At 37.0% G+C, this 71,675-nt stretch overlaps 4 protein-coding genes across 6 annotated transcripts; 2 read left to right on the top strand and 2 right to left on the bottom strand.

Annotated features, from left to right (window-relative positions):
• The first annotated feature begins 2,403 nt into the window (after positions 1-2,403).
• TEX1 (Transducin/WD40 repeat-like superfamily protein) lies at positions 2,404-10,899 on the top strand. 2 transcript variants are annotated; one of them, XM_028216674.2, is made up of 11 exons: positions 2,404-2,687; positions 2,840-2,935; positions 4,756-4,885; positions 6,965-7,056; positions 7,294-7,362; positions 7,994-8,051; positions 8,217-8,316; positions 9,402-9,488; positions 9,621-9,699; positions 10,344-10,476; positions 10,560-10,899. In XM_028216674.2, exons 1-11 carry the CDS (start codon positions 2,625-2,627, stop codon positions 10,592-10,594), a joined length of 942 nt encoding a protein of 313 aa, XP_028072475.1. In that variant the 5' UTR covers positions 2,404-2,624; the 3' UTR covers positions 10,595-10,899. The 2 variants fall into 2 exon arrangements, with proteins under 2 accessions (XP_028072475.1, XP_082737841.1); XM_082881715.1 differs by having other exon boundaries at positions 7,994-8,073; positions 8,218-8,316.
• Positions 10,900-18,068: 7,169 nt separating this feature from the next.
• On the top strand, positions 18,069-43,634 carry PA200 (proteasome activating protein 200). The gene is made up of 35 exons (XM_028216670.2): positions 18,069-18,518; positions 22,764-22,866; positions 22,966-23,078; positions 24,422-24,544; positions 24,872-24,973; positions 25,070-25,235; positions 26,852-26,968; positions 27,058-27,125; positions 27,229-27,330; positions 27,425-27,641; positions 27,844-28,077; positions 28,162-28,289; positions 28,443-28,560; positions 28,656-28,874; positions 28,957-29,112; positions 29,289-29,365; positions 29,580-29,785; positions 30,495-30,711; positions 30,814-30,893; positions 31,242-31,359; positions 31,449-31,619; positions 32,702-32,870; positions 32,981-33,024; positions 33,128-33,170; positions 33,241-33,386; positions 33,668-33,765; positions 33,919-34,820; positions 36,328-36,597; positions 36,686-36,781; positions 37,530-37,708; positions 38,144-38,225; positions 42,316-42,440; positions 42,919-43,011; positions 43,216-43,369; positions 43,469-43,634. Exons 1-35 carry the CDS (start codon positions 18,358-18,360, stop codon positions 43,508-43,510), a joined length of 5,439 nt encoding a protein of 1,812 aa, XP_028072471.2. The 5' UTR covers positions 18,069-18,357; the 3' UTR covers positions 43,511-43,634.
• Positions 43,560-45,539, bottom strand: MYB80 (myb domain protein 103). The gene is made up of 3 exons (XM_028216671.2): positions 44,872-45,539; positions 44,640-44,769; positions 43,560-44,398 (listed from the first exon to the last, which is right to left on the bottom strand). The coding sequence occupies exons 1-3, from the start codon at positions 45,002-45,004 to the stop codon at positions 43,708-43,710; spliced, it is 954 nt and encodes a 317-aa protein (XP_028072472.2). The 5' UTR covers positions 45,005-45,539; the 3' UTR covers positions 43,560-43,707.
• A 17,446-nt stretch (positions 45,540-62,985) lies between these two features.
• LOC114274690 (putative amino acid permease 7) lies at positions 62,986-68,733 on the bottom strand. 2 transcript variants are annotated; one of them, XM_028216668.2, is made up of 8 exons: positions 68,447-68,733; positions 68,254-68,352; positions 67,066-67,302; positions 65,852-65,945; positions 64,936-65,153; positions 64,112-64,245; positions 63,777-64,004; positions 62,986-63,559 (listed from the first exon to the last, which is right to left on the bottom strand). In XM_028216668.2, the coding sequence occupies exons 1-8, from the start codon at positions 68,451-68,453 to the stop codon at positions 63,158-63,160; spliced, it is 1,419 nt and encodes a 472-aa protein (XP_028072469.1). In that variant the 5' UTR covers positions 68,454-68,733; the 3' UTR covers positions 62,986-63,157. The 2 variants fall into 2 exon arrangements, with proteins under 2 accessions (XP_028072469.1, XP_028072470.1); XM_028216669.2 differs by having other exon boundaries at positions 68,254-68,357; positions 68,447-68,662.
• Between the last annotated feature and the right edge of the window lie 2,942 nt (positions 68,734-71,675).

Genomic DNA, 71,675 nt, shown 5'->3' with positions numbered 1-71,675 from the left:
TGATTAGCTAGGGTTTTTCACTCAAATTCAATATGAATTTGAAAATATTAACAACAATGGTACTAAAATCAACATTGACGATTAGATTGAAAGCATGAGAACATGATTAACTAGGATTTTTCAGCCAAATTGATTCAGAATATGAGAACATTCACAGCAATCGCAACAAAATCTACATTGAAACCTAAATTGAAAGCAAGAGAAGATGATTAACTAGGGTTTTTCACTCAAATTGATTCAGTATATGAGAACATTCACAGCAATCGCACCAAAATCTACATTGAAACCAAAATTGAAAGCAATAGAATATGATTAACTAGGATTTTTCACTCAAATTGACTCAAAATATGAGAACATTCACAGCAATTTCACGATACTCAACATTGAAACCTAAATGGAAAGTAAGAGAACACTAAGGTTTTTTTACTCAAATTCACTAAGAATCTAACAACATTTATAGCAATTGAACCAAAATCAATATTGAAACCTAAATTAAAAGCAAGAGAATATGATTAACTAGGGTTTTTCACTCGAATTGACTCAAAATATGAGAACATTCATAACAATTGCACGATACTCAACATTGAAACCTAAATGGAAAGTAGGAGAACATGATTAACTAGGGTTTTTTACTTAAATTCACTGACACTATGTATGGGAATTTAGGAGAGAAAAGAAAAGAATTGATTACTTAAGTTATAAGAGAAAAGAAAATAAAAGAAATGATTGTAATTTCTCTCATTCTTGTTTGGATAAGTAAGAAATAAAAGAAAAGAAATGATTATCATTTCTCTCCTTCTTGTTTGGTTAGATTTCATAAAAGAAAAAAAAAGAAATTATTTTATGTTATATTACCAAAATAACCTTTTTATATTTTCAATCATTTTATTTCTTTTATTTTTACAGAGACAAAATTGGTATTATAAAAATATTGATTTCTTTTCTCTCTCAATCTCTCCACTTTTGGAAAGATTGAAAATGAGGGTTATAAAAGAAATGAGTTTCTCTCTGTTTCTTTCCATTTCTCCCCATTTCTCTCTACTTAAATATCTAAACAGGTAAGAAAAATACATATCTCTCAATTTCTTTTCTTTTCTCTCCAAATCACTCAATCCAAACATAGCGTAAGAATCTGAGAACATTCACAGCAATGGAACCAAAATCAACATTGAAACCTAAATTGAAAGTAAGAGAATATGATTAACTAGGGTTTTTCACTCAAATTCAATATGAATCTGAAAACATTAACAGCAATGGTACCAAAATCTACATTGACACTTAGATTGAAAGCATAAGAATATGATTAACTAGGATTTTTCACCCAAATTGATTCAGAATATGAGAACATTGACAGTAATTGTACCAAAATCTACATTGAAACTTAAATTGAAAGCAAGATAAGATGATTAACTAGGGTTTTTTACTCAAATTGATTCAGAATATGAGAACATTCACAACAATTACACCAAAATCAACATTGAAACTTAAATTGAAAGCAAAAGAATATGATTAACTAGGGTTTTTTCACTGAAATTGACTCAGAATATGAGAACATTCACAGCAATCGCACGATACTCAACATTGAAACCTAAATGGAAAGTAAGAGAATATGATTAACTAGAGTTTTTACTAAAATTTAGTAAGAATCTGAGAGTATTAACAGCAATCAAATCAAAATCTACATTGAAACCTGAATTGAAAGTAAGAGAACTTGATTTTGGTGCCATTACAATGAATGTTCTCAGATTCGCAAACAAAAACAAAAACAAAAACAAAAACAAAAGTTTCGAAAAGAAAAGTTTTGAACTCAACATTCAAGCTGAAATGGATATCAAAAACAAAAGTTTCAAAAATGAAAGATTCCGCAAAAATTAGGGTTTAAGATACTCAAATCTTACTTGTTTTCACCGTTTTTGATTGTTTGGATCTTAGGATGTTTGATGATCTAGTTTGTTTTTGGAAAATTTGAGACGAGATTGATGAATGAAGACGAAATGTGAGGCAAAATTAATGAAGGTGAGAATGAAATTGCCATGGTGAGAAATGGCAAGATGAAGTGTGAGAATGAAAATGTGATTTTGCGATTTTGTGTTTTATGTTTTGATTTGGTAAGGGTAATTTTGTCATTTCAAATTAATATGAGACTTATTGGTAAAAATTTTTTGAAGTAGAACTTAATGTACCATTATTTCCTAAAACGGGACTTACCTGTAAATCATCCTTATAAATTTTAGCAATAATTTATAAAAATCGTGATAAAAAAAATCACTGATTATTAATTTTTAATAACATATGCAAAAAATATAAAAAAAAAAAAATATTTTTAGTAACAATTTTACTATAATTTATTTTAAATAGAACTGAATAATAGTTAAATCTAATTATTAATAACTATATCAAAATAGTTATTCAAAACTTAAAAAATATTGGGCTCGATTGAGCGAGTCATTGGGCGAGTCACCTATCATACTTTGAATTGTGAATGGGTTAGGCCTAGAGAGCTGGGTTGGGTTGGGCTTATTGGTGAAAGTAGTACAGAGCTGAGGAGTGAACACTGTATAGGAGGAAACAGAGGGAAACTGCACACAGAGAGAGAGAGAGAGAGAGAGAGAGAAGCAAGGAAGATGGAGGAAACCATACCTTTCAAAAACCTCCACAGCAGAGAATATCAAGGTCACAAGAAGAAGGTTATCTCTCTTTCTCCCTCGTTTAATTTTCTTTGTTCCATTTGTGATCAGTGTGAACTTATAGAAAACCATGTTGAATTTGTGAATAGCACCGTTGAACCCTAGACGAATTGATCATTGATTAGTTATTTATCGTTGATTTTCAATGAAAGGTGCATTCGGTGGCTTGGAATTGCATTGGAACGAAGCTCGCGTCAGGTTCTGTCGATCAAACGGCTCGGATTTGGCACGTTGAGCCTCACGGACATGTATGATTCTTCCAAATCAAGTGTTCAATTTTAAATTTTCGATGAAGAAATAAATTGACAAACTATGCATGTAATACAGGAAAAAAAAAAGAAAAAAAAAAGCTTAATGCAAATCTCAATTGAAAAAGTATGGTCATGTTTGGTTTAATTTTTAGAAACTCGTTTCAGAATTTTTTTTTTTCTTCTAAAGACTAAAAATTAGTTTCGTGACGAAAATGAAAAAATCAAAATCATTTATCATTTTTATATAATTTTATTTTTTTGGAGGGCATAAATATTTTTTAAAAATTTAAAAATATATTTTTTATGTTCATTTTTGTCAAACTAGTTTTTATTTTAAAAAAAATGGAAAATAGTTTCAAAAAATAAAACCAAACATGGCCTAATATCTTTTTCAGGAAGAAATATAGGTCTGCTTGTGTGTTGCTCTTGTATTGTTTTCTTATTTTTATTTTCATGATTTTTCATGTCTATCATATTTGATTACAAAATATAGGATGAATAAAGTTTAAGTAATTCAATCTATGCTAGAGCTTGTTCAAAAAATAAAATAGAAAATATCTACTAGGGTTTAACTCGAAGTATTCAATGAACAAAATAGAAATCACTTCAAAAAGCTAAGTTTGTTGGCATTGGTGTGAAAAGATGGACTGAGTTGTGGGAAAATCTGAAGCATTATAGCAGCATATTAGCAGTTGTATATATATATATATATATATTTATAAATTAGTGTTTGTTTCTCAATAAGCGGTCAAATCTCTTTTTCATGTCTTAATATTTTATAGATTTGGATCGATCCTGATTGAATTCGTCTGTTGAGCAAGCACTGATCTAAAACTAATCAGTTTTTTACCATGCCTAACCTGGTTCTTTGTTTCCTAATTGTTCATCATAATTTAAAATCAACCTTTGAGACTCTTTATAGCTCTTGCTTTAGGGCTGCCTAGTGTGAGAGGAGAGGGAGTTGTGAAGGATAAAATGATGTGCAAAACGGAAGATTTTAATTGGCATTCACGAATGTTTGCAGGTAGTTTTTTGAGCATTTTAGCACGGTGAAAATGTGGGGCTGCAGCGTTTCCTTATTATAATAGTATAGATATATCACAAGTACTATGAAGAAGATTTATAATTTTATGTGAATGTAACTATTCCTCTGTTATAAACCTCTTTAATTTGACTAACGAAATGGCCTTGGTTTGGTTTTGTTTATTTTAAATTATTCAAAATAATTATCCATTGGCATTCCACTCTCCACTGTTCAATTACGTCTTTGCTCTCTTCTAAATGTAATGGCCTACTTTTGTTGTCAAATTAAAATTAAGTGGTTAAAAAAATATAAAACTCCCAACATACCCAAATATTAGTGAAAGGATTTAAATGTTATTATAGAAAAGGGTCTTGCTCACAAAAAGGTGTTCGTTCTTTTATGTATAGTATAGACTAGTAGGGTGGCACATACTACACTAACAGGGCTTTTCTTAAGGTGGAGATAATGCCAAATAATAGAATCCAAATGTTCACACATTTTAAAACGTTTTTACGTACATTTTCTATATACTTTCTACACGTACATCGTTACTAATGACCATCCATGGCTGTCATTAGCATTTCAGCATTTCCCTAATAAAATAGGGTATGTAAATTCATGTCTTTTGACGTTCTTGATATTTTTCATTGAAATATCTTTTCATTTTTCTGTTGAAATTTCCTTTATTGGGGAAGTTGTTGCAATATTGGTTTTTGTTATGAGCAGTGCTATATTTCCAACATTTATCTTCCCCTCCATATTCCTTTTGTTATTTTGAAGTTGTTTGTTGCAGGGCAAGGTTAAAGATATTGAACTGAAGGGACATACTGATAGTGTGGATCAGTTATGTTGGGACCCCAAACATGCTGACTTAATAGCAACTGCGTCCGGTGACAAGACAGTTCGTCTGTGGGATGCTCGTAGTAAGTGAATGTTATACTGCATTGGTGTGCTTAAAAATGTAGGACAATGAAATGCTACTGGAATTCATGCAATAATCATGTTAGAGAATAGAGATTTTGAAGCTCCTTATACTTCTATCTTGGTTATCAAAAGGATTGCTGCATTCGTTTTTGGTTACAATAAGTAACTTGAAAAGTGCTTTTAAAACTGGGATAAAAAAAATTGATCCTTTCTTACTAATATGGAGACGTTTGATTTATGTATCTCCATAATAGATGAAAGTCAAAAAATAGATAATAAAATATGGGTATTGCTAATGATAGCCCTAAGGGCTGTCAATAAGAATCACTTAGGGGTTGTTTGGGATGTCCTTAATAAGTGCACTTTTTGACTTTTTGGATTAAAAAGTAGAGGAAAAAAAAGATGGTGGTTTGGGATAACTTTTCGACTTTTTACGAAAAAATGTGTATTAAAATAGTGTATAAAATTGTAAAATTACGAAATTACCCTCGCTGACACAAGCTGCAATACTGCGCTGCATAGTTTCTGTCTCCTTTCAATTTTTTTTTTTTTTTTTTTTTTTTTTTTTTTTTTTTTTTATGGGAATGTGTGGCTACAAGTGTGCCACGTTTTCAATTGACTTGGGATGTGTGGCTGCACAGTTTTGTGCAGCACTGTTTTTTTTTTTTTTTCAATTGACAGATTTCCCGCTAAAAAAGAGTTAAATAGTATGAACTTTTTTGCTTTTTTAGTGACTTTTTGACTTTTTGAATTTTTTTAGTGATGCCAAACCAGCCCTTAATGTTGAAATATTTATAATTTCAATACACTTTTCACATATCTCAAAACTAGGAATGGCAACGGGGCGGGGCGGGGCGGGGCGGGGCGGGGCTAGGGATCACACTCTCCGTCCCCGATCCTCGATCCCCTATGGCAAAAATTTTCCCGTCCCCGGCCCTGATCCCCGACGGGAAACATATCACCGTCCCCGTCCCTGCCTCCTAACGGGGATCGGGTTTCCCAGACCCTGAAAATTCCCCGGCCCCCCCCAAAAAAAAAAAAAAAAAATTTCTCTAGTTGCAGATCTAACACCACAATCACAACCAACTCAAACCCTAAACAGAACCCCAAAAAAACAAAAACAGAATCAGAATCAAAATCACAACCTCTTTATATCACAATCACAGTCTCTTTATACCATTACTAGAATCAAAATCAGAATCAGAAGTTGAAGTTGTAAACAAATATATAGATATATACACACACACACACACACACACACAGGAACTATATCTGGATTTGAAATGGTTTCATGGAGGACTCCACCATGCTTGATCGATCTCGTTTTCCCTAGAGTAAATCTACAGCGACGAAGATCTAGAGAGGGACGGCCGCCAAGGGTAGCACAGTGGTAGTGGTGTCGAAGGAGGTAGTGGTGTCGGAGGATGCGACGAGTCAACGACTTCGGATGTAGAAGAGAGAGAGAGAGAGAGAGTCGTAGGAGAGAGAGCTGGGTTTGTATCAGCAAAGATGGAGAAGGAGGTGGTCGTCTCTTTTTATATATATATATAGAGGGATAAAATGGTAATTTTACTTCGGAGACAAACCGGGCCGGGGACGGGGCTTGGACACTTGTCCCCTTCCCCGGCCCGAAACTGATCGGGGATTAATTTTTGAATACCATCCCCGTCCTGTCGGGAGTATTTTTTGGGGAAAAACTGCTCAAATCGGGGTCGGGGGATCGGATCCCCGTTGGGCCGGGTTCAAATTGCCATCCTTACTCAAAACACTATTACGTAATGTTATACACTTTTTACAGATTTTCCAGCACTAACAACAGCCTTGAGGGCTGTCTTTAGCATTTCCCATAAAATAAAGTGCAAGCAAAGAATGAAGTAGAAGAACTGTAGACCTTCCAAACTAAATTTCAAGAAATTATTGACCAAAAAAAGAATGAAGAATAGTTCAAGATTCGTCCAGTCTTGTTTCTTATTTCTGCTTCTAAAAACTAGCTGTATAACTAAGTGTTGTCAGAATAACATAACTTACTCAGGGGCAAAGTAAGAGATGCTCATTCATGTCTAACTTGGTTTCTGCAGATGGAAAATGCTCACAGCAAGCTGAACTTAGCGGCGAAAATATTAACATCACCTACAAGCCCGATGGTACACACATAGCCGTTGGGAACAGGGTACATGTTACAGTTTCTTGTTATTTGCTATTGCTTTTCATAGTGTTTAACCTCTACTACTTTGGTAGTTTGTTTGGTATTCCATCTTATGTTCAAACTTGGGTTTCTGATGGTTTCAGTTTCCTTGGAAAAATTGGGCTCGTAGCCATTCTTGAACTCGTATTTTCTGTCTTCTATCTTCAGCAAGGAGGACAAGTATTTGGTCACTTATCTCACTCTGTTCATCATTTTCTATAGGATGATGAACTAACTATACTGGACGTTCGAAAATTTAAGCCCATTCATAAGCGCAAATTTGGTTATGAGGTAATCTCGTCTGAACTAATGCTGATCTTTTCCTATCAATTAGCTGGAAAGTGTCAAAAGGCATACATTAGCCGCCTGTCTCTTTAGGGAAAGGCTTGCATGAAACACTTGAGCCCATCATTAGGAACTCATGTTTCAAAGTTTGACTTTTACAAGTGATCCAAACTTCGCAGCTATGCTATGTGAGTGAGGTTGAGTGTGAAGGCAGCTGATCATTGTCTTTCCTCACTGCCTTTAGGTTCCTTTGGCCTTTCTAAATCATTTTAACTGGCTCAACTTGAATTGAACCACTATTATTTTCTGAACTATTTTTGGAAGCTGCACATGTTAAGAAACTTGTTCTCACATACCTTCGCAAGGTTTGCTCTTCAAAGTTTTTTAAACAGTTTCTGACCCACATTATGTTGCTTTCCAACACAAGATAGATAACTTAATATGTTTTTGTAGTTGATGAGTTCACCCCATTAATTAAATTAGTTACTGAGTTATTTACAGTTGTGGACATATCTGAAATTATGTGGAGAAAAAACTGTTTAGACCATGGACTAAGATGCCTTAGTAATGGAAATATATCTAAGCATATTTATACCTCCATGTATTAAATTGTTCTTGAATCCTTTTTTCTTATTAGGTAAATGAGATCGCTTGGAACACGACAGGAGATATGTTCTTTTTGACCACTGGGAATGGTGTGAACAATAGCTATGCAGGAAATTTTCTTTTGTTTTTGTTTCTGTGTTTTTTAGTTGATGTATGGAATAGATCTCTTTTTATTACCTAATTTGGATGTTATGTTTTTAACACGTGGGCTGGAAAATTGAATGTTTTTGTTATTCATATTTTTCCTCCTTCAGGTACTGTAGAAGTACTGGCATATCCGTCCCTTCGACCGGTTGACACCCTTATGGCTCATACAGCTGGTTGCTATTGTATTGCAATTGATCCATTAGGAAGGTGTGCTCCACATTCCTCTTACCTATTTTTTGGCTGTCTTCTTGTTCACATTCTTCTGATGTTAGTGGTTTCAGAACTCTGCGTTAGTTTCCCCTCTATCAAAATGGTGCTGTAAACACTCTGTGATAAATATATAATAGCGTTGTGAGGATGCATATCCCTACTCAAGCCACTATGCTGTGCGATTCCTATGCATATCCCTACTCAAGCCACTATGCCGTGCGATTCCTATTTTTCAATTTCAAATTTAGTCAGCGTATAGTATGGTGTTATGGTCCTTATGGGACTGAGAAATAGAACACGAGAGAGTAATTCTGTATTTGCCCTTAGCAAAAAATAATTCCAGGTTGTTTCTTGTTAGTCTGGAATCTTGAAGTAACCAGTGTCTATTGCTTTCACCTTTTATTCTTTATTTAACATGTGACTCAGTGATACCTTGTTCCCTGACCTCATCCACTATGCCTGCTTTTAACATGACGACATGACAACACTTCTCAAAAGGAAAAAAGGGAGAAAAGAAAGAGAAGAAAAAACAAGACATGACATGACGCAATGTCGGTATGGTCTTGTGGGTTTATGTATGTGGCATACCCCACTTCCTGATGGAACTTTTCTTACATTGGTACATCATCAATCTCCAAACATTTATATTCAGAGGTCTGTTAAGATGGTAAAACATAGGTTCTCTTCAATAATTTTGGGTAGTTTCATGTTGACCTTTATATAAAGTATATTGTTTTGGTAAGAATAATGGGAATGCGCATCTTTATAGCATATTCATGGATAAATCAATTCTTAATTGATTCCTCTTTTAAGATGGACCCACAGCTGATAACTATGTTGTTATGAAAGTACGCATGCAATGATCTGTGCATTGATTACAACTTAACTATGTCCACGAAGAATAGAAATAAAATAACGAAAAATAATTACAACCTACCTACACATGATAAATTGATTTTACATCTTTAATAAAAATATCCATTCTTTCGAGTCAAATGTGTTGGTCTATCAAGTCCTTGCTATGAGCTATCACGTAATAGAATCCTTTTAACCTCCAGAGCTGCCTCTTTATACTGTGACAGATATTTCGCTGTTGGAAGTGCTGATTCCTTGGTCAGTCTTTGGGATATCAAGGAGATGCTTTGTGTGCGAACATTCACAAAACTCGAGTGAGTCTCACCCAGCATCTTCTGTCCTTTTATATGCCCGTGATTATTATATGTGTACAAGTTAACCTAATTAAGGTTTTGATTACCTCCAATCCTGAGCAGGGAATGACTTTTTTTTGCTTATTCTCTCAGATGGCCGGTGAGGACAATAAGCTTCAATTACACAGGAGAATATATTGCTTCTGCCAGTGAAGACTTATTCATTGATATAGTATGCATCGTCTAACTTCTTTATTTAAATTTCTTTGCCTTCTATGTTGTCTTCATTCCTATGGAAAACTCTTAAAAATAAATCAAATACCATGTCGGACACTGGACATTTGGATAAGGCGTGGCATATGTTCTTCTATAATTGTATTTAACAGTCTTTATATGTATATTTTGTTGCATAATTAATTGCTATAAAATGAATTATTCTTTTTCACACTCTATGCTACATAAAATACCATTTTATCCCACAAAATATGTGACTTTTTTGCTGTGCCCACTTACCCTTGAGTTAGAGGTTTGATGGGTCCGAGCCCATGTAAGATAGATTATCATAAAACACTAGGGAAATTTCTATGCAATGATACAACCATCCATCTATACTGTGATCTCTGTATTATACAGTTGGACATGGGGGAGGGTGGATCTGGATTTGTTTGCTTTTTTGGATTTTGTAGATGAATTGATTGGTTAGGTGTTTTCCCCTTTTTATTGGGGTTTTAGTTTTGTATTTTTTAGCATCTTCTTGATGCTTTTGGCAATAAATTTATTTATCAAAAAAAAAAAAAAGAAAGAAAAATTTATATCATGATCCATTCAAATAGTAATAATTTAGCTAAATAATGCTAATGCTGCTTTCTGGAACAGTCAAATGTCCAAACTGGTCAATCAGTTCATCAAATACCATGTCGGGCTGCCATGAATAGCGTGGAATGGAATCCCAAATACAATTTGCTTGCATATGCTGGAGACGACAAAAACAAATATCAGGCTGATGAAGGTACGTGTATATTGTAGCTTCTTGCTTAATGATGGAATAAGGAAACCTAGAAAGATTTCACCTTTCTGTTTTGTTTGTTGCAGGTGTTTTCAGAATATTTGGCTTTGAGAGTGCTTAGGATTTTGACAGAATATGCAGGAAGCTCCAACCATATAGTCTGCAAGGCTCGTCTTAATTTATTAAGTTTTGGTCTTTTTGTTGTCTTGCAAATTGTTTTAAAAGTACGTTTGGTTCTGGGGGCTGTATTTTACTAGCTGTTCAAACGCAAGTACCAATCTGTAGCAATGTTTTGTGCATTGTGGGTGTTGAATTCTCTGCACATGGAATATTTCTGGCGTATGTGCATTTTTGGTTATGTGCATTTTTGTGTACTCAAAACTCTGTTGCACCTTCATTATTATCATTGGGGTCTGTTCGGTATCATTTTCTTTTTATTTATTTTTAAAATATTTTTTTGTAGTTTTAGAAACAAAAATAATGAAAAGTGAAAACACGATTTTTTTGCGGACACAAATTTTGAAAATTTATATAACTTGAGTGTTTTTCTGAAAAAAATGTTGTTTTTAGAAAACTATCAAAAACAGTTTTCCGAGCAAGTTGATCGTTGCCGCACTCTTTTAGATATCCAAATTATGAGGATGGAAAAGTTGCAACAAGACAAGGAGAGCTAGTGTGTACAATGAACATACCATGTGGTTTATGTGATATGACAAAACTTTTGAAAGAAAAAAAGAAAGTAAAAAGTTACACTTCTACATTTTGAGGAAAAGTGGAACACCAGTAGTATTGCATTATGAAGAATAGTAGTATACAAACAAGATATTTTTATACTATGTTTGGATCTTTATGTTTGGATATTTAATTTACAGAGAAATGTGATAACCGCCTATTAGCCCTCTTTGAGCGACAATTGGATCAAAATAATTCATCCCTTGCATAGATTCCAACAATGATGTTGAAGAAGTCTAAGGATGGTGCCAAGATTTGCCAATCCTTTCCATTCTTTGGTTTAGCCAAAGTTGATCGAGGCAACTAAGGTGATCAGTCCATCATCTCAGTCACTTCAATTGATTTTGACACAGTGAGGTAATCAGACCACCACCCTAATTATCTTAGTTGACTTTGGCATAATGCCCTAAATAGCATAGTGATTGACGGAACCAAATGCAGAAGGGAGCACCAATCGAGAGACGACATGTGGCGTGAGGGAGCGTCCCATTAATATTATAGGGACCAGCAATGATTCAGACCACTAATTTTGGTGCTCTAATGAAGTATTAATGACATGGCAATGAACAAAAAAAATAAAATAAAAACAAACCAAGACCAAAACATCACATCATTGTGGGTGAAGCCCACTACCAACTCATTAGAGCTATCTTTAGAGTTCAAAAATTAGAGTTCCAAAGCATTTTTCTTATAGGGACGCTCATGGGAACATATACAAGTCACTCACTAACTCTCTAACATCAGGAAAGTTTTTAGAGAGTGACTTGCGTCATTCGAGAGAGTGAGTGACGTCATTGTGAATGAGTTATGGCCTCAATGCGACGTCAAGGCCTCATATAATTATTCTCCCAACTCTATGGACTTAACCTTTATATAACGATATGTATTTCCAGTCCGAATTCATAAACGAATTGTATGTTTGACAATTTGGAAGGGCCGCTGCGCTAACAATTCTAAGAAATCGGTCTCAAGTAGCCACACCACCTCGATCAACTTCAGCTGACCCAATAATTAGCATGGCAACTGAGGTGGTTAATCGGTTGACTTCCGCATGTTGGCATAGATAGCAAGATGGTCGTCTGCGTGCTTGAAATTAGGCACCTAGGATCCAAACAAAAAAGTCATTAATCACTATGGCCAATATCCACACAAATCAAAATTAAATTTCTTTACCTTGACACTTAATCTAGATCAACCCCTTCCAATTACTATTCTCTAAACAAAGCCTAGACATAGAGGATTAGTTTGGAAACAGGAAACACCAAACCTGTAAAGCAAAAAAGATAAACAATAATCAAATTATGAGAAAACCAAGTAATTGACTTTCACTTAATCTCCACACTCGAACTCTTCATTCTCTTCCCACTCTGTCTCTCTTTTCGACAAATCAAAACTCGCGCTTTTCATCCTCATCTCCTGAATCCACCTCGTCACTGCTCTGCCATCGCTCCTCTCTCTCTGCAACTCTCTTTCCACTTTCCAGTACCTCCAGAGCTTAATTTGAACCAAGAAGATCACAACAATCGAAACCGAAACCGACAAAATCGATGGAACCCATCATTTTTCACACAAAGATTTGTAATCATTTTGGTTTTTGGTGGTTGAAATGAAGAGAATGATTGAGAATAAGGAGTGGAAAATGAAGAAGAAAAAACAGAGTTGGAATATTTCTCTTCCAATTGTGTCTTTTCTTGTTTCTTTAATTGTGATTCGGCGAGCAGAGAGGTGTTCTTCTCTTTGCAAGAGCTTGAGGAGTAAGAGGTGACCTGAGCTTTGAGAAATTTCCATTAATGGGTGGTTTTGAATTGTGGAGATTAGTTTGTGGTGTTGGTGTTCTTCGTCAATTGGGATTTCGACGACGTGGGTGTCTTTGGAATTTGCCATTGATTGGGAAATTCAGATAAGAAAGTGAAGATTGATGCGAATTGTAAGAATAGAAAACAATGTATGTATATGGAAATGAATAGTTTGTAACTGAGAGCGCGAAGATTTGCAGATAGCAAAGTGTGATTCGTTGGATTTGAAGGAGAAGATAAGAGGGTGTGTATCGGATATCATATTTGTTCCATATCTTTTTCTTTCATTCATTTGTTGATCACCTTTTTTCACTTAACTCCCACCACTAACTCCATTTCCATTATCACCCAATTCCATCATTGTTAATCTCTTCCTTGGCTTTCCCAAACATCCTCCATTGTTCTTGACACTTCTATAGCCCTCTTCCTTTATCACCCACCCTTTATCTCAACTCCTTCACTGTTGCCCAACCATGCCCTTACTATTCAATCTTCTCTCTTCTTACATGTGTCCTTTTTTCCTCCATCGTGGCACTTCACTTCATCTGAACTAGCCATTACAACCCCCTTATTTCCTTTCCTACAGTGACTTGCCACCATGACGTTTCATTATTTTCCCTTTAACTAATATTATCCCATTATTTTTCACGATTCCAAGTAAAAAAAAAAAAAAAACTTACAAAGGGTCCGTGGGGACATAATTTTGAGTTGTCCACGTGGCCTAGGTGGTTAGCCAAGATGCCATGTGGGTGATTCTGATTGGCAGGGGTGTGATCAAACCACATCTGAATCCGAGATGTTCAAATGAGAGACTAGAGTCCTAGATGATGATAGACTATCTATTTGGGTAAGATTGGACTCTTGAGAGGGTTGATCTTAATCCAAATAGGAAAAATTTTGGATAATTGATATCATTGTAAAGGATAGACACTAATCATTATAAAAGTAAGATACCCTGTGGGTATAAGGTATGTGATTTATTTTGTGAGCTCTTGATTTGAGTTGATATCTTGGGAGATAAGTTACTGATTTGATCATCGAAGTGTCCCCGGGTGGATGAGCCACCACGGTATTTCTTATTTTCTTGTGCGCAGGTGTTGGCTTAATCTATTCTTTTGTATGCTCTAAATCTAAGTTCCTTAGATATCGACAGGGAGATCTGTTTCATTGTGAGGTCAAAAATCAACACCCACAAATTTGGCGCATTCTGTGATAACTTAGCAAGAATAGATGGCCAACATCCGGCAAGGAGAACGAAAAGTATCATTTTGATTCTTTGTTTTTGACGAGTGGACATTTGAGTCCTTATTTCTTGACGCCGATGAGTTATGATCTCGGTTAGAGGAGCATCTCTAATATGTTGTTTAGTTTACATGTTAGAAGATCAGACGATATAGGTTCCATCACCTCAGATTGCCGAGGTAATAAAACCTAGGAGCAATTGTGGGGACATAATTTTAAGGCCTAGATGGTTAGCCAAGATGCCATGTGGGTGATTCTGATTGGCTGAGGTGTGATCAAACCACATCTGAATCTGAGATGTTCAAATGAGAGACTGGAGTCCTAGATGATGATACACTCTCTATTTGGGTAAGGTTGGACTCTTGAGATGGTTGATCTTAATCTAAATAGGAAGAGTCTTGGATAATTGATATCCTTGTAAAGAATAGAGTTACATGAAGTAAGAATTTTAGGAGAAGTTGGACATTGATCATTATAAAAGTAAGGCACCTAGTGGATCTAAGTTATGTGATTTATTTTGTGAGTTCTTGATTTGAGTTAATAAAAAAGTTATTGACTTGATTGTCGGAGTGCTCCCCTGTGGACAAGCCACCGCGGTATTTCGTATTTTCTTGTGTGTAGGTGCTGGCTTAATCTATTCTTCCATGTGCTCTACAACTAAGTTTCCTATATCTCAGCAGGGAGATCTTTTTGGTTCGGAGATTAAAAATCAACACCCAAAAGGTCCTTTTGATGACAATATAAATAAATTATTTATTTAACTTATTTGAATCATATCATTTCTATATTTTTTTTACATGTCTTTTCATAATAAGTAAAAAAGTTAACTATATCCAAAGCGATACGAAATATTGAGATTTGCAAAGGAGATCTGGGTTAGGTCTATGAAAGTTTCACAATATAAATAAATTATTTATTTAATTTATTTAAATTACATCATTTCTATATTTTTTGATATGTCTTTTTATAATAAATGAAAAAATTAATTATAACCAAAGCGATACGGAATATTGAGATTTGTAAAGGAGATTTGGGTTAGGTCTATGAAAGTTTCATTGAATGGGAATTTGGAGGATCTACGGTTTTAAGGAGGGTTTGTTGGGTGAGTGGGTGCGGCGATTGGTATGAAAAGGGTAATGAGAGTGACAGGGTTGGGGAAAGGCTGATTGTGTTGTGGGGCATACGATACGGGGAGGGGTTAAGAGGGGTGGAAGTGGGTGATTACAATAGTAGGAGTTATGGTGGTAGTGGGAAATAATTGATGGTAAAAGGTGGCAGAAAAGAATATAATGGAAAGAGAGATGGGAAAAGTCCACAGAGCCTAGTTTGGAAAATATATACTTTAATTAAAAAGTCAAAAAATTATTATAAATTATTATATTATTTTATATATTTTTTTTATAAAAAATTAAAAAATTATTAAAATGGTCTATTTTTAAAGAAGGCCAAAATGGAGGGTAAAGTAATTTTCTAAGAACGTGTTTTTATAATCAATTTCCAAAATTTCATCCAAAATGTAATTAAAATTGATTCAAACTTATTTTGGGAAGTTATAATTTTAATAAAAAAGTAAAAAAATCACTATAAAAAAATAATATCATTCTCTCCATTTTTTCGTGTATGTTTTTTCGCAAAAAACTATTAAAAAGATCAATTTCCAAAATAGGTCTCAATGGCATTTCGTATTTTTTTTGTCGGGAAAGTCTGGAAATCCAAACTTACCTATCTAGAATATTTTTGGTGAGTGATGGTGTGATGGAAATTAATTTATGTAGTGTGAGATCTATATTGGGTTCATTATTCCTATAAGTTGGGGTAAAGATTAATTTCTAAATAATTTATAAATTGATAAGAATGAATTTATAGTATTACTCTTTTCTTTAATACCATTTCTAACGTAATTTTTCCTACACTTCAACATATTAAATATTAATTTTTGAAGACTACATATTTTAATTAAAAAGTTAAAATATCATCATAAATTATCACATCACTTTTTATTTTTATTTTTTTACATATATCTTCATAAAAATTTAAAAAATTATTAAAATAACTTGTAAATTTCAACGGCCAGCAGGACCTGTTATAATTTTAGCGGTTTCAACGGCCAGCAGGACCTGTTACAATTTTAGTGGCTGAATTGCAAGCCACATGTACCGCACCTGGCCGAGAATTTATTTGTTGATCCAGGCGTACATGATCATCATACCTTGGCCAAACACAAAATATGTTTCTTCATAATTTCGAATTGAGTAATGCTGAGCACTTCAAAAATTTTATTAAATTTTTATTAAATGTGTCGCCCGAATATAGGATTTATATAAGACTTATATGATATGAATTCTATACTTATGTGAGACCTTTGATAAAAAATTTAGTAAAACTTTTAAAATCTTCAATATTTTTCTTTCAAATCATTTAACACAAAATTATAAATTCCGTCTCTATTAATCACAACATATCTAAAACACTGCATAACCGTGCCACAGAATCACCAAATAACTTCTCCACCTAGTCTCGCAATTGTTTTTTCACGATTCAGAACCCAAACTAGTTCAGTTCAATACTCACTTTCTTTTTCCCTAAGAAACCTCCATATATATATGATCCAAACATGCAATATAGTTTTTTTTTATTTTATTACTATCAAAATTTATATATTTTGATCTATTCAATTATAAAAATATATTATTTTTCTTTTTACAAACTCCTTTAAGATCAGAAAAAAAAAAAACTTGAATACAATAGTAATACCATATCATTAATATTCCCATCTAATCATTTAGTGTCATTTACCTTTCATGTATGTGTGATGTCTAAAAATTAAAATATTTTTCTCCCACATTTTGTGGTTTTATTGTGTAGCAATATATTTATACTATTTTTAAAGTTGAAAAAAATTAATGTTTGAATTCCTAGATGATGAGAGTAAAATGAAATTCACTAACACTTTGTTTGGATAGTGAGTAAAGGTAAGAAAAGAAAAGAAATGGTTATAGTTTCTCACTATTTGATAAATAAAATAGAAGAAAATGTGATTTCTTACTTATCTTGTTTGGATGGAGTAAATTAGAGAAATGAAAAGAAAGTGTTTTATTTGATTTTTACCAAAATAACCTTCTATATTATTAAGCTATGTTTTTCATAAGGGTAATTTTGATATTTTAAACAAGTTTTATTAAATCCATTTTTTTTTTTTATACCAAATCTCACTATCTTTGGTGAAAAACAAAACACAGAGTTAGTGAGAGTCTATTTCTCACAATCTCTTGTCATTTCTCACCTTATTTAATCGTCCAAACAAGTAAAGGGTTTCAAATTCTCACTATATCTTTTCTTTTCTCACCAAATCCCTCCATCCAAACATAATGTAATAATTGAACGATTGTAATCAAGAAAATTCTATAATATACACCATATGCACCTTTAGTTACAACCTTTATTGATTATGACCTATTGTGTTATTGAGGTCCCTTTTGAGAGTGATTTATAAGTCAATTTATTAATCTTTTTAACTTAGGTCTCGTTTGTCAACTACATATTTTAATAAAAAAATCAAAATTTTACCATAAGTTGTCACATTGTCTTCTTTATTTTTTTATACATCTTTTCATAAAAAATAAAAAAATTATTAAAATAATTTATTCTCAAATGAAACCTTTTAAATTATATTACCTCTTTACTTTTTACACAATTTTCTTTATAATAAAAAAAAAATCAACTTATTTAGGCCGGCAAGTAGGCCTAAATTATGCCATCTACCCAGATTAAACTCATGGCATATATGCAAATAGTATTTCCCTACCCCCCCCCCCCCAAAAAAAAAAAAAAAAAAAAAATCTAACAACACATCGAAAAATCTAACAAGTCAAATCGAATAAAAACAAACGTCGACCACCGCCGTTACCGGTTTCCAGTCAACCTCCGACCACCAACCACCCCCCCCCCCCCCCCCCAATTTTTTTATTTTATCTCTCCTTTCTTGTTCATAAAGAAACACTCCCTCAAGAAATCAACCAACAAGTCATCTCTCTCTCTCTCTATATATATAGACGAAGACGAAGAGGGCTTTACTGTGTTTTTCCATTATTGCAGCAAACAAAAAGAAAAAGAAATGCATCTGTACAATGCTTGGCTTCCTCCGCCAGTCGCCGACGAGACGAAGAGAGAGAGAGAATCGTTCGCTCGCGTCGTCTCCACTGTCAAGGAGCTGTATTTGCCCGACGATCCTGAATCGGTCTATTCCACTCTGAAATGGATCTCCGTAATCGACATGTAAGAGCTCCAATTCGAGCTTTCAATTTCTTATTATTTCACAGATTGAACTTTTGTGTATATATATCCTAATGCGTGTTGGAATTGAAGAATTCTTTACTCGCGTAGTTCGATCAGTATTTCGTATGCTGTCAATTTTTAGTCTCAGTGATTTTTCAATTGTTACAATATCAAACTTTCAATTTCTGATTATTACATAGATTGAACTTGTGTGTGTGTATATATGTATATCTAATCTAATGCGTGTTGGAGATGAAGAATTGTTTTTTCGCACAGTTCGATCTATACTGTATTTCGTATGCTGTTAATTTGTAGTTTCAGTGAGTTTTCAAGTGTTACACTATCATTTTCTTTTTTTGATTTTCAATTTCTGATTATTACATGGATTTAACTTGTGTGTGTGTGTATATCTAATGCGTGTTGGAATTGAAGAATTGCTTACTCGCATAGTTCGGTCAGTATTTTGTTTGCTGTCAATTTGTAGTTTCAGTGAGTTTTGAAGTGTTGGACTATCTGTTTTTTTTGATTGTCTTCAATTCTTGAATTTCTGATTCCTATTCTTACTAATTTCTGGAGTTGTTTAGCAGTATTTATTGGTCTTTGTTTATGTCTGTATTATTGAATTTTGTTATAGCTTGTATCTGTAACAACACATGAATTCCTTATGCTATTTGATCAAGAAAACAGTCTAAATTCAATCAGCCTTCTTTTACTTTTTCTATGTGTGTTTCTCGTTCATCTGCTGTCAATTTGCAGTTTCAGTGAGTTTTGAAGTGTTACGGTGTCAATTTTTTTTGTGTTTTGATTCTCTTCAATTCTTGAATTTCTGATTCGTATTCTTACTAATTTCTGGAGTTGAATTGAAGTTGTTTAGCAGTATTTATTGGTCTTTGTTTATATCTGCATCATTGGATTTTGTTATAGCTTGTATATGTAAGAATACACAAGAATTCCTAATGCTATTTGATCAAGAAAACAGTCCAAAAATGGAACCATTTCTGCTGTTCAGCCATACCTGATATTGTCTGGGATTGCTCATGTATGACATTGACAATTAGTGAAGCACCTTCCAATTGGACTGTAACTCTCTCATGGAAAATGTTATGATTCGAGTAACCAATGATAAACTACAGATTTCTGGGGTAAACATTTTATCATGATATCTAAAATGATGAATACTTTGGTGATTAAAATCTATAGGTTGATTTAGACTTATCATCACTTAGAGAGCTATCATCCAATGATTTCACATTTTAAATGTTTGCTAGAAAAAAAGTACAGGTTAATGTGCATGATATATCAGTTTAGCAGACAGTTTGAATGAGAAACAATTTTTTTATTTTTATTTTATAATCATGAATGAGAAACAGTTAATATTGCTCCATAAACACAGGTTTCAGTGGAAGTTGGTCCTTATGTCTAGGATCAATCTATTATGTTCGGCAAGATGACTGGTAGGGTAGGTAGGTGCATACTGCATTAGTGAAAATGTTACTCTTGCTTGAACAAGTCAATTGCACTACTGAACAAAATCTTGCTATGGAACCAAAGCAAAGCAACTAATTCACATGTTTTGTAATGAGGTGGATTCTTCTTGTTTTTCCACAATCACATGTGGAACCCGAATAGACATGCCTAATCTTGAGTTTAGATAATTTTCACCTATGTAATATCGACACTTCCGTGGTTGAGCCATGTCCATGCTGGACATTTGTGTTAAGCATATATGTATTTGATATAATCATTTGTTATTAAGGGTACTTTAGTCTTTGGTATGTTTAGGGTTTGTGTAGCTTAGGTATATATATATATTTCTCTTTGTAACCTTTATTTTCTTTTTCTATGCTTAATAATACTATCAATATTTTCTTCTAGCCTTGTTTGACTTGGCATCACAGCCTACCAAACCCTAAGTTTGTTTCTCTCCAGAGTGCTTTCTTACTCCACATTTTTTTTTTGTTATCAAGGTGTTTTCCCTCTTCCTCGAGTTGACCAATAGTTTGCTGATGTGGTAAGCAAACTTTGTGATTTTTACTTGTTTCGGGGTTGCCAGTGTGTTCGGTAGCATTATTCTGTGATACACTGAGTCTTCCGGCTATTTCTCTACCTTTTTAGGGTCCCTGTGCTAATATGGTATGCACATATTTGGTTCTTTTTGGTTATTAGGCTGTGTTTGGTAGCATTCTTTGTGGGATGCCGTTTTTTTAGCCTTTCTGTTTGTGGTGAGTTGCCGTTGCTTCGGCCTTGTTGCTTTTCTCTCTCAGTTGGTTTCTCTTATTGTCATCATGATTGATTCAGTGCACGTTTCTCTGTTGCAAGATGTTGGTTCCTTGCCTATGTTCATTGAACTTATCATTGAAGAGAGTTATTACTATTGTTGTTGTCTTTTGGCAATTTCATTGTAATTGCTTGTGATGATCATCCTATTTTCAAGTTCAAGTTGGACACTTCACTTCAACTATTCCGTGTTCCAACTTGAGGGGGAGTGTTGGAGATAAGATTGTATTGTTAAAGATATCAGAAGATATGGAAGATATTAAAATATATGGAGATCTCATGATTTGTGCTTATTATGATTTTTTGTATATTTGATTTATTTTAATTCCTTATCTTCAGGGATTTGATTGTATCTTCCACTCTATATATATGGCGTATCTTGTAAACAAGAGTATTAAGTTATGTGAATGAAAGATGTAGCTCCCTAGGGCTTTGTGTGTGTGGATGTAGGCCAATATTGGCCCAACCATGTTATGCCTTTGTGTTCTTTCTTTTCTCTTTTATGTCTCTATTATCTCTCTATATTCAATCTTATTGCCTAATTACAAAATTCAACTTGGACACTGAGGCTTGGACATGTGTTTCATCTGGAGCATGTCCATCATTTCAATACTTTCATAATTTCAAGCACTTGGTTGGTAGACTTAATTGGAGATTCTCTATACACGTCAAACTTTAGGTATAGCATTTTTCCTGAATTCATTAGAAGCTTTGGTTATATTTAATAAAAAAAATTAGTAAATTCAATAAAGGTTATTATCAAAAGATGAAGGGGGGAAATGGGAGAGGAGGAATCGTTGTCAGATGTGAACGTGTGAACATTGATTGTTATTATGAGTTATAAATTATAGTTTTTCAGGGGGAGATCACTATTGAAAGATTCCAATAACACCGGTCCCTCTCTAATCATTACGCCTTTCTATCGTCAAAAGTGGGAGCAAGATTCATTGCACTCACTCTGCACATACAAAAATTAGATCGTTGAATCAAAACCAATGGAAGCGGAATAATCTCATGCCGCAGGAAAATAAATAAGGCTAATAAAACTTCCTTTGTTGATGCTCAAAAAAAAAAGAAAAAGAAAATAAATAAGGCTGCGGCCACTGGAAAATAAATTAGGCTGACTATTATCATTATCCATAGTGCTAAGAGGTGTCTCTTTTTCAAGATCTCATGCCTTGTTTTTGGCACTAGAGATCTTTTTTTTGTTTTTTTTTTTGGTAAATCATTTTATGCTGCTTCAACTTTTAATGTAACTAGTCTCTACTTTGTTTTATGTTGATGATGTATATGCTCATTCGTTTAGGAAACGGGCTATGGAATGAGCTTATATGCGATATATAGGGAACATGGCATCTGGTAGTTTATATATATGTATATATTATATATCTGTGCAAATGGGTTACTTATAAAAAAGGGTGTCCCAGTTACAATCAGTGTCTATCAGGTTAAATCTGTTGGTAGAAGAGAATAAGTTATAATGCTGATATAGGTCCCTTTAATGATGGCATCATTTTTTTAAACAAGAGAAGTATTTTGTTCTATTTGGTATGTTCTATTCTCCACCTTCTTCACCAGTGAATAGTCACTTGCTTTGTTATCTAATTGTTTGCTGCTCAATGAAATGAATGCCAGTTTTTTTGGTAATCGGGTATCTGTGTAAAACCCCGACTATTCTTGAAACCCATGCAAAGCGCCCCCCCACGTGGGTTGGTAAAATCTCAGGCTATGCCCGTGGGTGTGTCCCAAAAGGGATTGATAGCAGTCAATGGGAATCGAACCTTAGACCTGATGCTTCATGAGGCACCAAGTGACAGACCACCAAGCCAACCCCTTGTGGTTGAATTGAATGCTAGTTGGTCATTGCTCATTTTATTTTTGGTGCTGAATATAATTTGATTCATCTTCTCATACTATCTGCAGGTGACGTCTGTGTAAAGTTTTATTTTTTACTCTTTTATTTTGCAGTTTCATAAAAGCAAAAAGTGAAGTATCTTTGGAAGATGTGGCTGCCCTTGTGGAATTGGGGTTGGAATTGTTTTTCACGTCACATAACAAACTTCATGCCCAGGTGGTGCATCGTACCTCTGAATGTTTTTTTTTTAATTTCTTTTCACATATTCTCCTTCTGTTTTTGTTTGTTACATGATAGTGCATTTCTGTCATTTAGGTTAGATGGGGAAGTATCCTAGTGAAGTTACTGAACAAATACCGAAAGAAGTTGTCCTTGAAAGTTCAATGGCGGCCTTTCTATGATACATTGGTCAATACGCACTTTACAAGGCAAGTTTTGTGTTTTCCCCTTCTTAATTTATTGATTGTGAATACATTTTTTTGACTACATTACAATTATTGACATTAATTATCATGCATACTTGTGCTTGTTCTTTTAAATTAATTTTTTATATGTAAATATTTAATTATTTTTATTTATCTTTTTGAATGCCAATTATTTTATGTTATTTAGGATCTCCATATACTGTAAATCTATTTCCACAATTCCATATTTCATGTTTAATTCTTTGATAGCTGCCTTAGAACTAAATATTATCAGTATTGATTTCTCACAATCATACATCTATATATTATGTATATGTAGCACTTTTTAATGTTTGATATTTTTTTTTGAATGGTATGGTTTGATTTTTTATTTTTCTCACATAGTTTTTATAATCTGTCCTTCTAACCAACTTCCTCATAATTTTTTTTTTTGATAAATAAAATAAATTTGATTGAAAAAGTATCAAGATGATGCAAAGAATACAAAACCGCCCAATCATTGAGTGGAAACTCAAAACTTCTAAGCAATAGCATCATTACAATTTTTTTAAAAAGCAAATAAATCCGGATCCACCCGTCTCTCCAACCAGCTATACAAAGTAACTAGCAATCGATTCTCAAGCCATGGAACAGAATGATGTATCTCTTGAAATGTATGCTGATTCCTCTCTAACCAAACCAATCACATCAAACAAAAAGGCACCACCAACCAAACCCGTTGGTGTCGACGTCCGACTTGAGCCCCTTGCCAACTCCACAACATCTCCAACACTCCTCTTGGCTGTACCCAAAACATTCCAAACATGGAACAAATAAGCCCCCACAACCTCGAAACCACAACACAACGAAGAAACAAATGGTCCACTGACTCAACATCAGCACAACACATGCAACACTGATTCACTAATGTCAATAGTAAGATTCCGTCCCAAAGCAGCTGTCCATAAGAAGAATACAACCTTAGAAGGAACACCTGGCACCCAAGTACTCCTCCAACGAAATACACCCATCACTGCCCCCACCAAACTCCGATAGAAGGATGAGACAGAAAACTGTCCTTTAGTACTCAAAACATTCCAAACCGCCCCATCCTCCCCCCTACCCGTAACCCCCAGCCCATACAAGAAAGTAAACCTTTCCTCTAATTGGCCAACCTTCCAATCTTGAACTGGACTCCACAGCTGAATATCCCAAACCACCACATCCACATTCCCCAAACAATCTGCAATAGTAGCTTCCCGATCCAAAGCTACATCAAAAATTATATGCATGGCTTTTTGTCTATCATTTTGTATCCCTTGTTTCTGAAGCTGTGTTCTCGTACTTTAAAATTGGATCTGTTATAGGAATACAGGCCCAGAAGGGTGGAGATTGAGACAGAGACATTTTGAGACTGTTACTTCCCTTGTTCGATCCTGCCGGAGGTTCTTCCCACCAGGTTCCGCCTCTGAGATATGGTCTGAATTTGGGTAATTTTCTGAGTCTGTCTTTATTATGTCAGTCACTTCGGTAAATAATATCTTCTTCTAAATTTTTTGTCAACTTTTTTTGGAGCTATTTTAAGCTTTAGTTTTATGCTGAAACCTTGTCAAAGAGAAATCATTTGTTCTTCTGTTTGAGTTGTTTTTGGACTTGCTAACTTCTTGCATACATGTTGACTTAGATGTAGATTCCCACATTGAGATACCTGCTGATTTTGGGAGGGGAGGGACTGGACTAATAAGAGTCATTCTTGCTTTTGCCTTAAGCATTTGGTGTATATAGTCGTTTTCTATTGAATGATTTCAATTTTGCAGATCTCTGTTAGAAAATCCATGGCATAACTCATCCTTTGAAGGTGCTGGGTTTGTGAGACTGTTTCTTCCTACAAACATTGACAACCAGGACTTCTTTTCACAGTAAGGACTGCCAGTACTTTTGGAGTTATTCTTTGTATGAATTTCAGTATGACTGGTAATGAACTAGCAATTGATTTCTTTTCTTTACAATGACAGGGATTGGTTTAAAATATGTTTAGATCAGTGGGATTCAATTCCAAATTGCCAGTTTTGGAACAGTCAATGGGCAGCTATTACAGCTCGTGTCATAAAGAACTACAAATTCATCAGCTGGGATTGTTTCTTACCTACGCTCTTCACAAGATACTTGAATATGTTTGAGGTGAGTGTTACATAATTTTGTGTTGTCTCAGTACTTTATTTGTCTCTGTACTTTATTTGTCTCTAGTTACAGGCTCATAAAGATGTTTTAGCCTCTATAGAATTTTCTTTAGCTGACCTATTTTCCTTTACTTGAATCTTGGATGGCACCCCTTTCTAGACTTTGTTCTTGCGTGGAAAGTATTTTTCAGTATTGCGAAGTCCCATTAGGCAACTTGCATGAGTGTTATATACCCACATGCAACAGCACTGGTCTTTCTCATCGTACACAAGTTTTTATGATAGCTTTAGCTCATATGGTCACTTGGAATCAGTTTTTCTATTAATCTTGTTTAAAATATGTTCACAATGTTGGCCACAATGTTATGCTGTTGTATTTTAAAATGAACTTTTACTCGTATTTCACAAGATTTTTCTCTGTTGCAAGTAATATAGATTTATTTTTCCATTCATTTCGAAAGCCTTGATTTGCTCTCATGTAGCTTTCTTCCACTTTAGGGGAGAGTGAGTTTTGGATACATTGTGAAGCAAAAACATTGAGAATATGAAAGATATAATGGTAGATATGTTGAGTTTAAGCAAAATGGAGAATAAGTACTTGCTTAAGCAAAATTGGTTTTAGCTGTGTATACTAGTTTATATTTTATAAAACTCATGGGTAATTTAGAGTGAATTTACAGGATAATTAACCAGGTTGGATGGACCATCAGCAACCCCAAAAGTAACAACAGTAGGAGGTTGTTAATTACTTAGCGATGAAGAATGTTGGAGGGGCATGTTTCAGCAGAGAAAAGCCCCCTCCTATAAAAAAATGTCTTTCCTTTGGAAGTCTCATGTTGTTCCCAAAAAGGAATGGTTGTAGAATTAGAAGTTGGAAGAAGAAAAGACTTTTCATTTCTACCTCCCTGTGAAAAGCATAAAATAGAATTGGTGACATTTGTGAAATCTGAATGTTTGTTACTGTTTGGATAATAACACTTCTAAACCTTTTTATTGGGTAAATAACCGGGGGGGGGGGGGGGGGGAGAATGCATTTTAGAGCCTTCCGATTGAGTTTGCAGATGACCCAATTTTTTTTGTTTATTTGTTTTGAGGTCTGTCAAATACTTTTTGGTAGGATTGCATAGTTGTGATGTCATGAGCTTCTAACACATTGTGAGAGAAGGTTGTATCCCAGGATTATGATTGTACAAGATGATATTGAAGGATAGAGGAGCATAAACAACAAAGAATGAAAATAGTTGAGAATTCATATCATATTTTTCATCTTACGTCTCTCTACTTATGTAGATGGGGTTCACAAGACCCGAAATACTTGGGTATTAGCAATAATTTTTGCAAAAACATGGAAGAACAGCAACATCAAGTTGTTAATTATGAAGTCGGGCTCCTAGGATTGGTTGAGATTTTCAAGCTGAAAGATAAGAATTACTAAACAATAAACTTATGGGAATTTATTGCAGTGATGCTTTCATTTTATGCTCCGACTTACGTGCCTTCTGTTTTTTCTCCGTTCTTGCTTTTACATTTAGAGTTTGTGGAGTCTAGAAATTGTGGTTAGGTTCTCTAGGATATATTCTTTGTATGCCTTTCACAGTTCTTTAATGACAAATGTAGGTTCCTGTGGCAAATGGAAATGGAGCATATCCTTTTTCTGTGGATGTTCCCAGAAATACAAGATTTTTGTTCTCCAATAAAACAGCCACCCCAGCAAAGGCCATTGCAAAATCAATTGTAAGATAAATGAAGGCCCATAACTAGCAGTTTTCATGGTATTTTGTTGGATGGTTTATGTTATGTGTATTCTGCTTTTGCTAATGCAGGTACATCTGTTAAAACCTTGTAGTCCAGTGCAGCAACACTTCGAGAAATTGGTCAACCTCTTAGAACAGTATGTTTTCTGCCATCCCAATGCTTTTATGTATCACTTATAATGCATTTGTTTTATTTATCAATTCTATTAATTGGTTCACCTCTGGCATTTATCATTGTAGATATTACCATCCCTCTAATGGTGGTCGGTGGACTTATTCTTTAGAGCGGTTTTTGCTCTATTTGGTAATTACATTCCAGAAACGCTTACAACATGAGCAACAGTGAGAATTCTTTATGCAAAAATTACTAAAGGTGTTCTACATCTGTTATTGTGTATTAATTGTTTTCTGTAACTATAAAATACCCTTAATACAGGAATGAAGAGAACAGTAGGAAGGCTGAACTCTGTTTGGGACCATCAGAAAGGGCTTTTTTTGTGAATACGGTGCTGAAGTTAATTGATCGTGGTCAATACAGCAAAAATGAACATCTTTCCGAAACAGTTGCAGCAGCAACTTCTATTTTGTCTTATGTGGAACCCTCTTTGGTTCTTCCATTTTTAGCGTCTCGGTTCCATATGGCCTTGGAGACGGTCAGTAATGTAGCATGCATTTCCTTACATGCTAGAAGCGTGAAATCCTTATTTACTTATTTATGATTTTCCAATAGACATCTGGTCCAACTTAGAAATCATGTCCCATGGATAAGATGTATTTTTAACAGAGTGTTCATTCAGTTGTATTGTGCTTGTTTCATCACCTTACCTTCTCTTTTCTAACATTGTGTCTATTCAGATAACAGCCACCCACCAGTTGAAGGCTGCTGTGACATCAGTAGCATTTGCTGCCCGATCTCTATTTCTCACATCCTTGTCATCTTCTCCAGTAAAACCAGATGATGTAGGTTGTAGTGATGGGTTCGTTGATCTTTTGATGATTTCATTATCCAATGCACTACTTGGCATGGATGCCAATGACCCACCTAAAACCTTGGCAACCATGCAACTGATTGGTTCCATATTTTCCAATGTAAGCACTAATCTTCGTAAAAAAAACTTGTCATAAGTGCATTTTTGTGAAGAAGGGTTCTGCTCATCTGTCTCAAATTTGCAGATGGCTATCATTGAAGATAATATGGATGAGTTGTCGTTGATGCCCACTATCTGCTTTTCTGAATGGCTTGATGAGTTCCTATGTCGCCTATTTTCTTTACTTCTACACTTGGAACCTAGTAGTGTTCTGTAAGTGGTGGATATCTGACATCAATATTTTCCCAGCTCTTTTTCCTTCTTATGCTTCTATTTGTTTATTTGTTAATTACTAATAAATGCTGGGTCAAATTATTTTTAGTTTCCCCCTTTGCACTCTGGAATAAGTTGTTAATGGTGCTGCAGGAATGAAGGCCTTCATTCATCGGCTACATCAGGAACTTTCCTGGTTGATGATGGTCCTTACTACTTTTGCATGCTGGAAATCTTGCTTGGACGGCTTTCAAAATCCCTCTATGACCAGGTTAATGTTTTTGATCTGAATAGTCAGTTCAGCTGTTTCTAATAATTTAAATTTTCTGGATAGATGTTCTCATGAATTTTACATTTCGCTTGCAGGCTCTCAGAAAAATTTCAAAGTTTGTCAAGACAAATATTCTTCCTGGGGCAATAGCAGAGGTTGGACTGCTTTGTTGTGCATGTGTTCATTCAAACCCAGAAGAGGCAGTTGTTCACCTTATTGAACCAATCCTACTGTCTGTTATATCCTCTTTCAAGGGAACACCTACTACAGGTTTTGGAGGAGAAGGAATTTCTGATGCATCAGTTTCTTCCAAGGTTTTTATATTTTTTCCTTTGCCCTGGTACTTGTCATTTGCCTTATGTTTTCTTATTGTGAATGTCAATTGTCTTTCTTCAGGTAAAACCCACACTTTCTCCAGCTCTCGAAACGGCAATTGACTATCAACTGAAAGTATTATCAGTTGCCATCAGTTATGGCGGTCCTGCCCTTCTTCGTTGCAAGGATCAATTCAAAAAAGCTATCGTGTCCGCCTTTGAATCCCCATCTTGGAAGGTTTTTTTTGTGCTTGTCATTTACTTGTTGCTTTCTGCATTCTTGCATACTTGCATACTGATAAATATGCTTACTAGACATGACTCCAAAAGATTCAATGGTTCTTCTTCTTCTTCCCATTTTTATTTTTTTCCATCCATTGACAACTTAATCGCAATATGATTGATTTATGGCAGGTTAATGGAGCTGGCGATCATGTTCTCCGATCCCTCCTTGGAAGCCTGGTTCTTTATTATCCTATTGATCAATACAAGTATGTTTTTCATTCTTTACTTACATAAGTGGTCTTGACAGCCAACACATAATAATCTTCGTTAGATCTGATATGAACATGAATCCTTAAGGTTTACTTATTTAAGTGGTCTGGCATTCGCCATGCAGCTTCTTATTTTCCATATATGTTGTAGATGTGAATGAATATTGCATATACTAAACTATATCCATGCATAAACGTTCTGGTTTTCTAGGTGTATTTTGCATCATCCAGCTGCCGCTGCATTAGAGGAATGGATCAGCACAAAAGATTATGATGATAAACCATTTACAGGTCCTAAGTGGCATGTCCCAAGTGATGAAGAAGTTCAATTTGCAAATGAACTATTAAACCTGCATTTCAAATCAGCTTTAGATGATCTTCTGAGAATATGTCAGACTAAAATTCATTCCGATTCAGGTAATTGCCATATTCTTTTCTTATTATATAAAAAAAAAAGAACGAAAGAATAAACTCATTTTTTTCTGTTAGATGTTATCCCTTCCATTTGCGACCTCTGTTTTTCTGATGGACATATGTAGTAATTTATTGTGGAGGGATGTCTGAGTTAGAGGAGTTTAGGTCCTCAGTGGGTGATGGAGATTGTAAAGGAGGCAAAAATTGAGAGCTTAGTTTTTATATTTCTTAATTTGTATTTGCTTTCTTGTTGGATTGTTCCTTTATTTAGGTCTGCCTATATAGGGCTTGTGTGTATTGAGTTATTTGAGTTTATTTGCCATGATTTGGAAATAATTGAATTTCCTTGACTTACCTCTCTTAATTCAACAATATTCTCAATATTCAAGCTCAACTCAATCTCATAGTCTGCGAAACCATTACATAAAAGGCCTATTTATAGGCATTCCAGGAAACTGTAATTAAAAATTATTTAAAATAAAATGTACAATGATTAAATCTTAATCAAATAATAAAACTTAATAAATATAAAGTAATGCTTAAATAAATGTTTAAATTCCTAATCTTCAATTTATCTTCATCCAATACCATCACCCGTAGGATATGCAGAACTTTGATTTCCTGCGAAATCATACAGATGCAAGTAATTCAATATGCTCTGTATTCTGTGTAGTTTGTTATTTCTGACAATTTTATGCACACTGTTGCCCAGGGAATGAGAAAGAGCACCTGAAGGTGACTCTTTTGCGGCTGGATTCTTCATTACAAGGTGTATTGTCATGCTTGCCTGATTTTAGGTTGTCCTTTGGGAACGGGATGGTTGATGATCTGGGTCATATACCTTTCTTAATAGCTGGGGCAACTGGTGCTCGTGTTGGTAGTGCTGAACTTCGTGAAAAAGCAGCTGATATCATACATACAGCCTGCAAGTAATATAATTTTCTCTAACAAATCCTTTGTTCTTTTAATGGACCAACTGTTGCTAGTGTGGTTTGCTGAAGCTGAAGCTCTTCAAACTTTGCATTTTGCAGATACTTATTAGAGGAAAAATCAGATGACAGCATCCTATTACTGCTTATCATTCGTATCATGGATGCCTTGGGAAATTATGGTATTGGACACTGCATCTAGATGGAATAATGCTTAGTGAAATTTTGAATATTTATGAGGGTATTTTTTGTCTTTAAAAGTGGTTTACTCTCAAGATAGACTCGTGTGAGAGACTTGGTATTAGTTTGGGTGGAAATTGTTATGGTGTGTTTTTAGTCCACAAACCATGGGGGGTTAAAAGTGCTTGTTTCCATAAATAATGTTTGATTTTTTATCAAAAAAAAAAAGAAAAGAAAAAGAAGTGCTTATTTCCAAATGAAAGGGGGTAAAGTGAAATTTGCTTTTTTTTTTTCTTTCTTTTTTGAGTTGTTCTTGTTCTAAATGATTCCTTATTTAACCTCACATCCAGGAAGTTCCGAATATGATGAGTGGTCAAATCACAGGCAGGCTTGGAAATTGGAATCTGCTGCCATAATAGAACCTCCAATAAATTTTATTGTTTCGTCTCATTCTAAAGGAAAGAGAAGGTAAGTAGTCTTTGCATGATATCCCCCTTTACACTCTACTCAATGATGATCAAATGCTTCGAACAGTGAATCTATTCTTTTCATCCCAGGCCTAGGTGGGCACTTATTGACAAGGCATATATGCATAGTACGTGGAGATCGTCACAATCATCATATCATCTCTTTCGTACAAGTGGGAATACGTCTCCGTCAGACTTTGTGGTTCTTTTGATGGATGATCTTCTTAATCTCTCTTTGCATAACTATGAAACTGTGCGCATGTAAGTCCACTAATCTTCTACCCTGTTACATCAACTCAATTCATTGCAAGCAGTGTACGTAAGTAATTTAAAAAAAATATATATTTGTTTAATGGCTTATTGACTACTGTTTTTGCATCTTCATGAATGGGGAGTATGCTATGTTTGTTACTGTATTTGGTTCACAAGTGTTGTCAACAAGACGTAGTGACAATTTACAAAAACATAATTGGATTTAAATATCTAATTGGATGGTTGACTGTTTTGTTACATGGAAGGGTAAATGTGATGTGCCACCCTCCAAATGAATGTGGTGAAATATTGATGACATAGTTGGAATGTTAGAAGCTAGTTCTAAATGGGGGAATGATTATCTTTTCAATGTGGCTCTCGCCTGTCCTGAAACTAAAGTTGGTATCGTATACTTGAGTGTACTTTTTAGGATGGAAATCTCTAAGATATTGGCCTTTTTTGGACACACATGATAATGATGCTTTTTAGTTTACCTTGAACAGTGTTCAGTAAATCTTGCAGTGATGCTGTAGCAGGTTTAATTGGCATTAGTAGGTGTACTTGCCCTTGTCCGGACAATGATGATGAGGCCTATGCCTGGTAGCATTAAATAAAGTTTAACACACTGGATTATGATAAAAAAAATCTGTTCTTTGGTGACGGGTTTTTGATAGGTCTTATGTTGTGACTACACTGATTTTGGTGCTCCAGTTCTCAAATATCTGATAAGTAGGACCAGTCTTCACTTCACAAGGAAGGATGTGCTAATAATGTTTAGTTAACATTCGCATATAATGTCATCACTGTAGGATTGCTTAGCAGCTTAGAGATTGATGTTTTTTTTGAAAAAATAAAATTTGTAGAGAATGCTATTTTTTCCAGGTTTTGGATAAGTAAGAAATTCTATTGGAACTGGTGATCTTGTAAACTTCATGGTTTCTGTGATTCTTCTTTTGGCATATTAGGTTTTATAAATCAATTCCTCAGTATGCGCTGCTTAGTGGCTTTTCAATTCTGCTTTCTTTGCTTATCTTTTTCTTGTTCTGGTATCATTTGTTGTATCTGATTTAAATTGTTGAATTGACACGCAGACTTGCTGTAAAGGCCTTACTGAAGATGATGAAACGATGGCCATCAATGATTTCGAAGTGCGTGCTCAGTCTTATTGAGAACATACGGCAACCCAACTCACCAGAATACGCAGTTCTGGGTTCTTGTGCAGTCCTTGCTTCGCATACTGTTCACAAGCATCTGACTATGGTAGTTGTCTTGGATAAAGTGATTAGAGAAATTTTATTTATCAGAAAAAATTGCTTAACCAAATTCTAAATAGTGACTGTCACTATATTTTGCATTTTCTCTCAATCCAGGATGCAAAGTCATTCTCTTCATTTATCCTCGGAATTCTTTCAAGGTGACTTTATTTTTGGAATTTGCTTCAATTTTTTTTGAGTTATTTTTGTGATGAAATGATGCCATACAATCCGTATCTTACATCTTTTTTGCTCTCTTTGAAGCTCCCATCATGAATCACTGAAAGCTCAGAAAGCAATCAATGAGGTAAGATCTCCCTTAAGATTATATAGAGGCTGTATTTTTCACTTGTATAATGTCTTCTGAATGCCAACAGCTCTTTGTCAAATACAACATACATTTTGGGGGAGTCCCTAGAAGCTTCCTTCGGACATCAGACATCAATTCAGATGGGACAGATTTTGCCGATTTGGTTTCTCAGATTGGTTGTATGAGTTTTGAATCTACCAACTCGCATTGGCGGTAAACATTCTCTTGTTTGACTCGTTAAAATCCTTTATATATGTTTACTTGTGTGGCTGTGCTAGACCCACCTAATAATCTTTGTGGTCTGGTGGCATTCTTTTTCTAGAGGCATAGAAATAATTCATGCACAACATCAACTTATGGTTACCTTTGATATTTGCTGCACATGAACAGCTCATAGATCTTCCAGATTTCTAAAATGAGCTCTCTTTTTTTTTTCTTTTTTTTTTTTTTTGTATAATTTTTTATCTTTTTATTTTCCCCCTTCCTTTTGCTAGGTATAATCTGATGGCTAACAGAGTTCTGCTATTGTTGGCTATGGCGTCTTCCAGGAGTGATCCAAATTCATCTTCAAAAATTCTTAGTGAAACTTCTGGTGAGTGTATATCGTGGTTGGGCCATAAATATAGCCGAAAATTTGAACGAACACTGTTAAAATTTCTCCATTTTATTCTTGCTTCTTTGTCTCGTGTTGATTAATAGCAACCTTGTGAATTGTGAGCAATTAAATTCAAATATTTTTTTCCAGGTCACTTCTTAAAGAATTTAAGAAGTCAACTTCCTCAGATGAGAATACTTGCAATCTCTGCTTTAAATATACTGTTGAAAGAATCACCTTATAAAATGCCAGCTGAGGAACGGCCTGATTTTTCTGGGGATATTCAAGTACATAACAAGTCCTCCATTGAAGGAGCTTTAAGTCAAATATTTCAGGAAGAAGGATTTTTTAGTGAGACTTTGAACTGTCTTTCTCATGTTCATATAATCACTGACAGTGAAAGTGCAGCTTCCCGAGGAAATCATGGAAATTCTTCCTTTCAGAGTTTGGCTGACAAATCTATCACCCGTTTTTATTTTGACTTTTCATCTTCATGGCCACGTACCCCCAGTTGGATTTCTTTACTAGGAAGTGATACTTTTTACTCAAACTTTGCACGCATATTTAAGCGCCTATTTCAAGAATGTGGAATGCCAGTTTTATTGGCGCTTAAAAGTGCATTGGAGGAATTTGCAAATGCCAAGGAGAGGTCTAAGCAGTGTGTTGCTGCTGAAGTGTGGGCTGGAGTACTGCATTCTGATGTCAATGGCCTTACAGAAGCATGGGACAGCTGGATGATGGTTCAGTTACAGAATGTCATTCTTGCTCCATCAGTGGAATCTATACCTGAGTGGTCAGCATGTATACGTTATGCTGTTACTGGGAAAGGGAAGTATGGAACAAACATTCCAGTTCTGAGACAAAAAGTGATGGATTGTTTAGCTACCCCTTTACCTCCAACGGTAACTACAACTGTAGTTGCCAAGCGCTTAATTTTTCTTTCAGCTGCTCTTATAGAAGTATCCCCACCAAGAATGCCAGTGGTTGAAATACAGCTCCATAGGAAACTTCTGGAGGAGTTGTTGGGTAATATGAGTCATTCATCTGCCCAGGTAAGAAATACTTCTTTACATATTTTTGCTCAATTCTCAGATGATGTCATTGTAGTTAATATACATTAATGGGTCGAATTGATGGTTCTCATCACACACATGCTCATTTAGTGTATGCTAATGCTTGAAATGGTGTGTGGCCTTGCTACATTCGGGGAGGTTTCCTCTATAACAAATATATGATGCACATCAGCAATCATTGCATTATCAACATGAATGATCGAAACTTGATTTTTTTTCTTTCTTTATTTATTTAGACTAGAATTTCCTTGTTTTTATTATCAATTGACTGGAAGCTTCTTTGTTGACTCATTTATTTGGTATATTTTAATTTTTATTAGCATTGCCAAACATTATTTAGTTTTGTTATTTTAATTAAAAACCTTCTTAATCCTTTTCTTTTTTTCCCTTCAGCTCATTTGATACATGCTTATGGTTCTTTGAGTAACACGATTTTCTACAGAATTCCAATCTTATAACATATTTCTAGATATTCTGTTACTAGTTCTCATTATGTACTTTCATTCTTGCAAAACTCTCATCACACTTTTTCTGATCTACCTCGTAAGAAAACCAACAGAGCTAATTTTGAAAACTGAGAAACCTTTTAATGTTTGGAACAGGCTATTTTAGTAACTTTTTGACTTTTTGGCTAAAATATAAGGTAAAAAAAACTTGTATGTTTGGAATGGTTTTTTGATTTTTTACGAAAACATGTGCAAAAAGTAGAGAGAAAATGGAATCTTTGACTTTTTGGTATAGGTTATAGGCTTTTTGATTTTTTTAGTGACTTTTTGGCTTTTAGACTAAAACTCTTACTTCCCAAACGAGGCCTTAATCACTACATCATATGAAGCTTGATTGTGGGGAATAACTTGCCAAAATATATTTAGTTTATGCTTTTCTTTCCTGTCTCAATCATCTAAAAATATTCTTTGCATACCTTCTGTTAAAAATAAAAATAAAAATTGTTCTCTCACAAATAGTTTATGCATTCTTTCTAATTCTTGCAGTAGAGAATTGTATTTGGATGCTGGGATTTTTGCTGTTGTGAATTCTCTGTTTTAAGATATGGATAGGGGAGAACTACAGTACGCTCTGGACATTGGATGTTTACTGGACACACCATTAGATGCGTCCCAATTAGGAAGTCTTCTATGCCATAAATTAGCTTGATCAAGTGATTTCTGAGTGTGGAAGAAATCATCAATTGTAGAAGAATCATCAAAACTTGTGTGAATAATGGTTTTAACATATAAAAGAACAACTATAAGTAGATTTTAATTATCTGTTATTTGTTTGGCCTCAATTCTGGATCAGAACCCATGCATATTTTTCATAAGGTGCTTAATAAGGAAAGGGTTATGAAATTCTAGATTTCATGTAAACTGCTTCCTGGAACTTTAACCGAGCATCCTTAAGTTAATAATTATGCAGTTTATGACCACAGAAAGAGTCCAGAAGTTGCTCTTATTGTCAGAACTTGATGCAAGTTTTGTTTGGATAGGTGAGGGAAGCGATTGGTGTTACCCTTTCTGTGTTGTGCTCAAACATTCGGCTTCATACATCCTTCAGTGATCATCATGCCGATGGTGGTGACGATTTCAAAATTGAAGAGAGAAGTTGGGATCAGTTTTTAGCAGAACGTGCATCTGAACTTGTCACAAATATTCGGAATGCTAGCCAGTCTGACAAAATGGAGATCTCAACAGATACAAGTCCTGACAATGGGATAGTAAATGGCGATTCTAAAGATGATGTGAAGTGGATGGAAACGGTACATTTTTACAGAATTCTGTTTAATCAAGGCTTCCTTATCTTCAACTGAATTCTGGTGATCTTCTCCTGTTCCTTAATGTTTGCAGCTGTTCCATTTCATTATCTCATCTTTGAAGTCTGGAAGATCTTCATATCTGATGGATGTTATTGTGGGTCTACTTTATCCTGTAATTTCTTTGCAGGTAGGTGCAGTATAACTTTTATTGCTCAAGGTTCCTAATTGTTCCAGAAATTCACCAGTACATCTCATTTTTTTTTGAATCTGTCAAACCAGCCTTCTTCTGTGTATAGTTGCTAGATGACCATTGTACACACTTGATTTTAGCCCAAGTGGTTCCCTTGTGGGGTTCCCAAGTTGTTGGAGCACTTTTTTTTGTTTGTTTGGACAGGGGCCACCGAGGGAGTTGGGTAAAGAAAAAGAAAATGATCTTTGTTGAATTTATCAGTATTAAAAATGAAAAAAAAAAAAATCTTTGGAAGTGATATTGCTTGATTTGTCAGAGATAAAACTTCTTATACATGGAGTTTTTTTTGTATTTTTTCTTTCAATGTTTAAAACATTTCATCAGCACATATAAGTTATGAGCCACCCGTTATATCTTGGAAACTTTGAGTTTTTTTGGGCTGTGTCAATGATATGTTAAATGTGACTTTGGGGTCTTTTTCAAATGTGTAAGGTTTGATTTGATTTCATGCCTCCAAGCATAATCGTTTTTCTCTGAACATCATTCTGATTGTTTGGAGCCATTTGATGGAGAGGCACCCCTTACAGAAAGTTAAAGTAAGTAAAAAAAAGAAAGAAAAGAAAAATTGGTGAAGAGACAACCTGCTGGGAATTTATTTTCTTGTTATTTTACTGTTTACATTGAGAAGCTGATTATGTTGTGTGCTTTGTTGCTGTATTTAAACAAAATTATTGGTTCTTTGAAGGAAACATCAAACAAAGATCTGTCAACCCTCGCCAAGGCAGCCTTTGAGTTGCTAAAGTGGAGGATTTTATGGGAACCCCATCTCCAGAAAGCTGTATCTGTGATTCTCTCTTCAGCTAATGATTCTAACTGGCGGACCAGATCAGCAACTCTGACATTCTTGCGAACTTTTATGTATAGGTATGTTACTTCTTTAGGAGTCTTCATACTCAATGGAACCTTTTTTATGGATAGAAGGTTAGTATCCATCTAATCTGGTTTTTATTTTTATTTGTGATTATATTTGGTTGACAATCCTCCGAAGTTACCTGAAGGAGCTGAATTCTTATGTTCGTGCAATGTTATGCAATACTTTATAGCCTATGACAAGACTTTGTACCCATGAATTGTCATTTATACAATTCAACTGGATTTTTAGTTTTGTATACTCGTTTTAGTCATTTGCATATTTTCAGTTTTTTGAGTTCTCTTGTTTATTTTTTTCTTTTGACATGCATGACTAGTATCATCACTTGTCTAGCTTGAAGTTTGGCATCTTTGTTACATAGTAAATGCAAAGGTGCAGTTACTTTACAGTACCAATATCATTTACATTGTAATCTCTTTTCACAACAGGCATACTTTTATTCTCTCTACTGTGGAGAAAAAACAAATATGGAGTACTGTCGAGAAGCACCTCACGGACAACCAAGTGGAGGCAAGTTTGGCTTGACTTTTTAAGTGGAATGGTTAACATAATTTATTCTTGGCCAACTTATGCACACGTCTTTTGAATGCTTTTTCTTTTTCCATTTTTTATTTTCATGTTAAGAACACTTGCATGATAGTTTCTTTGCTTGGGTTTCAGTTGTCTAGGAGTCCAGACACCGTCTTCAGCTCCTTCCCTACATGCCAATAAAAAGGCAATAATTGTGAAATGAAACAATTGATTTTGTATAAAGTGTCTTTTCTTTCACTGAAGGATTGAAATTTTCCTATAAAATGAACATGGTATTTTACTTTTGTCTTGCTGCTTATGCTAGAATTCTAAGGACTGTGGTAGCAAATAACTGTTGATGAATTTAATGTGATTACAAAAAAGGCTAGTGTTCAAGGTTTTCTCTAACAATTTTCATCACATGGGTATTTAAGGTTTTCTCTGACAACTATCATCACATGGGATGGTTAACTTGAAACTAAAATGAATGAGACACTGAACTTTGATTTGAGCTCAATTCCATATTTTATAAAAGTGCCCCCATTCTTTAAAATGTTAAAAGATGCGAACTTTATTCCTTTTTCAATTTGTTGGTTTGGTTTTATAAGGAGTAATGTAGTAGTACAGTTCTCCAGAGTCTTAGGATGGCAATGATTACAGTAATGATTTTACATGTTCTATTTATATGTGATTATGGGTAGTGTTTCGTCATGACCTTTTCTCATACGACAGATAACTTAATATATATATCTTAGTTTAATGATAGTTTGTGATTAGGAGGGTAGGGCCCCAAAATAAAATACAATATTGTAAGAATTTATGTATTATTGATTGATGTCTTGATTGATAGATTACAAGATTCATTAATTACAATTCCTATACAATCTATATATAGAAGAAAATGTGGTAGTAGGTGTAGTGGAGGTGATAGTGGGTTAGGTGAAGTGGAGTGTGTAGTGGAGTAGAGGTAGGTGAAGTGGAGTGTGTAGTGGAGTAGGTGAAGGTAATGTGGTAGTAGGTGTAGTGGAGGTGATAGTGGGTTAGGTGAAGTGGAGTGTGTAGTGGAGTAGGTGAAGGTAAAGATGGGAAATTCTAACAGCCCCCCGCAAACTCAAGGAGGAGAGAAACTAACCAACTTGAGTTTGGAGAGAGTAACAAAACAAGAAAATACATAAAAATAAAAAAGGATAGGAGACACTGTATGGTCGTGTCAGACCGTTGGTGAAGACACTGTATGGGGTGTCATAACGTTGTAGAGGACACTGTATGGTGGTGTCAGACCGATGTAGAAGACAGTTTATGGGGTCATGTCGGACCGTTGTAGAAGACAATGTTGTGACAGTTTACGGAGTCTTGCTGGACCCTTGTAGAAACTAACCGGAATCAATGTCGGGACAGTTTACAGAGTCTTGTCGGACCCATAAAGGAGCTAACCGGAATCAATGTCGGGACAGTTTACAGAGTCTTGTCGGACCCATAAAGGAGCTAACCGGAATCAATGTCGGGACAGTTTACAGAGTCTTGTCGGACACTTGTAAAAACTAACCGGAATCAATGTCGGGACAGTTTACAGAGTCTTGTCGGACTCTTAAAAAGTTGCACCCTCAAAAGGTGTGCCCAATTTTGTCAAAAGGCGTGCCATCAAAAGGCGTGCCCAATTCATCAAAAGGCGTGCCATCAAAAGGCGTGTCCACTTTGTCAAAAGATGTGCCATGAAAAGGCGTGCCAGTTTGTCGGGCGGCAAGAGGCGCGCGATACGCGTGGCTGCCTCGGCTATTTAACCAAGACGAAGGCTGAGGCTGAGGCATACCATTCTGAAACCTCTGAAACCAACCCTTCGCTGAAAAAACTCTGCCTCTGCGGAGAGAGAAACTGTGGAACACTTTGTTGCCATTCTGTCACCAACCCTTCCGAACATTACCAGTCTGAAATTGCTATTTCGCTGAAACACTTAGCAACCCAAAAACATGGCCTCTTCTTCCCGTCCAGCTACCCAGAACCTGCTCACGCTCTTTCCAGAACTGAACGAGCCCACAAGAGAAATAACTGGTGCGGTGGCCAGTGAACCTCAACCAAACACCTCTGGTTTTGCTCCATTGAACTTTCCGATGCGGTCGGTGGAGCAAAAAATGGCGGTGCAAACTGATATTGAGGCTAATCAGTATACTCTGAAGTCATGCGTGGAAACCATGACGGCGGTCACAAATTTGTCGAACCGGCTGCAGAGTAGGACAAATGAGGTGCAGCATTTAAATTCCCAGCTGGCTCTGCTCCAACGCATGTATAAGGATGCGCGAGCAGAGATAAGTGTGCTGAAAGCAGAAAATAAGGAGCTGAAGCGGAAGGCCACTGTGATGTTCCGATTTGGAGGTCCGCCGTATGCTGCAGTGGAGGAGTATGGAGGAGTGAACGTGCTCGGCGGCGTAGGAAACACGGAGGCAGCACCGTCAAGGGCCGCCCAGGACGGAGGAAAGAAGAAGAGATCTGCAGCAGAGTAGAGAAGAAAAATCCCACTGTAGGTGTTGGGTGTGTTATGGTGGTTTTTTTTTTTTTTTTTTTTTTTTTTCTCGTGTAAAATTATGATCGGGGTTGATCCTGATATGAATAAAATAAGTGTGTTTGGCAAACTCGAATGGTAGGTGTGGTAAGGCAGAAAAATCAACTGGAATGATTTTTTTTTTTTTTTTTTTTTTTTTTTGTGAAAATAATAATAATAATAATAATAATAATAATAATATTAATATGGAAATCATGGAGTGGGCGGTGGTACAAAAATATTGTGTAGAAAAAGAGGGAGATGGTGGAAAAGAGAGGCCACTCATGTTATTAAAATAAATTAAGGAATTAAAAAAAGTGATATTGGTTTTGTTTTCAAAAAGATGGATTAAAATAAATATAAAAAAAGAAAAAGAAAGTGGAGACCATGATGAAAGGTGGGAACAAGTGTGCTGGTGCTGTGTTGTAATGGTCAGAAAGAGAGATAAGAAAATAAAATAAAATAAATTTCAAGGTGCTGTGTTGTAATGGCATTGAAATATCCACCATCATAAAGAGTATCAGTGGTGCTGCATATGTTTATGAGCATTATTTGAGGCCTTTCTTTCTTAACCCACAGCAGACTGTTAACGTCTAGTATGTCCCAAGGAAGAAGGACATCTTCAGTAAGCCAGATGACATTCTAACTGCTGCTGAGAAGTACATAGAAGAACATGGCCCGGAAGCATTTGAGAAGCTTGTTAGCAAGGATAGGGAAACCAAGTTCAGGAGTAGCAATTACACGTATTTTGATGAGGACCACAGCTATTGAGCCTTGTTTGGCTGAGGGAAACACCTTTTTTCCGCTGCTGTTAGGAGTATCTTTCCGGTGGAGAAGCTGCTATGGACTATTTGGGGAGAGTGATGTCGAAAGCCGGAGCCTTGGATCTCGCCACCGGCGTCGGCGGAAAGATCGAGAAAGACGATGTTCTCTCCGCTGTCCAGAAGTATGAGCAGTATTACGGCTACTATGATGCCGAGAGAGAATGAGATGTTATGAAGATATGATGAGGAGGTAGGTATGTAGTAGACAATTCTAGCGGACTAGGTTGAGGTCCGGCGGGCGGCCAAGGCGAGGTTGCCGCCCGCCGGTGAAGCGAAAAAATATTAAATTCTTAACCTTGCTCTGATACCATGTAAGAATTTATGTATTATTGATTGATGTCTTGATTGATAGATTACAAGATTCATTAATTACAATTCCTATACAATCTATATATAGAAGAAAATGTGGTAGTAGGTGTAGTGGAGGTGATAGTGGGTTAGGTGAAGTGGAGTGTGTAGTGGAGTAGAGGTAGGTGAAGTGGAGTGTGTAGTGGAGTAGGTGAAGGTAATGTGGTAGTAGGTGTAGTGGAGGTGATAGTGGGTTAGGTGAAGTGGAGTGTGTAGTGGAGTAGGTGAAGGTAAAGATGGGAAATTCTAACAAATATAGAAGAGCCCAGAGTTTCTTGGATTTAACAATGGTCCTTTAATTGTTTCCACACTCGTAGAAGAGGTTAGAGCCCTACATAGGATTTTGTCACTTCTAACTGTAACAAGTAGGTTTTTTGTGCAGGTAAGAGAACATGCTGCAGCAGTTTTAGCAGGCCTAATGAAGGGTGGGGATGAAAACCTAGCTGAAGACTTCCGTGGTAGGGCTTACAGAGATGCAAATGCAATTCAAAAGAAGAGAAGACAGAGGTCATTTTCTTGGTTTTGAAGCTTTCTTGTTATGCTAGTTACTAGATTAATTTCTCTAGGGAGGAACAATCTTTAGATATTCAGTCCTTTACACATGTTCACTTCTAGTCGGATGTCATAAACATACATAATGTTATGATGCATCTATTTCTTACCAAAAAGAGTTTGTGATGCATATATAACTTGTGGAGTGGGTTCGAGTGATATGGCTTTTGCACATGATACATTGGATATTGATTAATTTCTATGTACTGTATTCATGTACGTATATATTCATATTAATTGCTGTAGTTATTAAGTTCTATTGCTTGTGCATATGATGCATTGAATATTGAATAGTTCATGCCTTTGTTTTGGCATTCAATATTTGGTTAATGTTTCTGCATGCATGATGCATTGGTAACTTATTAAATATCTCCTGCTACTTGATATATTCCCTTTATATGCTGATCCAAAGCTTGGAAATTTACTGATGCAGAAATTCAAGTTCTGGTCTGTCCATAGCTTCCATACACGGTGCTGTACTTGCTTTAGCAGGTTGTGTTTTATCTGTTCCATATGATATGCCCAGGTATGTTCATGTCTAACATATACTAGGGCTGTGTTTGGATTTAGGATTAGGGTAGGGATTTGTGGTGAAAAAAAAAAAAAGGTGAAGGAAATATGAATGAAGTATAAACTAAAATTTTACTTTATTTCCCTGCTCTTAATGGAACAATTTTGACATTTAAAAAAAAAAAAAAAATTGATTTTTTTATTTTTTGTTTTGTTTCAGTTGGTTGCCTGAGCATGTTACATTGCTGGCTCATTTTGTGGGAGAATCGTCACCTGTGAAATCTACGGTTACGAAAGCAGTTGCAGAGTTCCGGAGGACCCACGCAGATACATGGAACGTTCAAAAAAATTCATTTACTGAAGATCAACTTGAGGTAGATTCATATGAAATATATATTCTTGTATGCTTCCAGATCTTAAGTTGTTAAGCTCTCCTTTTTGTTAATTTTCTTCTTTAATTTAATTACTTGCAGGTTCTGGCGGATACATCCTCTTCATCATCATATTTTGCTTGATCCCTTTTTAAGAGAAGGGATATAATAGGAATAGGATTCGACTAAAACATTATAAGAAGCTATATTGTCCTTGATTTTATATTACGATCATTAATAAAATGGGTTTTATTTACATTTTGCATCATTTTATTGTTACCACAAGCTTATTTCTTTTCATGAAGTAGGTATTCTTGTTTTCTTTCCCCCCATTCCCTAATCTATATAGGATTCATCAGATCATCTGATGGTATATCCCACAAGACGCACTCCGAGTTGAATATGCTAGATCCGTTTCTAGTTCCTTTTCCACCCTCAGACTCATCTCCATTTTCATCCTCGAGTTTCTCATGCATCCGTCCTTGCTGGTCTCCTGCCGTGTATGTGCTTCCGGTGCAGATACTCTGGTTCCACGGAGACCCATCCCCTTCATTGCCGAAAGACGGTGGGCCGTATTGAAATCCAGAGACAGATGCCGAAAAAGCACTGCATGCCCCAGTGGAATCCCAAGGTTTGTTTGAGGGTGACATGTTAGGCTCTTGTATGGCCCTTGATAACCCTAGTTTGATTTTCTCAATCGTATCGTCCTTTTCGTCTTGATTACTTGTAGTGTAAGTGGCTGTTGCAGGGTTCCCCGGTGCTATGCCGGATTGTTGGAACTGGAAGTTGATGCGCTTCTTGGTAAGTAGGTGGAGCATTTCGTCTTTAAAGCAGCCAAGGGCGGCTTCAGCTAGGTGAGCCACCTGTGGGGGTGCTAGCGTGGTGGCGATCTCTGCCATGAGGTGAGAGAAGGGCTTGTGGGTAACCGGATCAATGCCCATGCCTGAAAGCTTCTTTTTTAGCTTTGTGTTCCAGTGATTCTTGACATCATTGTCCGTGCGGCCTGGCAGCTGAGCGGCGATCAACGACCATCTGCAATGCCCATTCAGTTGTTGTAAACTGAATGTTGATAATAAATAGTAGAAACCAAAAATGCTCTCCCAACTTTTAGGTTATTAATATTTTTTAGCTTATTTAAATAATTTTTGTCCAATAAGTGGTAACCAGAAGCTGCGCACCAAATAGCTTGGCACAAATTATATAAAAATAAATAAATAAATAAATAAAGGAAAAAAGAAACTATAAGCAGCCGATAAAGAAGAGATGAGTGCACCGGTTGCCAACGACTGAATGAAGCTTGACAATGGTTTGCTCTTCTGCATCGGAGAATTGTCCGTGCTTCAAATCAGGACGGAGGTAGTTAGTCCAACGCAGCCTGCAGCTCTTCCCACACCTCTGGAGACCTGACAAGGATTCAAGAGGAGGATCGAGTCAAATCTCAGGTATTTTTTTTACTGCATGTATTGCAATCGTCAATCAAATCACATGTAGAGTAAAATACAAACCGGCGTTCTTAGGAATTAGCCTCCAGTTCCGGGTTCCGTGTTGGGCAATGTAGGAAGAGAGCTTGTTGTCTTCTTCAGGTGTCCATTGTCCCCTCTTCACATTGTCTTTCTCACAGCACGGAATTCGACCCATCTGTTGTGTTCTAGTGTTAAGCTTTGCTTCAACAAATTCTACTACTAGTACAAAGCAGAAACTTTCTAATATGTTTTACTTTTGCTTCCTTAATTTGTGGTGTTTGTTTTTTAGTTTTTTAATACAAGAAAACAAAAACAGAAAAGAAAAATAACATGAAATGAAGCTTTCTGGTTGTGAATATTGTAAGTTTTAGTGGGGATGAAGTAGATTATAAATTGTGAGAGGTGTAAATAAATAGGGAGTTCAAGAGTTATGGAGGAATTGCATGAGGGAGAAGGAGACACCAAATGAGCATGATTTGATTAAAGAATTCAACGCCATTGAGCGTGTGAGGAGATGGACCGGTAGCTCACCCACAAGATGCCCGGTCAACTCCCCCCTCCCCTCTCTCCTCTCTCTCTGGATGATTGCCCGTGTTAGGAATTTTCTGTCTTCAAGTCTCTGTATTTGTGTCTCGAATATTTGGATTATTTGGTGTACCTTATATGAGTTATTTATAAGTCTTTTTCTTTTTTAAATTATTATTTTGCGTGAGCGTCAAATTGTTTGGTGTAATTTTTACTTACAACTTATTAGGGAGAACGAACTTAAATAAGTTATGAAAAAGTTGATTATCTAATAACTAGAGTAATAATCACTTTGTTTGGTTCTAGTTTTCAAAAAATAGTTTTCAGAAAATTTTATTTTTATATTTTTTATATTTTAATGTTTTCAATGATTTTTTAAAATATTTTAAGCAATTTTTTTTTTAAATTTTTAGACACATCAAACATAAATAAACCTAAAAAGTATAATATTTATAAAAAAAATCTTTAAAAAATATATTAAATACCAAAAAATACAAAACAAATAAGAAAATTCAGTACATTTTTTGTATTTTTGTCTATTTATTAATTTTTTAAAATATTTTTTCACAAATATTTTACTATTTAGATAAATCTAAATAAGGTGCATATAAAAAAGTAAGAAAAATTGTTTAAAATTTAAAAAAAATTCATTAAAAACGAAAAAATATGAAAAATAAAAAATTCAATTTACAGAAAATTGAAACGAAATATACTGAATGTTTTTGAATTGTATCTTGAAATGCCTATATTTATTAGATCATGCCTTCAAATTATTGAAACTTAAAATTGAAATCATATCGATTATCTCTATCTTGTTGTCTTAAAATACTCATATATTCATTGAATTATATCTTGAAATTATTATATTTTGAGATTGTCAATAATCTAATGATTACGAGTATTTTTAGAATATCAAAACACAATTTTGAGGACAACAAATCTCATCCGAATTGGTTGTGGTTTGTTTGTGGAGAAAGTTGGGTGGCATTCTGATTTGGTCACACAAAACAAACTCGAGACTGAGAGACCTGCCACTTGCGAAAGTTAAGGTTTTGTTGCACGTGGACTGTAGCTTCATTCTATTTATCAAAGGGCAAATTACATATACCCCTCGAGGTTTGGTTAAATTACAGATACCTCCCTGAGGTTTCGAAAATTACATCTCGCCCCCTGAGGTTTGTATTTTCATAACAATTTGCCCCCTGAGGTTTATATTTCATAACAAATTACCCCATAAATTCTTATGCAAATATAGCATTCAGGGGGGAATTCATAATTTCTCAAACCTCAGAGGTATATGTAATTTGCCCTTTATTCAAATTAGTGCTTTTTGTTTGTGTTTTTTAAGTCTATTTTAAGGTAATGTTTTTGAGTAAAAATTGTTTAATAGTGAAAATATAAAAAAAAGCAGTTGCTAATGAAACTATATAGTTATTAAATTACGTTTTCAATTAGAGTTACATTTTATGTAATTGAGAAAATAAATTTAAAATACACTAATTTTATTAATTATGTTCCAAAAAAAACATGAATGATTTAAAGAGTACTACGCTTTGTTAGCTCCTCAAAGAGTGGTTGGTTTGGTGGGTGTGCAAGTTTGTCATTGCTCAAAAAGGCATATATATATATATATATATATATGAGTGTTATTATTAACCTCTCATAAATTATTTTAGATCTCTCATCTTTTTGGACTTTCACTTATAAATTTTAAAATTCTCAAAATTTCTATTCCCCCCAAATAATCATGAATTATTTTATATCCCTCAATTTTTTGGGCCCCCACTTATAATAAATTTTAAAACTTCAAAATTTATTTTCCCTCTCAAATAATACCATAATTATTCTTGTGAAAATATTCCACCCATTAAATGTACACCCCCCACTCCCCCAAAAAAACCCCTCTTCTAAAAAGCCCTAACAAAACCCACCAAGAAGAATAAGAACCAATGTGATTACAATATCTGTTGCCTTATCCACCATTGTCACTGTTGATATGCTCTCTCTCTCTCTCTCTCTCTCTCTCTCTCTCTCTCTCTCTCTATCTATATATATATATATTTCTTAATTTTCTTGTAATAATTTCTTCTCTTGTAGGAAAAAAACTATAATAATTGGTTTGGTTGGTTTTATTAATAGATATTATAAAATTGTGAATTCAACAGAGAACTACGCAGCAATATTATCAAAGCTACGTGATGAATGAATAACTTTTGAACCTGATAATAAATTTGGACTACTTCCGATAACTTCTATAAGTGTTAAAATTTTTGACCATTCAATGTGTTAAGAAATTTTTATATTCGGACCTGCATTCCCGAACATTATTTATTTGTTCGGAAAACCTTCTGCAACTGTTAACAATTTTAACCGTTCAATGTATTAAGGAATTTTCATGTTCGGACCTGCATTTCCAAACAAATCAGTTACTAGTTCCCGAACAAATAAACAATGTTCAAGCCTGTATTCTTAAATTTCAGTCATATGTTCGGGAGTTCAGTCCTAAAAAAATGACGAATAGATCTATTATTTTTACCATTTTTTTTTTCTTCAAAAAACTTACTCTTATAAGGCCAATCTCTTCTGAGCTAAGAACAATATCAAAACTATGAACATTCTCTAAGCTTTTATTGTTGTATTCCTCTCGTCTTATGGAGTTATGGTTATTAGAAAAATTTTCATTCATTTTCATTGACAGAGAAGTGTAGATAGTCAAATGGTTGTCACTGTTACTGTTAAAATATTATCGTCAAAAGGTTTTTGAGGTTTTGAGAGTAGGTAGGTTTTGAAGGTAGGATTTGGAAAAGACGGATACGTGGTGATGGAAGTGAGTGCTCTCATAAATTCTAATTCATAATGTAGTAGGTGTGTAGGTTTAATTATGTGATGAGGTGTCCCAAAATTAATAATGTTGTTTTTAGTAATTTTATTTAAGGTTATTATTGTAATAAAAAAACAATTCAAACTTGGGAGGTTCAAAATAATTTATGAGGTATTAATAGCAACACTCATATATATATATATATATATATTGTCTCTTGTGAATGAGAAAGTATTACATGTATCAAGTATATGTGAAGGGTTATATATCTTGTATTTTGATTTATAAAAAAATAAAAATAAAAACAAAAACGGGAATAAAATGAAAAGCGAAAAAGAAAAGAAATAAATCCCACCTGGTTGTAAGAGATTAAGTTCTCGTTTGAGAACATGCTATTTTAATAATTTTTTGATTTTTTAACTAAAATATGAAATAAAAAAAACTTATAGTTTGAAATGATTTTTTAGTTTTTTATAAAAAGATTTGCAAAACATAGAGAGAAAAAGAATCCTTGACTTTTTTGTATAGATTATAAGCTTTTTTGATTTTTTTTTGTAATTTTTTAACTTTTAAGCTAAAATTATTACTTTCCAAACGTGGCCTGTTGATTTCTAAATAAATTAACAATTAATTTGTAACAAATCATATCATTTGGGAATACATTTCAAAATGATGTTTCAAACATTTTTAACATACAATGGCGGTGTTTGGGAAGCGTGGCTAGAGACTATTTTAGCTTCAAATATATATAAAAAAAAACCTTTTAGCCATACTAATCCATTGATTTTTTTTTTTATTTTAAAAAAAAAATATATACAGCTCGATAGTGGGGGCAACCTACACTGTCAACGTGACAGTGTAGGCACAAGCAGTAACAGCCCCATCATTCCAGAAAGTAAATGACAATTTTGTCCATTTAGACCTATTTTAGAAAAAGTAAGATTAGGGACAAATTTGTTATTTCAGCCTCAAACGCCATTTCAAACACATTTTTCAATATACAACTCAAATAAAAATTCATCACATCTTGTCAAACACAAAAACTAAAACAGCCTACTAAAATAGCCAAAAAGTCAAAAAGCCTAAAAAATAGTCACTTCCCAAACACCCACAATATATGCATCTTTTGTGCTTTGCAAATCATTTTTAATGAGTAAAGTTATTATACATTTTGTGGATTATTAATTAAATCTCAAGATCATATCCACCCAAATAAATATGACTTAAAATTGTTAAAATCAAGATCTTACATTGGAACGTTGGAGGTATTTACAGAATCAGATCGTAGAATCAGATTGAGAATTGTAAGATCCTACTAAGATAAATTATGTAATAATTTAATTTAAATAAACATTTATTAAAAAGTATACACAATATGAGCTTACATTCTATTAAAAAGGAGTGAAGATATTATGAAAAATATAATACATCATATAAAATGTACATATAATATTATACAACAGAAAACTCGATGTAAAAGTTTTGTATTTCATCAAAAAAGAAGGTGAAGAAGAAAAATTCTTTAACAAAATACTTTACAATATACAATAATGCATAAAAAGTGAAGAAAAAATATTTAACAAAGTTGAATATGAAAATAGATTAATGGGTTGTTTAAAAAGTGCTAAATTAGTATATTTTTTGACTTTTTACGAAAAAATATATAATATGAATTATGATTTTAAGTGATGTGACCTATATAAGATGATGCGCTAAAATAACATATGCTATTTTAGCACATGCCAAACAACACCCAAGAACTCAAAAGAGTGGTTTAACCGAATGATAAGGTTTGTTGTTGACATTCTTAGTGGAGCAGATTTGAGTCACAACAAAAATAGTCTCTCCAAAAATTGGAGTAAAATTGCAATCATTTTACCCTCCTCAGACTCTGCTAAAACTAAATTATTTTTTTAACTAGTTAGTTTTCTTAAATTACTACAATATTTAAATGTTTGTTTAATTTGTTTTTCTTAATTTATTTGATTCAATACTACTTAATTTTTATTATTTATTTTGACCACATAAATTGATATTTAGACAACCAACATAAAACTTACAATAAAACATGTCATACAATATAAAAAAAGGCTGGTAAATTGGATCGGGATTCCACAATCCTATAAGATCCTGTGGGAGCGAAATAAATAGCAGAATCAGAAGCGTACGCTGTAAAAGATAGACATTACTCGACTCTAACTTGCGCAATCAGGAAGCCGAATACAATAAATAGGCCGAGTAACTATTGAACTATGGGGCCCAATAAATAAGTGGATAGTGAGCGAAAAGTGGACCAGGCCTCGAGGCCCGGGAAACGAGTATAAATAAAGGAACAACAGTCGAAGAAAGGGATGTGAGAACCATTACACTTAACTTAAAATACAAGTAATTCAGAGAGTAGAGACTGACTTGCCTGTCGGAGTGCTAATTCCGGCACCCCCGACCGGAGTGTTAATTCCTTTTCAGGTGGCTAGTTGAGGATCACGAGCGTCCCTCAGGATTAGAAGAGTATTTCCAAACTACTTCTCCACAATTGGCGCCGTCTGTGGGAATACTCAAATACATCCATGGTGGGTGTAACGGAAGACCCTCCGATAGTCACTGATGAAACCACACAGAGAGACGACCTCAACCCAACAAACATGCTTGGACCGGAGACTATCGCCGCAAGATGTGCTTTGAACTTCGCCTCACCCTCGACTTTAGAGCATGAGACAATGTAGGCAATCATGGAACAAGCAAAGCAAAACGAACAGAGATTGGAGAACATGATCGCTGAGAACGAACGTCTCCGTCAGGATTTGGCCTTGGAAGTGGCGAAATCCAAACAAGCTGTACGCCAAGATCCGGAACGACCTCTGAGGGCAGGTGGTCAACGACCCCAAGCCTGACAACAAGACACTGATAGCGACTCCGACTCATTATCCCCGGAGCCCAAGAAGAAGGGACGATCCGAGACCTCTAGCTCCTCTGAAGAGATTCCACGTATAAGGCATAAGTGCAAAAGAAATAGTTCAGATGAAGAAGACCAGCACGATCCTTTTGTGCGACGGATTGCAAGGGCGGTTTTGCCCAAAAAGTTTAAAGCTCTGTCGTTCACTCTCTATGATGGAAAATCAGACCTCACCGATCACATCCGTCACTACAAGCAAGCCATGACATTGCATGCAGACGACGAGGCCCTCATGTGTCGAATATTTCCCAGCAGTTTGGGACCATTAGCTGTCAGGTGGTATTATAAACTGGAGCCGACTTCGATCAAAAACTTCCATCAATTACAGAAATCCTTCAGGGCTAGATTTATTACTAACGAGGTTCAGCCGAAACAAGCCGACTCTCTCTGGGCAATGCAGATCCAGCGAGGAGAAACCTAAGAGCGTACTCAGCGCGCTATTGGGAATGTTTTAATCTGGTAGACGATGCTTGCAATGACTCCATGGCCATCACCGCCTTCAAGATGGGGCTACATCTCGACAGTGCCCTCCGTAGCTCTTTGACCAGACGGCCCCCCAAAACAGTCTAGTCGTTGATGAAGAAAGTTGAACAATACTGTAAAGTGGAAGATGATGCCTTGCAGGTTAAAGCCGGAAATATGACCAACAAGACAGCTCCTGCTGATATTGCTCAGTCGTTAAATTTTGTAGCACCCTAGAGCCCTGAACCACGGCATCGGGCAAAACGAGATAAGAGACGGGATTCTCACTGATCAAGCGACCAATGCTCCCATCGAGCAAATGAACAGCTGCAAGTCGATAGCAGGCGTACAAGGCGCGCCGACAAAAAATATACTAAGTTGTCAGAGCCGATCAGCACGGTCATGTCCAAAATTCAACATCTTCCGTTCTTCAGATGGCCATAAAAAATGGTGGGACCTCCCGACACGAGAAGACGGGATAGACGATGCGAGTATCACAAGGACCACGACCATAATACTGAGAGTTGTTATGCATTAAAGGATCACCTGGAAGAATTGGTACAAGATGGTAGGCTACAACAGTACGTTCGAAAAGACAACCCAACCAAAGCAATAGCCTTGAGACATGATTCCCCTCCACTCGACCTAATCCACATGATATACAGTCTGCCAATGTCATCCGCGGTGCATACGATTCAGTCGAATCCTGGCCCTCAAATTCAACTCACACTGGCAAAACGGTCCCATGAAGCTGCGAGCATTGCTTTTGATGATTCAGATTTGGTCGGAGTGACACTTCTCCACATCGATCCCTTGGTAATTGAGTTACGCGTAAATCGATTCACCGTTGAGCGCGTACTCATTGATTCGGGAGAACATCAGAGGTTATGTATTACAAGACATTCACCAAACTCGGCTTCTCCGAATCGGATCTCTCTCTGGCTCCTTATCCACTATTCGGCTTCAACGCCAATCCAGAATATCCATTGGGGAAATCACACTACCCGTCTGAGTGGGCTCCCGAACAGTGGATGTGGAGTTCTCGGTCGTCAAGCTGCCATCGCCGTATAATCTCATCATGGGGCGATCTTGGTTACATGTTATGCAGGCCGTGCCAAGCACCTATCATCAGCTGCTACGCTTCCCGACAGAACGCGGCATTGAGCAAATCTATGGCTCTCAGAAATCGGCACAAGCATGTTATCTCCTTGCTCAAAAGACACCAAAGGAGTTACAAGTGAACTTTATTGAGGTAACAAACCGAGATAGCCTCGACGATGTTGGGCGGCTCCCAAATGAAAAGGCCACGGAAGACCTAGATCGAGTTGAAATCAATGGCAACCCAGACAGGTTCTTCATGGTCGGCGCCTTCCTCAATCAAGCCGACAGACAGCAGCTAATTTCCTTTCCGCTCGGCAACCTTGATGTATTTGCGTGGACTCCATATGAGATGCCGGGTGTAGACCCGTCTGTTTCGCAACATCCTTTAAATGTTGACCCTAAATGCAAGCCAATCATTCAGAAAAGCCAGCGATCAGCCGCAGAGCACACTGCCGCAGTTGTTGAAGAGGTTGACCGATTGCTTGACGCCGGGGCAATCAGGGAAGTGACCTACCCCACATGGCCCTCTAATACTGTGGTTGTGAAGAAGAAAAATGAGACCTTGCGAGTCTGTGTTGATTTCACGAACCTAAACAAAGCCTGCCCCAAGGATTGTTTTCCTCTCCCTAGGATAGACCAACTGGTAGATGCTACAGCACGTTATCAGCGTATGAGTTTCCTCGATGCTTACAGAGGCTACCATCAAATTGCCATGCATCTGGAGGACCAAGACAAAACTGCATTCCTCACCCCAAGAGAAACCTATTACTATAAGGTTATGCCTTTTGGGCTGAAGAATGCAGGGGCAACTTATCAAAGACTAGTCACCACAATGTTCAAGGAGCAACTCGACCACACTATGGAAGTGTACATTAACGACATGGTGGTCAAATCCAAGGAAGAGCAGAATCATATAACCGATTTGGAGGGGACATTCGACATTCTACGCAAATATGGAATGAAGCTGAACGCTTCCAAATGTGCGTTTGGGATCGGCTCTGGCAAATTCTTGGGTTACATTGTCAACCACTGAGGAATCGAAGCCAATCCAAGGCAAATCACAGCAATCTTGGAACTCGGCTCCCCTTAATTGGTCAAGGAGGTTCAGAAGTTACTGGGGATGGCCGCCGCACTTAACAGGTTCATCAGTTGTTCCACGGACCGCTGCCGACAATTCTTTTATACACTACGGCAGGGCAAGGCTTTTGAATGGTCCGCTGAGTGCGAAGCCGCTTTTAGCGGCCTTAAAACCTACCTCCGGTCAGTTCCACTCTTGACAACACCTTCGGCAGGTGACCCGCTTATTTTATATATGGCAGTTTCTGACCGGGCCGTTAGCGCCGTACTGATAAAGGAAGAGCTGGGGGAGCAGCGGCCAGTATATTATGTGAGCAAGGCAATGGTCGACGCCGAAAACACGCTACCTTCCGTTGAAAAACTCATCCTCGCCCTAGTCATGGCGGCAAGAAAACTGATGCATTACTTCCAGGGGCATAGCATCGGGGTGTTAACATATTACCCCCTCTGATCAGTACTACGCAGTGCAGAAGCATCAGGACGCGTTTCAAAGTGGGCTCTTGAACTCGGCCAGTACGATATTTAGTTTCTACCTAGAACCTCAATCAAGGGACAGGTGTTTACTGACTTTGTGGTCGAATTCACTAGGGGTCTTGCCGACTTCAAGATTGACAAAGTTCGACCTAAGCCGAACTGGAGAATTTATGTTGGGGACATCTGGCAGTTGTACTGTGATGGATCATCCAATCAACGGGGCAGCGGAGCCAGAGTAGTAATCATAGTTCCCGACGACGCAATAATTGAGCAAGCCATCAAACTCGGCTTCGAAGCATCAAATAACAAGGCCGTATACGAAGCCCTTCTGGCCGGTTTGAGGAATGCATTCTTTCTGGGTGCTCGGCGTTTGCTGGTATTTTGCGATTCAAAATTGGTAATCAATTAGCTAAAGGGGGAGTACGCAGCCAAAACTGATCATATGACAGCTTACATGAAATCGGCTAGCGTTTTGCTGGCCAAATTTGACCATCATGAATTGAATCAGATAACACGTGACCAGAATATACATGCAGACGCCTTAGCTTACCTAGCCTTTGCCATTAACTCAGAGATTAAGTGGACCATCGAAGTAGGTTTTATCCCGGAGTCGAGCATTGGCCCTTCGGAGGAAATCCAGGTCAATGTTATAGAGTCAGGATTGAGTTGGATGGACCCCATTGTTGCATTCCTGTCTTCCGAACAGCTCCCAGCGGACAAAAAAGAAGCGCACAAGCTGCAAAACAAAACCCTGCGATACTACTTGGATCCGCAAGGAAAGCTTTATAAAAAATCCCTTTCTGGTCCATACCTGGAATGTGTACACCCGGACAAAGTCGAAGAGCTTCTGACTGAAATATATAAAGACAGTTATGGTGCCCATTCTGGCGGGTGCTCTTTAGCCCATCGAGCTATAACACAGGGGCATTACTGGCCGACAATGAAAGCTGATGCCGAATGCTATGTGAAGAAATGTGAACAGTGCGAGAAGTTCTCCCCGTTAACCCATCTGCTTGTTGAAGAGTTAAGCTCCATTACCAGTCCCTGGCCATTCGCCTAGTGGGGACTTGATATCGTAGGATCATTGCCCAGGGCCCCAGGGAACAAGCGATACTTGATCGTCGCGACAGATTACTTCACAAAATGGGTCGAAGCGGAGGCATTAACGCACATTCGAGATGTTGATGTTAGCACTTTGTATAGAGAAATATCATAACACGATTTGGCATTCCAAGAGCTCTTATCTCAGACAATGGCACCCAGTTTGATTATTGCGTCTACTGAGAGCTGTGCAGCAAGTATGGTATCCGGCCTTACTTTTCTACACCGGCTTACCCACAAAGCAATGGTGAAGCCGAAGCCTTTAACAAATCCATCTTGGACGGCATCAAGAAGAGGCTCGAGAAAGCTAAAGGCAAATGGGTCGAAGAATTTCCGAGTGTATTGTGGGCTTATCGGACTACGCCGAGGCGATCCACCGGAGAAACGCCGTTCGTTTTATGCTTTGGAACCTAGGCGATCATACCCCTGGAGATCGGCCACCCAACCCTGAAGTCGCAAGTTTTTGATATGGGCCGAAACGACATGATGCTGGCTTTGGATTTGATTCTGATCGAAGAACGAAGAGATCGTGCATTTGCGTCCATGGCGCGGTATCAACAGCAGCTTGCTAAGTCGTACAATCAACGTGTTCAGCTGCGCCGCTACACACCAGGAGAGTTGGTCCTGAAGAAAGTACTCCCGGCTGCCAGGAAGCCGGCTGATGGAAAATTGGGTCCTAACTGGGACGACCCATATCAAGTCGATTCGATTACAGGAGTAAGGGCGTATCGGCTCAAAGACATGTCTGGAAAGAGTCTGCCACGACCTTGGAATTCAACGCACTTGCTCAAATTCTATCATTAAACCCGACTTGTGGGGAGTGATACTAGCTCTGAATGGCTCACCATGTACACTTTCTACTTTCGTAATGAAAAGATTCCATGTACACATTTCTACTTACTACGAAATCTAGTTCAAAAGTGTTCCGCTAAAAGCCTCTGAATTCGGAGCGCCCTTCGTGGATATCACGATTGGTGAAATAAAGTCTCCAGATTCGGAGCCCTATCAGCGCATGATGCCTTTGGGCCGAAAAAGCCTCTAGATTCGGAGCGTCCTTCATGGATATCACGATTGGCCAAAAAACCTTTGTGGATACCACGATTGGCCAAATAGTCTCCGGATTCGGAGCCCTATCGACGCATGACCCCTTTGGGCCGAAAAAGCCTCTGGATTCGGAGCATCCTTCGTGGATATCACGATTGGCCAAATAAAGTTTCCGAATTCGGAGTCCCATCGGCGCATGATGCCTTTGGGCCGAAAAAGCCTCCGGATTCGGAGCGCCCTTCGTGGATATCATAATTGGCCAAAGTCTCCGGATTCGGAGCCTCATCGGTGCATGACCCTTTTAGGCCGAAAAAGCCTCCGAATTCGGAGCGCCCTTTGTGGATATCACGATTGACCAAATAAAGTTTCCGGATTCAGAGCTCCATCGGCGCATGACGCCTTTGGGCCGAAAAAACCTCCGGATTCGAAGCGCCCTTCGTGGATATCACGATTGGCCAAAAAGCCTTTGTGGATATCACGATTGGCCAAAGTCTCTGGATTTGGAGCCTCATCGGCCCATGACGCCTTTGGGCTGAAAAAGCCTTCGGATTCGGAGCGCCCTTCATGGATATCACGATTGGCCAAATAGTCTCCGGATTCGGAGCCTCATCGGCGCATGACATTTTTGGGACGAAAAAGCCTCTGGATTCGGAGCGCCCTTCGTGGATATCACGATTGGCCAAATAGTCTTCGAATTCGGAGCCCCATCGGCGCATGATGCCTTTGGGTCGAAAAAGCCTCCGGATTCGGAGCGCCCTTCGTGGATATCACGACTGGCCAGTCTCCAGATTCAAAGCCCCATTGGCGCATGACGCCTTTGGGCCGAAAAAGCCTTCGGATTCGGAGCGCTCTTCGTGGATATCACGATTGGCCAGTCTCTGGATTCGGAGCCCCATCGGCGCGTGATGCCTTAGGGCTGAAAAAGCCTTAGGATTCGGAACGCCCTTCATGGATATCACGATTGGCTAATCTCCAGATTCGGAGCCTCATCGGTGCATAATGCCTTTGGGCCAAAAAAGCCTTCGGATTCAGAACCAGGGCCGTGCATAACACGTGTATGCCGAATAAATATTTAATGAAGAACGCTCTGTTATGTCGAGCCGGCAAAAACCATTTACACGTTAAGGCATATAAACATTCGAAATGAAATGCATAATTAACACCGGCCGATCAATGTCTATTCAATTATTTAAAATACATTTATTCACTATTCAAATATTTATATAATGAAACACTAAACATGCAAACATGTGTGTGCTGAACAAAAATTACAACGAAACACAAACATTGAAAATAAAACATTTTTATTCGATTAACCAATGATTACATAGTTTTGAACGCAATCTGCGTTTGAACATTACAATGAGTATTTTTATCCGGCGTCTTCCTTATTCTCACTCTGCTTAACTTCGAAGGCGGAAAAGGGAAAATGATTACGTTGGTACAGTGGCAACGCCGAATCAATTCCCAACGCTCGGAGAGCTTCTGCGGCTTGAAATGCCTTGATCCAATTGTGTTTAAATCCACGATTTTCACATCGGCAAACTTCTTCAGCGAGTTTCTCCTTGGTCTTCTGAATTTCGACCTTTTGGCCGTCATGGAAGACTTTTTCATAGGCCGCGACCCTCGCAGTCTCAATCGCGAACATGCTAGCCGTGTTTTGATCGACAATAGCGTCACTTATCAGCCTTTGAGTCACCCTCTCTTCCACGACTGGATTGGGATGGCCGGCTGATTGAGACTCGGCAGATTTGATTTTTCTTAGCTCACGCTCGGCCTTTTCTGCGCGAGCTTCTAACTTTCGAATGCGTTCATCTCTCTGCTCTATATCGTGCCGAGTGACGCGTAGACACATGCCGATCTCATAAGCGGTGTACAACCCCTTCACCGCCTCGTGAACGCCTTCACGAAACACTTCAAAGTCTTGTTGACCTATCATCGACTGCTGGACTTCGAGTGGAAAAATCTGTCGAGCGAACTCGACTGCCACATTTGGATCTCAAACGATCGAATCCGCCTCTGTCATTGGTCTATTGCCCACGAAGACCGCAAAACTCAATGGGCGAGGAGTCGCGTCGGATTCCCTTCTAGAACAGGGTTGAAGAGATTTGCCCTGTGACTGATTGTCCCTCTTGGGCGACTTGCTTCGACGACGAGGAGATTGATGTCTCTCCTGATCCCGCGAAGTCCTACTTCTCATGCGCGAAGGTTCACCACTTCGACTCATGTCTCCTCCCAGCTCAGCTAGCGTCTTCGCTTCCCCTTTACTGTTGAAGAAAAGTCCACTTGACATTCGCACTTGTTTAACTGTCCTCAAAGAGCTGGATTGAGTTGCTGACTGAGCATATAAATAGGACCTTTGTTCACGAGGTACACGCCCATTTATTCCCTACGAGGGCAGCACCTTCGAGGCAATCTCATTAATATTAAAACCTCAACTGCCCGACGCTGATTGAGTCATGTGCCCCAATCGCCCCATGAACCTCTGTTATTCGGCTTTTCAGTTCATAAAAAAGCTGGGACAAAGACAACTTCATTAATCTAGTCGGCTTGAGTGCCGCAGCCGCTCCATGAACTAGTCCTATTCAGCTTTCGAAGTTCATACATTGGCTGGGGCAAGGGCAGATTAATCTGATCGGCCAAATACCTAAGCCCAATGCCGATCGATTTGTGTCGCAGCCACTCCATGAACTAGTCATATTCGGCTTTCGAAGTTCATACATCAACTGGGGCAAGGGCAGATTCATCAATCTAGTCGGCTTGAGTGCTCCAGCCACTCCACGAATCAATTCATCAGTACAATATTTATAAGTTCATGTTATTCGGCGTTCTATGTTCATGAACCAGCTGGGGTAAGGGCAGATTCATAAGTTCATATTATTCGGCGTCAAGCTAATCAGCTTATGTACCCTAGCTGCCTTATGTGCTGACCTATCGGCACCTCATGAATTCATTTTTATTCAATCATAAATCAAATTCATTAATTTAATCGGGTATTAAGTTTGCCGCCTCACGTAGTCATGACATTTTGTTCTAATTGCTAATTTTTTTAATTACGTACTCATATAACAAACAATACAAGCAATAACTTGAGAGCATATAAAATTTTCATTCATAAATTGGGCGCTAATAGCGGACATTTTACACATGAAAATCCAAAAAGATGAAAATCAACTAACAAAGAACATACATTGAAATAGAAAATACCTAATAAAACTAAAATGTCTCCTAAATCAAGCCTTAGGATCAGACTCACGCGGCTCGACGTCCACTTGCTCGTATGGAATTGGCATGGCCAATGTAACTCCAGCGGCAGCAAGGGCTTTGAGCCACCCGTGTTTGAATTCCCGATTCTCGAATTTGGGGGACTTCTTCTACGTAGTTTTCAAGGGCGGCGCCCTTTTCAGCCTCGAACGCTGCAGAAGCCTCAGAGTCGACTTTTTCCTTGGCCTCCACCTTGGCAAGCGCTTCCTTGGCTAACTTGAGCAATTCCTCGCTCGCGCTTTCCCTCTGCTGGGCGACCAATCTCTGCTCTTCAGTATTTTTCGCTCTTTCCATCTTGGCCTCCGCCCTTGCACTCTCCATCGTCACCCTCGCCGCTTCGAAGTTGGCCCTACTCCTTTCGCCCTCCACCTCCGATCTTAAACGACCGATTTCTTCGACGGCATCATGCTGGCGGCGCCCTATCTCGGCTATCCTTCCGACTGTCTGTAAAACGGAAAATTAAAACCAAAAACAAATATACGCAGAAACGCAAAAGACAAGATCAAGCTATATACCAGAAGAGCTGTTTGAGCGGCCAATGCAATTGCTAACACGTTCGGCTTTAAGCGAAAAGCTGCCTTGTCGACCAGCAACGAGACCGACGAAGCCAGGCTCAACGCCACGACTGGGTCTTTCACAGCCGATGTGTCCGAGGAGATCGGCATGTCTTTTATCTTCGGCTGAACCACAAAAGGAACAACCACGCCCGACTCCTCTAAGCGCGGCCGTTTTTCTACTGGGTTTTCTTCGGAGACGACCTAGAAATCGGCCGGTTGCTTCTCCCTCCTCTTATCGACCTCTGGAGTAAAACCCCCAATTGACCATTCCGTCTCGACAGAAACAATTTGAGCCATTTCAACCACGACAACGTGCTCGGATGATTCAGGGAGGGCAGGTTTGGAACTAATGGCCTCGGCTTTCTGACAGGCGGCCAAACGCTCAGCATTCTTTTTTTGTGCCAGTTGAGAAAGAGATTCCTTCACCATACTCTCGGAATAGGAGCCGGGAAGATTTGCCAAACCAGTAAAAATATCTCTGAAGGAAAACTCTGCCTGACCCGAAGTGGACGGTGAATTAGGCTGGTTAAGACCGGCTACCTCAAACACTGAGTTTAGAGCCTCGTCAACCTCTTCGGCTTCCGCAGCGAACTCTCTCGTTGGTTCGGCAATTACCTCGACCACCGTCTCTACGTCTTGCTCCGAATCAGAAGCTTCGAATCTAATTTGCCTAAGGGTCTTGAAGCTGGGGAAGATAAGAGCCGTAAGGTGTTGTTCGCCGGATGGGATCGGAATGCCGTCCGCGGCCGAGAACGTAGTATAAGTAGGCTCGTACCGCAGGAATATATGGGCGGCTCTCCCTTGCTTCTGTACGTTTGGACGGCCAAAATACTAGAGTGCAGTCTTAATTTTCGCAAGGACTGCGTCGTCAGCCGAGGTCAGAATCTTCTTCAACTTATTGGCTGCATAAATAAAGGATTAGACTTGGAGAAAAAGCCGAATAAAAGAAAGATCAATAAATACAAGGAGTTACACGGTAACCTGGTTCACCCCTCCGTCTAGGAATAGGGTCTAGGTGATCTTCGCCTTAGCCGAATTCCCAGTTGCCTCGAACATTGACCATTACATCGTCAACTCGTTTGCCAGAGCTGGCAAGCATGGTTACCAAGTGATGGTCAGTGTCCTTGGTCCTGAGAAAGTAGCGCCCGAGCCGACTGGAGGATTTGGCTAAAGCATAGCAACGCCGAATCGCTGGAATGCCAAGGTTGATCCTAAGGCGTGGGTTCAACTCTACGATTCTCATTATGATTCAAAAAAAATTCAAATTGGGTTGGGAAGGAATCAGACCCCAATGGCGGAGGACGGCCCTAAAAATGGGTGAAGGGAAAAACGAACTCCGCCCTTCGTAATGGACAGGAGAGGAAAGACGATTGTATTTTGGTCATCCCTCTCCATATCGAGAGTATTGTCCGTCACTAGAGATAGATGGACATCATCAGGGATTAAAAAATGTCGTCGGAACTCAGAAATACGACCTTCGGAAAGAAGGTCTTTCAAATGCTTAGCCATTCTAGTAAGGACTCAAGGGTATTCTAAATAAAAAATGAACATGGAAAATAGGATTACAAAGAGAAGAGAAGAAAACTTACGAAAGGCAAAGGAGATAAGGAGAGACGGGAAGAAGTTGCAGAAGACGCGAGACAGAGAGATACCGGCTGGCAATCCAAGAGGCTCAAATATTCAAAAAAGCATACATTCGAAGGGACTGGAGTTTCAAATCATAATAAATGCAAAAGATGCACGAATGAGGCGGGAACGTATAATGATGACCAAAAGACGTGTGCGTTCTGACATTCACATTGGGATAGGTGAAGCCGCCTAACTTATGTTTCTCTTGACTTTTCAAATTCGAAACCAAACACACCAATTAATTGCCGTCAATGGGGAGTTTAGGGGGCAATTGTGGAAGCCGAATAAATAGCAGAATTAGAAGTGTATGCTCTAGAAGATAAACATTACTCGGCTCTAACCTGCGCAATCAAGAGGCCGAATACAATAAATAGGCCGAGTAACTATTGAACTATGGGGCCAAATAAATAAGCGGATAGTGAGCGAAAAGTGAACCAGGCCCCGAGGCTCGGAAAACGAGTATAAATAAAGGAACAACAGTCGAAGAAAGGGATGTGAGAACCATTACACTTAACTTAAAATATAAGTAATTCAGAGAGTAGAGACTGACATGCCCGTCGGAGTGCTAATTCCGGCACCCCCGACCGGAGTGTTAATTCCTTTTCAGGTGGCTAGTTGAGGATCACGAGCGTCCCCCAAGATCAGAAGAGTATTTCCAAACTACTTCTCCACAGATCCCATTACGAGGATCGAAAGATCCTATCTATAAAGAATTTTTTACATGATTTGGATCGAATTGTATCCAAATAAATCGTAAGATTGAAGGATCATAAGATCTGAATCGAGGTTCTAATAATATGTAAAAATGCTTCAACTTCTCATAACCTTGTGCAATGATATTGGTACCAATACATCCAACAGAAAGAATGAGCAAAAAGAAAAGAAAAGAAAAAAGAGAGTTCAAAAAAGAAAAAATGTGAAAGCAACTTATTAACACTTCAATTAGAAGTTTGAGACACCTGATGATATAGAAATCATTGTGCATTATAATGGGGTGTTTTGTGCAACTTATTGTAAGCTAAAAGTTGATAATCAGAAAGCTAAAATCAAAAGCATCCCTTTCACAGTTTTTAAATAATCAATTTTTCCTGACTTATTTAAACTATTTCTGCCTGAAAAGTTGTAAATAGAAGCTGTACCAAACAGTCTGACACAAATTCTCAAATTAAAATAAGTTATAATCACCCTCTATAATCCACACTAAACACCCCAGTAACCTTCTTAGTTGGCTGAATCAATTGGACAAACTATTACATATCATACAATTACAAAGATATCTTATACTCTTCCATTCAAGAAGAGAGAAAAACAATACATACGTTAGCCAAACTTTGCTGTTATCAGTCCTTCAAGTGATCCAACCAAGGCAAACAATGTCACACACAAGCAAACAAGGGTAAAAATGCGAACCCCGATCCATTTTCTTGTCCAAGGTCCAATATTCTTCTGCACGATGTACATTTGCGTTGGGAAAAATACAACCAATGGCCAAAAGTTCAATGACCCTGCCACTCCCACGACTTGGTTGAAGTAAGGGAAGAGCATTGCAAGTCCGGTGGTTAATGCAACATAAGTGGTTCGAAAACACAGCCTGAGAAGATTTAATCTAAATGCATGCAATGGTGGGACTTTCAAAATGTAGTTTTTGTTTATAAATCTGCTGTTGGGGAATTTCTCAGCAATCAATCCTTCCAAATCAGCAAATAAGGGTTGACTGAATACCTGGCAACGTAAACGATATGTGAAAGAAACAAAACAAATCACTTCCACTTCAAATGTACGAAAACATAAAAAACATGGATATTTTTCATATCAACAAATAGGCTAGACTGGAGTAGTCAGTGTAATTACGTCAAAAGTGTGGGGCTAGTAGTATTTTTTCCAAACCTCAAGAGAGGTGAGTGTAATTTGTACTTATTAGTAGTAGAAGCAGCAGTACCTGATATCCTCCAACTAAATGAAGAATGATGCATGCATTAGCAAAGTCAATGAGCCAATATGGCTCGTAGAATCCAAATCCTGTCAAGAGGTTCCCAGGGGTAGAATTCCCAAATGCTGCATAGCCAAACCCGGCACAACAGAGGTAGAAAAATGTCGTAATACTGATTGCAGCGGTTGATGCCTTCTTCATCGTCACCTTTTCTGGCGGTGGTGACTTCAAAGTGTCCTTCATTTTTCACAAATTCCACTGTTTAACTAAATGAATGATGATTGAGATTTAAGGTTCTTATAAAGTGAAATGTGTGTTTACACGAAAACAAAAATACGCTGCACCTGTATCTCAATCAGAATGACGGAGAATGGAAAGGCAAAAGCAATGTCCCCAAGTGCTTGAGCCACTAACCATACTTTTTTAGTAGTAGTAGAAGCCGGTACACCTCCAATGCTACCCTTTATGCTTCCATCTCCTGCAATTTTACATTCTTGAGCATCTTGGTTTGATTTCATTTTCAGAATCTGTTTTCTGAAAAATACTAAAAAACTAGTTTGCTGAAAATAAACACCAGAAAGATATCTTTGAATTTTCAATAACTACTTATGCACGCAACCCCAAAAAAAAAATTATGAGTACTTTCTATTTTTTCATTACCAAATTAGTTTTTCGTGTTTTCAGAAAACAAATTCTGAAAACGAAACCCAAGAGAGTAGTTATCCAGAATTTTCTTTTCCACCGTTTTGGAGGTTGAGATGACCTGTTTAAGCAAGTTCACGAAATCTATGAGGAGGGAGAAAAGCAGAGTTGTTGGAAGGATTGTGATTGCCAAATGGAAAGAATTCTGGCAGCGATTGAGACATAGTTAGCAAAGAGGTCTGAAAAAGAAAACCATTTCAAGAAATGGAACAGTAAGTCCTCCATGAAATCTTCTTTTTCTAGTCCTTTCTGAAAGAAGAAATGGAGGTATTTCTGAAAGAAAAAGGCTTGGGGTATTTCAGCAACCATACCAACTACAATGACATGATGATGAGTGTTTTTAAAATTTTCATTATTTTTTCACCAAACTAGTTTTTAGTGTTTTCAAAAAATAGATTATGAAAATGAAACCAAACAAAGTAAACTACTACAATGACGTAATGACACAGCATATTCTTGACAATACCGATTACTTTTGCTAGGCCAAGTACCGATCCAATGGAAGCATAAGAGAAGGACATGGCTGCAGCGACAATTGAGAGCCATTCTGTATTACGGAAATTGGGTATCTGAGACATTAATGCTTGAACAATTCCAAACAAAAGCATATAATTAGAAGTGCTTCCATATTCACAAGCAGCTTTGTGCCCTTCTTTGTGGTAACAGTTTGATTTCTGAATTGCTCTGCAGCCATTACAAGAACAGAATGATCAAAGTTAAGAAAATATTCATCAAAGAGAAAGCATTGCTATGGTTCCGTGGATTTAACTGAGGATGTTACTTACAAAACCCAAGTGTTTCTAGATTCAGAAAATTACATTGTAGCATTCCTTTCATAACACAATCATGTCAATGGACTCTTAACTTATGGTGATAATATGATAGTGACAAGAGACATCCTAAGTTCCTCAGAAGGGCAGACAAGTGACACGGTAAGGACACAACACAGACACACGGACACATACATTTTAAAAAATTGCAAGACATGACACACATGCAAAACATATATTGCCATATATATAATTATTATATATTTATTCTATATCAAATATTTATTTTCATCAAATTCATCAACCTTGGGCATGTGTGTACCCAACGTGTCCATCGCGTGTCACTTCGTCCAGAGTGCATCCATGTCCAACACATGTCACACACATGTACGTGATCTATGAAGAGGTGTTTGTGCTTCATAGCCAAGTTCTACTCATCTTTCAATTTTTATTGATTAATATGCCAAATCACATTCATATGACAAGGAATCGTAGATTCCAATTACATCTAATTTGCATATTCACAGCAAAATTCACCATATGATAGGTAGCAATATTGCAAGAAGAAGAAAGCATCTAAACTTAAGGGAACGGGGGAAAGTAATTAACCACCTCATGCTGATAGCAGACGTAATCGTATATACAACGCCCACCTTCAAAAAATTTAATCTTAGAAAGACACTACACACTGCTGCGCTCCTCTTTCCTGAAATTTCAACCAGTGTCAACTGTCATAACTATATACATGCATGATAATAACAAGAAACAATTCATCAAAATGACTGTCCCCTCAGGTTTAATCATGTTCAAAATGACTACACGTTATTATCACACAATTTCTTTTGGGAAAAATGTCTGCTTTTGCTCCTTAAATTAGAAGAAAAATTCCTCCAGGGTGGGGTGTTGATGGCATCAGAAGGTTTTTTATTATTTGTTTTTTATATAATCAACAGTGATGTAATTTATGAAGGAAAAGGCTACATAAGTCAAACAATTTTCTGTACTGCCAATCATATTTTGAATGAAGCCATTCACAATAACGCATATGATCATGGGCACCTTTGACATGCATCAGAATCGCTTGAAATTGGTATATTACCAAACATTTCCTAATTTAGGGAAATTTATGTGAGAATTACATAGTGGTGTGGAATTCTAACTAAGAATGTTGTGACAAACTCCAAGCAAAACTAACATAAGAATGTTAACACTTCATTCTCAGCAAAAATAAATGTCTATTCTATATACAAAAAATGTGCATACAGAATGATGTGGCGATACGACGGGTATGTTTGGTTTGTACGAAAAGTTGTTTGGTTTGGTTTTTTTCAAAAGATGTTTTGGAAAATTATTTTGAGAGAGAGTTTTGAAAAAAGTGATTGATTTGATGTGTGTGAGAGAGAGATTTGTTTGGAAAACTTGTTTAGTTTACAAGTTTTGAGAAATTTTTTTGAAAAAATTTATTTGGTTTGATTACTTTTAAAAATTTATTTGTAGAGAAAATTTCTCAAAATTTTTTCAGAGATACAAACCAAACGAACCCGACATTTTTGAAATTAAGAGTCAACTTAATGATTGTTTTATTTTGAAATGAGCAGAGTCTCAGTTCAACTACATCAATCAATTTGTATAAACAAAAATACTGCATAATTTTTATTTTTGTATAGCATTAATCCACAAATAAAGAAGACAAAGATAGTTTCAATGCAATTCTATAAAATAAAGATCTGAGTTGTTGCGGAAAAATGGAATATCAAGAGAATTGTTTTCCTTAAAAAGGGATATGATGTGATGATCGTTTATTTTAACTAACTTAGAACTCTCACCTAAAATTGTCCGAACAGCTTCCAGGTAGGAGGGATTTCTCTTGGGCCCGCAATCTGGATCAGGTGATCTGTAACAGTGGCAGAGAGAGAAGGCAGAAACAAAGGTTACTGATGCAAAGAGCAGCATAGCCAATGGGCCTGCAATCCACCCCAACTGAGACATGCTCCATGCTAGTGATAGTACCCCTGATCCTATCACTCCCGTTATTATGTGCGCCACACCGGTCCATATGTTCCCTTCATCATCATATAATCAATACATACCAATCTAAGTACCAAAATACATAATCCATATATGTGTATATATAACAATTCCCATCTGACGGTTGTATGCGCACCACTGCCCCTTATAATTGTGGCAGGCATGGATACTCTGTTCTTAAATTTTCTTTCTTTCAATGCATTTCAAGGCACAGAATCATGTCAATATATACCAATCTAAGTACCAAAATACATAACGCATACATATGTGAACCAAGAAGAAATGTCAAAATTGTCTTCTTCCATTATACAAGTTAACAGACACAGTCAGATGGTTAAAATTGATAATTGATAACATTTTAAAAGTCTAAAGTTCAAATTGAAAAAAATTAAAAATACTAGTTTAATTTGTTACAATGTTAAATTTTGAGAATTTTTTTTTTTTTTTTTGAAGTTCCCAATTATTTTTATTCCAATGCATTTCAAGTCACAGGATCATGATTCATGTCCAATTTTCCTGTACCTCGATATTTGCACATAAATTTACGGCTGGCTAGTTAGATTTGGGGCAATTTATTTTGGGAAAAAGAAAGTTTTCAAAACAAAACAAAAAAGAAAGTGAGAGCGGAATTTTGGGCATTAATACTTAATTGTATACTTTCTTTTTTTCAGTTTTTTAAACACCAAAAACTGAAGAAAGATAAAAATGGGATAATTCCTAGTGGTACTTGGATATTCCTTACACTTTCCCAAAAATTATATATATATATATATATATATATTGGGCTGGAGAATTGATGATGGTGTGTAAAAAAGTGGGAGTGGAAAATTTTGACTTTTGGGCATTAAACACTTAAATTATATACTTTCTTGGAAATTCTTGTGGATAAAAAATCATGGGTTTATCAGATCACCAAATACAAAATTCATGGTTACTGTCAGGAAAAAAAAAAAAAAAAAAACAAGGGAAGTGAAAGAAAGACAAACCAGTTCTGTCGATGGAAGAATCAACCAAAGGGGTCTGATGATCTTGACCTTCATCTCCCTTTCCCTCTCCCTCTCCCTCTCCCATAGCCTTCTTCCAAACTGCCCTTCAATTCAAATTTACAAATTCAACAACAATAAACCCTTTTAGCATACATACATACACACATATATATAGATGGTTGGTGGGTCTTACAAGTCATGATAGTATTGGTGGACTACTTTTAGAGCCAGCGACAACGACGATCGGAGTCTTTGTGTTCCGTCAACGATGCCCCAATTTACTGTTTAAAGTCGTTCTAAAAACTGACCCCCTCCCCCCAAAAAAAAGAATCTTCCTTTCTTTTTTGCTATGATGAGGTCTGTTTGGATTTTGTGAAAACGAAAAAGAGAAAGGAAAGAAGGGCTGTTTGGGAAAGCCAAAACAATATATTCCATTATGAACTCAGGTGGGCCCATTTTAGAATCGTTCCCCAAGAAATAATTCAAATAAAAATTATATTTATTGAGTGTCATTATTTGTATGCTTTTACATTTAGGTCAAGTTTGGCATCCTCTAAAAAATTTAAAAAGTCAAAAAGTTACTATCCTATTTAAGTCACATCATCTTATTTAAATCACATCACTTCTCTAACACATCACTTCAAACCCAACTCAAATCCAACCCATATTTCATAAAAAGTCAAAAAATACATTTATTTAGTCTTTCCAAACTTAGCCTTAAGACAGGTTTGTTATCCCGTTAGATGATGGGATTGGATTATGAAGAAATGGGTTTTACCTAAGATTAATGTTGTATGTAATAATTAGTATATTAATTAATGATGTAACATAATTTAAGATATTTTTGATATTTATAATTTATATAATTGTTGGTTACATATTTTGTACAAGCCAAATATAATTTGACGCGTGCCAAAGTAAGGATAGTACGGAAAGACTATTCAAATCTTCGATCTTGATCGTACACGTGTAAGTTAATATTGGTTGTTACGAGATCTGAGTAGCAGTGGATCAGCAGAGAGATACAAAGTGATGTGGCATCATCGGTTACTCACATTTGAATTCAAATTCAGGAGGGAAACCTAACTGCAAGTGATGGCGTAATGGAGCTAATCTTGAGGCAACATGATCAGCGATCATGGAGGAGCAGTTCGATAGCTGGAAATACAGTTCGATGGTCATCTTTAAGCAATGTAAATAGCAGAGAAGGCCCTAGAAAAAGCCCCCGGACTCAGATCCAAAAAACCAGTCTTATTCAACTTTACTTAGTTTTACATGTCCTGTTCTTTACATTCCAGTAATTTAAATTCTGCACTGCACTTCATTCATAGGAGTAGTTTCAAGTAGATTGTCACTGTAAACTTCTACGAGGCTGAGTTTGAATCATTGTAAGTTTTTTCATTCTAATGAAATGCTTCAGTTGTTCTTTATTTGATTGATATTTTGTTTAATTCTCCTAAATCAAGCCACCGGTAAAAGTCCTCTTCATTGAGGCTGAGAGAACTAAAACACAATCGTCTGATAATTGGTTGGCAATTAAATTTCTGTAAGGACTGATTGATCCTTGCCGGCACGCTTGCAATTACAATAATAACCTTCGAAAGCCAAAAAGCCAACATATATTTTTGGCACGCCTAGTGGGACAAAGTTGAAATGGCTAGACGTAGGAGACAAGGAGAAAATGAACGCTTGGAAGAAGGCGTGGAAGGAGAGGTAGAGATACCTAATCCAGAGGATAATGTGATAACACATCCTGTGAAAACTCTCATTTTATCAGAACCTATGGTCGAACAGACCAGTACTTCAGAACAAATACCATATGTTCGTAATATTGGACGAGACCAAGGAATTGGACCATCCATTGTCCCATTTACTCAGCCAATGAATTCATGGGGTGGCTTAAAAGATGCAATGGAACAGCAATTAATGAACACAATGGAAAGGTGGGCAACATCCTTTTTGGATCGAATGAATAACCACCAACTAACAAATGTAAGACATATAGAGGAAATTTCGAATGTCCATCAGCAAAGATTGGCTAGAGATAAACAGCCTATGCAAGTTAACGGACATTCTAATGGTCAAACTAGTAATCAGAACTATGAAAGACCATCACCTCAGTCTTGGTACGAACCTGTTCCAAGGCCTGTAGTAGGTCAAAATGTTTCAGTACTTAACAGTGAAGCCATGCAATTTGGTGGAACTAGCCCAGTACAAGAAAATGGTGTAAGAATGTTTCCAAATCCCATGTTTGAAGCCATACTTGGCACAAGGGGGTTCACTAATCCCTTATTCAAATTTTTACTCGAGGGGTTGGAAGGTTTTCCTACAAATGGAAGAGATACAACACCAGTTCCAGCACTTTTCGCAGGTCTTTTTGTAGGACAAATTGAAAGGGGTTACCCACACCCTCAACAGCAACCTGTACCACAGGGACAACCAATCCCAAACATGCCACCTTATGGACCAAGAGGACCACAAGCACAAGTTTGTCCACCAAATCCTGTGTTTGTTTCTCCAGCGGTGGTTCAGCAGGCACAAAATACGGTCCCTAGGGACCAAATTGCTGACATCGTTAGGGAGATGTGTGGACCAATGGCTTGGGGGGTCCAGACTCCTGTATACAGAAAACCATACCCAGAATGGGTAGATAGGGTACATGAATACCCAAGAGATTTCAGGATACCAGATTTCGCCCTTTTTTATGGGAATGAAAACCAGTCAACAGTAGAGCATATCGCTAGGTTTGCTGCTCAATGCGGTGAATTCACTAATAATGACTATATGAAGCTGAGACTGTTCCTAAACTCTCTAACTGGGGGAGTATTTGTATGGTACATTAACCTTACACCTGGCTCAATCCAAACTTGGCAACAAATGGAAGAGGCATTTCATGCCCAATTCTTCCAATCGGAGCTAGAGGTTTCCATGGCAGACTTGGCAAGGTTGAGTCAAAGGCCTGAAGAGAAGGCTACTCAGTTTATTACTAGATTTAAAAGGGCTCGAAATAAATGTAGAGTCATTTTACCAGAGCCAGAATTCGTAAGATTGGCTCAAAATGGCTTAGAGTTTAGGCTTCGAAAGAAGTTTGACTCAATAGAGTTCAGGAACTTAGTGGAACTGACTTATAAAGTATCTAGGTATGAAGCATTACTAGAAGAGAAGCAAGATCGAAATAATGCATCATACAAGACATACTACAAAGATCTTAACTATGAGATTGATGCAGCAGAGATTGTGGGGAAAGAACCTGTGATCTGTGAAGCATTAATTTATAAGGATACAACAATTAACCAGTAGTTTAAAAGAAAGATCTTCACAGGAAATACTCTTTCGATTTAACTAAGGCAGATGACATCTTTGATCATTTGCTTGCGGCAAACTTCTTTAAGTTACCAAAAAGGGTTAAAATTCCATCTCTT

Source organism: Camellia sinensis, chromosome 7, assembly GCF_055761805.1.
Source record: "Camellia sinensis isolate YWXY chromosome 7, ASM5576180v1, whole genome shotgun sequence".
In the NCBI taxonomy this organism is placed as follows: Eukaryota; Viridiplantae; Streptophyta; class Magnoliopsida; order Ericales; family Theaceae; genus Camellia; species Camellia sinensis.
This window is presented reverse-complemented; position numbering and strand designations above follow the sequence as displayed.

Bases quoted from the DNA above. Each gene is read 5' to 3' on its own strand.
- LOC114274690 (XM_028216668.2), bottom strand. The intron at 64,246-64,935 runs GTATTGTCAAGA...GTAAAATTGCAG, and splicing joins TGGCCTAGCAAAAGTAATCG to GAGATGGAAGCATAAAGGGT. The intron at 64,005-64,111 runs GTGCAGCGTATT...TGAAAAATGAAG, and splicing joins TCATTCTGATTGAGATACAG to GACACTTTGAAGTCACCACC.
- PA200 (XM_028216670.2), top strand. From the start codon at position 18,358: ATGCATCTGTACAATGCTTGGCTTCCTCCGCCAGTCGCCGACGAGACG. The intron at 30,894-31,241 runs GTATTGGACACT...CCTCACATCCAG, and splicing joins GGATGCCTTGGGAAATTATG to GAAGTTCCGAATATGATGAG. The intron at 43,012-43,215 runs GTATGTTCATGT...GTTTTGTTTCAG, and splicing joins GTTCCATATGATATGCCCAG to TTGGTTGCCTGAGCATGTTA.
- TEX1 (XM_082881715.1), top strand. From the start codon at position 2,625: ATGGAGGAAACCATACCTTTCAAAAACCTCCACAGCAGAGAATATCAA. The intron at 2,936-4,755 runs GTATGATTCTTC...TGTTTGTTGCAG, and splicing joins ACGTTGAGCCTCACGGACAT to GGCAAGGTTAAAGATATTGA. The intron at 7,363-7,993 runs GTAATCTCGTCT...TTTTCTTATTAG, and splicing joins AGCGCAAATTTGGTTATGAG to GTAAATGAGATCGCTTGGAA.
- MYB80 (XM_028216671.2), bottom strand. From the start codon at position 45,004: ATGGGTCGAATTCCGTGCTGTGAGAAAGACAATGTGAAGAGGGGACAA. The intron at 44,770-44,871 runs GTTTGTATTTTA...AATCCTTGTCAG, and splicing joins GCTAATTCCTAAGAACGCCG to GTCTCCAGAGGTGTGGGAAG. The intron at 44,399-44,639 runs GTGCACTCATCT...TGGGCATTGCAG, and splicing joins CATTCAGTCGTTGGCAACCG to ATGGTCGTTGATCGCCGCTC.